Source organism: Tachyglossus aculeatus, chromosome 10, assembly GCF_015852505.1.
Source record: "Tachyglossus aculeatus isolate mTacAcu1 chromosome 10, mTacAcu1.pri, whole genome shotgun sequence".
In the NCBI taxonomy this organism is placed as follows: domain Eukaryota; kingdom Metazoa; phylum Chordata; class Mammalia; order Monotremata; family Tachyglossidae; genus Tachyglossus; species Tachyglossus aculeatus.
The window spans coordinates 57,656,322-57,728,410 of NC_052075.1; positions in this window are offsets into that span (position 1 = coordinate 57,656,322).

The following is a 72,089-nucleotide window of genomic DNA, read 5'->3' on the forward strand; positions in this document are numbered from 1 at the left end:
GCATAGGGAAGTTAAATGATTGCCCAAGGTCACAGAGCAGGCAAGTGGTGGAGGCAGAATTAGAACCCAGGTCCTTCTTACTCCCAGGCCTGTGCTTTATCCAATTGGCCACACTCCTTTTTACTCTCTCAACCCTCCCTTCTTTGAGTCCCTTGTTCATGTTACTCTCCAAAGCCGGAGCTCCCTCCCCTACCAAAATCCACTAGATTTCAACTCTCCCCATCTTCAAAACCCTCCTGAAATCCCACCTCCTCCAAGAAGCCTTCCCGATCAACTCAGCCCTTCAGTGACGTCAGCCCAACACCTACCCCAACACTCAGTACGTAAGTTTATTTCATTTATATAGTCATCTATGCAGTAGTTATCTGTTCAGATGCTTCCCCTCATTATGTTCGTACAGCATCCTGTTTCGGCCTTATTTTTCCTGTGGTTTTCACTCTCTGTAAATTATTTTTATCTGTCTTCCCCATTAGACTGTAAACTCCTCGAGGACAGAATATAGGTGTCTCGGTACTGCTGAACTCTCCCAGGCATCTAGAACAGAGCCCAGCACACAGTAGCCATTCAATAAATGCCATTTGATTCATTGGTGAATTGATTAGTTCAATAGTGGGTGGTAGTATGGAAATGGAGTCCTGGAGTCCCTGAAGGGCATTTACACCCTTAGATAGGGCACAGCTTCTCTTCTCTCTGCTGTCACTGAGGACGAAGAGGGCCTGGATTGGCACTGCAGCAGGAAGGATGGAGGTTAGACTGCCCAAAGCATTTTCCAGCCATGTGAGGCGCTGGAACAGGTGTGGTGAGAGCCCTCACCCTAACCGCCCTCCCCCTGATGCTCTCAGAGGTCGTTAATCTCATCTGGGAATTTAAAGTACAATCCTGTGCAAAGACTGGGGGCTGACGGGAATGGTCCCACCTTCGAGGACTAGCTCCTCCTCTTGCATTTCTCCGATCACAATCCCAGGAATGCTGGGATCAAACCTTATTCCTCTGCCACGGGGACTCCCCACCCTCCACCCCCAAGGGAGAGAGTCATATTTCTCTTGCCTCTGACACTAGTATATATTTTAAAACATTTATAACAGGCGGTTAGGTAGCTGCTCCCTCCAGATTATTTATTGGGGAGGAAATCTATAACTCCTCGGGCTTCTTGTTTTGATATAGGAGCTTTCATCTCCTGTGCCTCTGGGGGAGACATGTAACGAGAGAGAGAGAGAGAAATTGAGAGAGAGAGAGAGAGAGAATTTAATAAGAGGAGTGAGAATGTAACGAGAAAGGGGGAGAGAGGAGGAGAGGCAGAGAAAAAGAGGAAGAGAGCTCCTTGTGGTTAGGAAACTCCTTGTATTCTCCCAATGCCTTAGGAGAGTGCTCTGCACACAACAAGTGCTCAGTAAATACCACTGATGGACAGAGAGGGTGAGAGGAAGGGAGAGAGTTAATGTAATGAAAGAGAGGAAGGTGGGGGGAAGGAGGGAGGGAGATTGAGAGATTAGAGAGGAGCGAAAGAGAATGGAACAAGAGAGGGGGAAGAAACAGAGGAGCAAGAATCAGAGAGATGGAGGATGAGGGAAAAAGCATGTGTGCTCCATCTCCTGCAGTCAAACCCTCTCAGTCCTTTTCCCCAACCACAGGGCCCCCCCAAACCCACCCCAGAGGGGATCACAAGGGATATTGTCATTTATTTTTGCCCCACTACCTAATTTTCACTGGACCCCACTCTCTGATTTCTCGTAATCCTACTGCTTGACTTCTACGGTGCCTTTCGCCTGACTTCCCTTAGATCCACTGCCTGATTTCTCTTAAATCTTCTGCCTGACTTGCCTGGTGCCTTCTGTCTATTATTCATTCATTCAATCATATTTATTGAGCGCTTACTGTGTGCAGAGCACTGTCCTAAGCGCTTGGGAAGTACAAGTTGGTGAAATGTAGAGACGGTCCCTACCCAACAGAGGGCTCACAGTCTAGAAGGGGGAGACGGACAACAAGACAAAACATATTAACAAAATAAAATAAATAGAATAAATATGTACAAATAGAGTAATGAATATTAATGTCTGTCTCCCCTTCTAGTCTTTAAGCTTGTTGTGAGCAGGGAATGTATCTGATTATTGTTATATGGTACTCTGCCAAGCACTTAGTACAGTGCTCTGCACACAGTAAGTGTTCAATAAATTAGATTGACGGACTGATCAGACCTGCTGCCTGATTTCCCTTAGGCAGAGAGAAATGGGACAAGCCGGCCTTATTAGCCAGTGCTTGCTTCCCACACCCTTTGGTTTGGGGGGGGGATCTCCTTCTCCGGAGTCGGAGAAGTGAGAAAGGCCACAGACTGGCTAGGGGAGGCTGTGTGCGTCGGACAGCCTGGGGGCAGGGGGATGGCTGGGATGACCTTCCCCTACACTCTCCAAGTGGGTCAGAGTCACCAGTAGCTGGAGGTGGGTGGGAAGGTGCCCCCTTCTTGACATCAGCTTGGATGGCTTGAACCCTGGTGGAGTGGGGGGGCAGAAGTTGCAGACTCTCCCTGCTCTCTCCCCACCCCTGGCCTCGCCCCCACCTCCGCTCCCAGTCCCACCCCCTTCCCTTGAGCCAGTCAAGAGAGACTCTGCTTCTCCTGCAAAGTTGGAAAAGTGCCACAGCATTTTTCTTAAAATGGTATTTGATAAGCCCTTTCTATGTGCCAGGCACTGTACTAAGCATTGGGGTAGATGCAAGGCTGGATGTGGTCCATGTCCCATGTGGGGTTCGCAGTCTTAATTCCCATTTTACAGATGAGGGAACTGAGGCCCAGAGAAGTGAAGCGACTCACCCAAGGTCACACAGCAGACAAGTGGCAATAAATACGATTGGATGAAGTGGCAGAGGTGGGATTAGAACCCAGGTCCTTCTGACTCCCAGGTTTGTGCCCTAACCACTAGGCACTGCTGCTTCTCGCCTTTCTCTCTTTGTCTCTGCTGCTCCTCACCTCATCTCCTGCAGAGACCTCGTTCTCCCAGGACCAGTGCTTTCTAGGCTGAATGTGTTTTCTTTGGCCTCCAACCACTTCAGGGTTTGGAGGCTCGCCCCAGAGGCCTGGGAACGGGCTCCCGGTGGACTGGACAACATTAGTCTGACCTGGCTCCTTCTTGCTGCATCATGAAATGCCATGGCCTAGTGGATAAAACAGGGCCAGGGACCCAGGAAACCTGGGTTCCAATCCCAGCTCCACCACTTGCTTGCTGTGTGATCTTGGGCGAGTCACTTCACTTCTCTGTGCCTCAGTTTCCTCAACTGCAAAATGGGGATCCAATACCTGCTCTCCTTCCTACTTTGACTGTGAGTCCCGCACGGGGCAGGGACTATGTCTGACCTGATTTCAAGTGCTTAGAATAGTCCTTGACATATAATAAGCACTTCACAAATACCATTAAAAAAATTTTTTTGTGGCTACACAGATCAGAGTGCCAGGGTACTCCCCAGTATTTAGTACAGTACCTGGCACATAGTGAGCACTTAACAAATACTGTAAAAAAGAGAAAAGAAAAGAAGACGAGGGTCCGAGTAGGACTGGTGGGGAAGGTTGGGAGGGTGAGGGGGAAAAAAATCTCTTGCTCCCTCTGCCCCGGGAGCTGTCTCTGCTCTCGATCAATCAATCAATTAATCAGTGGTATTCATTGAGCATTTACTATGTGGAGCACTGTACTAAGCACTTGGGAGAGTACAATAGACTCTCCCCTCCCCTGTCTCTGTGCAGAGCTGGCTGGAAACTGTCTGTTTGTGTTTCCATCTCTTGGCAACCCCAAGGCCTCCAGGGGCCACCGGCATTGCTTCCTTTCCCGCCTGGCCTAGTTCTAGGATCATGGCTCCTCAATGCTCGCACTCAGGGCCAGATGGGCAGAGGGGCCGGGGCAGGGGGCTTGGCTGGGGGTGGCACGCAGGTGGCTGGAGCCCATCACCCCTCTCCCAGACCTCACCTGGCTCCGGGAGCTCTAGACTGTGAGCTTGTTGTGGTCAGGATACTTGTTTACCCACTCTGTTGTGTTGTCCACTCCCAAGCACTTACTACAGTGCTCTGCACACAGAAAGCGCTCAATACATTGATGATGATGATGATGATGATGAAGGCTCGATTCCTCCTTGCTCCCCAACCCCCAAAAGCTGTCTCCCAGTGTCTGTATTTGTGTGTATGTCTGTCTGTCTGTCCCACTCTCCCTCCCTCTAGTGCCCCCAGCCTTCCTTCCTCCTCTGCCCCTCTCTTTTTTTATGGTATTTCTTAATAATAATAATAATGATAGCACTTATTAAGCACTTACTATGTGCAAAGCACTACTCCAAGTGCTGGGGAGGTTACAAGGTGATCAGGTTGTCCCACGGGGGGCTCACAGTCTTCATCTCCATTTTACAGATGAGGGAACTGAGGCCCAGAGAAGTTAAGTGACTTGCCCAAAGTCACACAGCTGACAAGTGTCGGAGCCGGGATTTGAACCCATGACATCTGACTCCAAAGCCCGGGCTCTTTCCACTGAGCCACGCTGCTTCTTAAGCGCTTCCTATGTGCCACACACTCTACTAAGCACTGGGGTGGATAGGAGATATAATCAGGTGAGACACAGTCCGTGTCTCACATGGGCTCGCGGTCTTAATCCCCATTTTAAAGATTGCTTGTATCCACCCCAGCGCTTAGTAAAGTGCCTGGCACATAGTGAGCGCTTAACAAATACCATCATATTGCTATTAATAACAATAATTAATAATAACAATAATGATGGTATTTGTTAAGCGCTCACTATGTGCAAAGCACTGTTCAAAGCCCTGGGGAGGTTACAAGGTGATCAGGTTGTCAATCAATCAATCAATCAATCAATCAACCGTATTTATTGAGCACTTTGTGCAGAGCACTGTACTAAGCGCTTGGGAAGTACAAGTTGGCAACATATAGAGACAGTCCCTACCCAACAGCGGGCTCACAGTCTCACGGGGGGCTCACAGTCTTAATCCCCGTTTTACAGATGAGGGAACAGAGGCACAGAGAAGTTACGGGACTTGTCCAAGGTCACACACCAGACAGGTGGCGGAACCGGGATTAGAACCCAGGTCCTTCTGACTCCCATCCAGTGCCCCTGGTCCCTCTGCCCAGTGTCACTCACCCTGCTCCTGCCTCCGACCCTTGGTCTTGGGGCAGTGCCCCCTCCCCGTTTCGTCTTGGGTCTGTGCCCCCGTCCAGGCTACAGTAGCCAAGCGGGCCCAGCCGAGATCGAGGCCCCATTGGCCACCACCCCAGCCACCGTGGGATGGGAGCAGGGCACCATCGGAGGAGGAGGAGGAGGAGGAGGAGGAGCAGGAGGAAGAGGAGGCAGTGAGAGGGGAAGGGAGGGCCCAGGCCCTACCCACCTTAAAATGTGGGGATGGTGGCTGTCTTTGGGGGGAGAGGGGAACCAGTATCCAAGGGGAGGTGGGCGGGGAGGGGGGAAGACCCATCCTCCCGGCTCTCTAACCCAAGTGGTTTGGAAAAAAGAGGTTTGGAAATCGCAATAAGACCCTCTAGGCCGTGAATTAATGTGTAATAATTCACGCCCAAGTACTGCACCAACACACCTAGCCGTGAATTATTGCACAATAAATTCATGCCCTGTTGTGTCTTACGGCTTAATTAGTACATGAAACTACATGAGTTAGAAGAACCAGAATGGAATTGGGTCACGTGACTCATTAGGCCCGAGACGTCGGGACGGAGGGGTTAAACGCCACGGACACGCCTCTGGTCTGGCAACCTTCACTCATTCATTCAATTGCATTTATTGAGTGTTTATTGTGTGCACAGCACTGTCTTAAGCGCTTGAGAGAGTACAACAGAACAATCAACAGACACATTTCCTGCCCACAATGAGCTTCCGTCTAGAGGCAGGGAGACAGACAGGACTAGAAATAATTTAACAACAGTTATGGACATAAGTGCTGTGGGCTGTGAGGGGGGATAAATAGAGGAAGCAAGTCAGGGCGATGTAGAAGGAAGTGGGAGAAGAGGAAAGGAGGGATTTGTCAGGGATGGCCTCTTGGAGGAGATGCATGGTGACATTTAGTCTCTGACCCCGGTTGAGTGGGAGGCGTGGAAAGCACTCATCTGGCTTGATGATTTTGGGTGGACATTGCCTTCTCTGCGGAGTAAGGACCAGTCCAATGGGATGGTGTTTGGGGTGTTACTAGGGGAATGGGGATCAGCCTGCTCTGAAGGTCCAGGAACACTAGGTCAATAGGAAGTGGATTAATCATGAAAGGCTTCCTGGAGGAGGCCTTTTATGGTATTTGTTAAACACTGTCTTTGTGCCAGGCACTGTACTAAGCGCTGGGGTAGATACAAGCCAATCAGGTTGGACACAGCCCCTGTCCCCCAATGGGACTCGCACTCTTAATTCCCATTGTGCAGATGAGGTAACTGAGGCCCAGAGAAGTAAAGCATCTTGTCATCATCAGTCGTATTTATTGAGTGCTTACTGTGTGCAGAGCACTGTACTAAGCGCTTGGGAAGTACACGTTGGCAACATACAGTGCTCTGCACATAGTAAGCGCTCAATAAATACGATGATGATATAGAGACAGTCCCTACCCAACAGTGGGCTCACACACAGCAGACAAGTGGCGGAGTGAGGATTAGAACTCAGTTCCTTCCGACTCCCAGGTCCGAGTAGGCCAGGCTGTTTCTCTCGAGAGCTTGGAGTGAAGGATGGGGCTTGGGGAAGAGGAGCCAGGAGGGTACTCCAGGCCAGGGGAAATGGTGGGAGGGAGTAAGCTGAGGCCAAGGAAAAGGGACAGAGGGTGGAGAACTCGAAGTCTAAGGTTGATTAGGGGAGCTGGGGTTTTGGGGTGCTGATGGCTCATTGGTGTTCCAAATTCCGTTGTCCCCTGACCATGTGGTCCACCTGAACAAAGCAGCTCTGGGGGAGGGAGTGGGGCTGGGGGAATTGGGGAGGAGAATCTCCTGGCTTCCTCTCTGGAGCGCCATGACAATCCTGACTTGTTCCCTTTATTCATCCCCCCTCCCAGCCCCACAGTGCCCATATCTGTGGTTTATTTACTTCTATCAATGTCTGTCCCTCCTCTCTAGACTGTCAGCTTGTTGTGGGCAGGGAATGTGTCTGTTTATTGTTCTCTTGTACTCTCCCAAGCGCTCGGCACAATGAGCGTGGCTCAGTGGAAAGAGCCCGGGCTTTGGAGTCAGAGGTCATGGGCTCAAATCCCAGCTCCGCCACTTGTCAGCTGTGTGACTTTGGGCAAGTCACTTAACTTCTCTGTGCCTCAGTTACCTTATCTGTAAAATGGGGATTAAGTCTGTAAGCCCCACGTGGGGCAACTTGATTACTTTGTATCTATCCCAGTGCTTAGAACAGTGCTTTGCACATAATAAGCGCTTAATAAATGCCATCAGTATTATTATTATTACAGTAAGTGCTCAGTGAATACGTTTGACTGACTGACTAAATGACCCCACTGCCTGTCAGCCCCAGCTGTGATATCACGCATGTCTCTGGCTGCCCTTCTCTCCCTCCCCCAGGACTTGGCACTGCAGCAAGAGGGATTCAGGTTAGACTTTCCAACTGTCCGGGGAGCCTGTAATGGGGAGAATGAGGGCAGTCCCAGAATCCCATCTCTATCCTGGGTGGTTTCTGGTTTATATGGAGGGAGAGTGTAAGTCTGTGGGAAAATATGGAATAGAAACCCAAATAACATGCAAATGAGATGGGAAGGGAGGGGGAACAAAGCAGAGCCTTCTGAGGACAGTTGGCATCTGAAACCTGGAGAAGGGCAACTCTAGACTAACTTTGCCCATGGCCCCGTTTCTTTTTGGTCCAGTCTAATTCCTTGTATGCTCCAAGACCAGAAGACCCTGCCTCTTGAGCTAGCTTCGTGGAGGCTGCATAAGTACAAGTACTTGGGAAGTACAAGTCGGCAACATCTAGAGACGGTCCCTACCCAATAACAGGCTCACAGTCTAGAAGGGGGAGACAGACAACAAAACAAAACATGTAGACAGGTGTCAAAACCGTCAGAATAAATAGAATTATGGCTATATGCACATCATTAACAAAATAAATAGAATAGTAAATATGTACAACCCACCGGGGGGGGAGTTGGCAGCTTTGACCTCCCCTCCTTCTCTCCCAGCCCCCATGGGCTCCTCATCGACCCCCCTCCTCATCCATCTGGCCCCCCAGCCCCCAGATCCCGCCCCACCCTCTGAGCAGAACCAGGTGGAAGAAGGCTTTGATGCCAGAAGGGACGCTTGGAGATTATTCAAAGGGCTGGGGGTGGGGGGCGGAGGCGCCCTCCCTCCCTCCCCAGCAGGTCGTTGAAGACCCCACACTGCCAGCGGGCCTGGGAGTAGCAGGGGGGGAGACAGAGTCAGGCAGAGGCAAGTCAGGCAGAGTCGGAGAGATGCAAGAGACAGGCATCATCATCATCATCATCATCATCAATCGTATTTATTGAGCGCTTACTGTGTGCAGAGCACTGTACTAAGCGCTTGGGAAGTACAAATTGGCAACATATAGAGACAGTCCCTACCCAACAGTGGGCTCACAGTCTAAAAGGGGGAGACAAAACCAAACATGCTAACAAAATAAAATAAATAGAATAGATACGTACAAGTAAAACAAACAGAGTAATAAATATGTACAAACATATATACAATGTACAAACATATGTACAGGCAGAGACAGAGTCAGGGAGGTACAGAGACAGCGAGTGATAGAGTGACGGGGAACAGACAAACAGAGGATGGAGATGGAGACAGATTAGACAGAGACGGTCAGAGGGATAGAGGTGCTAGAAAAACAGAGAAAATGTCAGAGTTACAGAGGCAGAGAGATAAAGATTGCAGAGCTGGAGAGTCAGGGGTTCAGAGACACAGAGAAGATTCAGACAGGGAGACTAAGAGGAACAGAGGCAGAGAGAAATAGAGAGACAAGGAACAGTCAGAGATGGGCAAGTCACTTCACTTCTCGGTGCCTCAGTTCCCTCACCTGTAAAATGGGGATTAAGACCGTGAGCTCCACGTTGGACAGGGACTGTGTCCATGTTGATGGACTGTGAGCACGTTGTTGGGTAGGGACCGTCTCTATATGTCACCAACCTGTACTTCCCAAGCGCTTAGTACAGTGCTCTGCACACAGTAAACGCTCAATAAATACGATTGAATGAATAAATACGATTGAATGAATGAATGAATGAATCTACCCCAGCACCTGGCACTTCTAGACTGTGAGCCCGTTGTGGTCAGGAATTGTCTCTACTTGTTGCTGAACTATACTTCCCAAGCGCTTAATACAGCGCTAAATAAAATACGATTGAATGAATGAATGGTACATAGTAAGCACTTAACAAGTGCCATTATTATTATTATTGTTATTATTTTCTGAAGCCCTTATTCATGCATCTTTTCACTCTACCTCTCCGCAGCTTGGCGTAGTGGATAGAGCACAGGCCTGGGAGTTAGAAGGTCATGGGTTCTAATCCCTGCTTGGCCACTTGTCTGCTGTGTGACCTTGGGCAAGTCACTTTGCTTCTCTAGGCCTCAGTTGCCTCATCTGTAAAATGGGGATTGAGAATGTGAGCTCCACATGGGACAGGGACTGTGTCCAACCCGCTTTGCTTGTGGCAACCCCAGTGCTTAGTACAGTGCCTGGCACATAGTTAAGCATTTAAGGAATACCATCATTTTTCAAGCACTTAGTACAGGGCTCTGCACACAGTAAGTATTCAATAAATACAATTGAATGAATAATTTATTTTAGTGCCTGTCTTTCTCACACAGACTGTAAGCACCTTGCGAACAGGGTTCATGATGAATCCTCTTGTAATAATAATAATAATGATGGCATTTGTTAAGCGCTTACTATGTGCAAAGCACTGTTCTAAGCTCTGGGAGGGGATACAAGGTGATCAGGTTGTCCCACGTGGGGCTCAGAATCTTCATCCCCATTTTACAGATGAGGTGACTGAGGCTCCAAGAAGTCAAGTGACTTGCCCAAGGTCACCCAGCAGACATGTGAAGGAGTCGGGATTCGAACCCATGACCTCTGACTCCAAAGCCCATGCTCTTTCTACTGAGCCACGCTGCTTCTCTAGCTGCTTGTACTTTCCCAAGTGGCTAATACAGTGCTCTGCACAAAGTAGGCACTAAGTAAATACTACTGATTGATTGTAAAAGGCACATAAGCTCGTTGTGGGCAGGGAATGTGTATGTTATATTGTTGCATTGTACTCTCCCAAGTGCTTAGTATAATGTTCGGCACACAGAGAGCGCTCAATAAATATGATGGATTGATGAGCTCCTGCCCTCAAGTAGCTTACAAACGAACAGGGAAAGCAGACAGACAGACATACAATGATATTCAGGAGGGATACTTCCCAAGCGCTTAGTACAGTGCTCTGCACACAGTAAGCGTTCAATAAATACGATTGATGATGATGATGATGATGATGAAGAAACGGGGAACGCCAGCTGGTTAAAACAAGTGACTGGGAGGGTGGGTATGAAGATGAGTTAGTTCTTAAATAGGATCATCATCAGTGATGTTTATTGAGTGCTTACTGTGTGCAGAGCACAGTATTAGCACTTGGGAGAGTAAAATACAACGGAGTTGCCAGACACATTCCCTGCCCGCAATGAGCTTACGGTCTAGAGGATATGTGGATAATTAATGCTTACCTACTAGACTGCATTGTATTCATCCAGGTGCTTAGTACTGTGCCCTACACACATTAAGTGCTCAGTAAATATGATCAATTGATTACCTTTGCCCTCATGGAGTTTACACTCAAACAAGGGAGGCAGACAGATGGAAAATGATGTACATACAGGTGGGAAGAAGCAGAGAGCTCCAACTGATTTAAACAAGAGACCTGTCTTAGGTACCGCATCTGAAAAATGGGATTAAGACTGTGAGCCCCATGTGGGACAGGGACTGTGTCCAACCTGATTTGCTTGTATCTACCCCAGTTTGTAGTACAGTACTTGGCACATAGTAAGCACTTAACAAATACAGTGCTGGGCACATAGCACTTAACAAATACTGTAATTAAATACCACAATTATTATTATTATTATCCTGCTCCACTGATCTCCTGCTTCACTGCTTTCTTGCTCTCCTTCTCTCCGGCTCTACTACTTCACTGTTTTCCTGATCTGCTCCTCTGCTCTCCTGTTCTGCTTCTCTACTCTCAATCAATCAATCAATGGTATTTATTGAGTGCCTACTGTGTGCCGAACACTGTACTTAGTGCTTGGGAGAGTACATTACAAGAAAATTGGTAGTCATGTTCCCTGCCCTCGAGGAGTTGGTCATTTGGAGGGGGAGACAGCTATTAGAAGAAATAAATTACAGGTATGTATGTAAGTGCTGGGCCACTGAGGGTGGCGTAAATATCAAGTGCTTAAGGGGTACAGATCTAAGTACATAGGTGACATAGAATGAAGAAGGAGTAAGGGAAAAGAGGACTTAACTGGGGAAGCCTCTTTTTTATAGCATTTGGTATTTATAATAATAATAATAATAATGTTGGTATTTGTTAAGCGCTTACTATGTGCCAAGTACTGTTCTAAGCGCTGGAGGGGGGATACAAGGTAATCAAGGTTGTCCCACGTGGGGCTCACAGTCTTATTCCCCATTTTACAGATGAGGTCACTGAGACACAGAGAAGTTAAATGACTTGACCAAAGTCACACAGCTGACAATTGGCAGAGCTGGGATTTGAACCCATGACCTCTGACTCCAAAGCCCAGGCTCTTTCCACTGACCCACACTGCTTCTCTATCTCTTATGCTATTTAAGCATGCACTATGTACCAGGTATTCTACTAAGCGCTGGGATAGATACAAGCTAATCAGAATGGACCCAGCCCATGTCTCACATGGGGCTCACAGTATTCATCCCCCATTTTACAGATGAAGTAACTGAGGCAAAGAGAAGTTAAGTGACTTGTCCAAAGTCACACAGCAGACAAATGGCGGAGCCAGTGTTAAAACCCAGGTTCTTCTGACTCCAAGGCCTGAACTTTATCCACTAGGCCATGATGTTTCCTCAAGAGGTGATTTTAATAAAACTTTGAAGGAGGGGAAAGTGGTAACGGAAGCAGGAGTTCCGGGTCTGACAGAGGATGTCGGCTGGTCAGCGGCAAGTTAGAGGAGGTCGAGATACAGTGAGTAAGTGTTTTGTTAGCAGCATAAAACGCGCAGGCTATATTGTAGTAAGAAACCAGAGAGATGCCCTGCACATAGTAAGCGCTCAATAAATACAATTGATTGATTGATTGAAAGGGGCAAGGTGATTTAGTATTTCAAAGCCAGTGGTAAGGGGTTTCTGATTGATGCAGAAGTGGGCAACTCTTGGAGGTTCTTGAGGAGTGGGAAGAAGTGGACTAATTTTTATTTTATTTAATTTCTTTATTTTTTAAGAAAAATGGTCCAGACAGTGGAGATTAATTAATTAATAAATAATGACATTAATTAATTAATTAATAATGGTATTTATTAAGCCCTTACTATGTGCCTAGCACTGTTCTGAATGCTGGGGGAGATACAAGGTTATCAGGTTGTCCCACGTGGGGCTCACAGTCTTAATCCCCATTTTACAGATGAGGTAACTGAGGCTCAGAGAAGCTAAGTGACTTGCCCAAAGTCACAAAGCTGACAAGTGGCAGAGCTGGGATTTGAACCCGTGACCTCTGACTCCCAAGCCCAGAGACAGGAGGCAGGGAGGTCAGTGAGGAGGCTGATTCAGTAGTTAAAGCGGGTTATGGTAAATCCTTAGACCAGTGTAGTTATAGTTTGGATGGAGAGGAAAGAACAGATTTTTAGCAATGTTGTTGCTAAAAACAACAGGATTTGATGACTGATTGAATATGTCAGTTGAATGAGAGGGATGAGTCAAGGATAATGTCAAGGTTATGGGCTTGTGAGAGAGGGAGGATGGAGGTGCTCGAAGCAGAGTGGCTTAGTGGAATGAACACGGGATTGGGAGTCAGAGGTCATGGGTTCTAATCCTGGCTCCACCACTTATCAGTTGTATGACTCTGGGCAAGTCGCATAACTTCTCTATGTCTCAGTTACCTCATCTGTAAAATGGGGATCAAGACTATGAGCCCCGGGTGGGACAAACTGATTACCTTGTATCTACCCCAGTGCTTAGAACAGTGCTTGGCACCTAGTGAGTGCTTAACAAATACCAACATTATTATTATTACAGTGATGGGAAAGTCATGGGGAGGGCAGGGCTTGGGTGGGTAGATGATAAAAGTGTGGGTGGGACATCCAAATAGCAATGTCCTGAAGGAAGGAGGAAATAAGAAATACAAGACTGCAGAGATATCTGGGCTGGAGATATAGATTTGGGAATCATCTGCACAGAGGAGGTATGAAGCCATTAGGAGCAAATGGGTTCTCCAAGAGAGTGGGTGTAGATAGAGAATAGAAGGGAACCCAGAACTGAGTCTTGAGGGACTCACACAGTCAGAGGGTGGGAGACAGAGGAGGAAACCACAAGAGAGACTGAGAATGAGTGGCCAGAGAGATAGGAGAAGAACCAGGAGAGGACAGTGTCAGTGAAGCCAAGGTTGGAAAGTGTTTCAGGAAAAGGAGGTGGTCAACAGTGTCAAAGCAAGCTGAGAGATTGAGGAGGATTAGGGTGGAGTAGAGGCTGTTGGATTTTACAAGAAGGAGATCATTTGTGACCTTTGAGCGGGAAGTTTCTGTGGCATGAAGGGGATGGAAGCCAGATTAGAGGGGCTCAAGGAGAGAATTGGAGGAGAACCTGAGACAGCAGGTGCAGACAACTCACTCAAGGAGTTTGGAGAGGAATGGTAGGTGGGAGATGGGGTGATAACTGGAGGGAGCCATGGGGTCAAGGGAGGGTTTTTTCAGGATAGGGGAGATGCGAGCATGTGTGAAGGTAGTGGGGGAAAAGCCATTTGGAGATGAAACAGTTGAAGAGGATGGCAGGGAGGGAAGAAGGGTGTGTGTGGGGGGTGAGTGTTTTGATAAGATGTGGAGGGTTGGAGTGGGAGGCGCAGGTGGAGGGCATGGATTTTGAGAGGAGGTGGGAGAGCTTTTCTTGAGATACTGCTGGGAAAATGGGAGAATTGAAGAGGGGACGGGAAATGGGAGGGACTGGAAAGGATCAGGGAGATTTAAGGGAGATCACGCCTGATGGTTTCAATTTTATCAATAACGTATGTGGCCAAATCATTAGAGACAAGAAATAGGGGAGGTGGAGGCACAGGGCGTTTGAAGAGGGAGTTAAACAACTGGCACGGTAAATAGTTATAGGCGTAAACAAGGATGGAGTAATAATGTCGTTGGGCAAAGGAGGCAGCAGAATTAAAGCAAGCGAGGATGACTTTCAGATGGACGAGGTCAGTCAGTATTTCTGCGGGTAGCGCTCCACAGTTTGAGCACAGGAGCAGAAGTGACGTGTGGTGGTGATCCAGGATTGCAGGTGAGTGGGTACAAAATCGATGGAGGGACAGGGGAGCGAAGGAATTGAATTCAGTAGAGAAGGCGGTGTTGAGGACCTTGATTTGGCTGTTAAGAGAAGGCAGCATGGGTACGGAGACCAAATGGGGCATGATAACTTTAAATAGTTGGAGCGAGTCAAAAGATCGGAGGTCTTTGTGAGGGAACAGGATGGATTTTAATGTCAGTCTTCTCCTGTAGATTGTCAACTCCTTGTGGGAAGGGATCGTGTATTGCTAACTGTTGTACTAAATGCTTAGTACAGTGTTTTGCACCCAGTAAGCTCTCAGTTAATACCACTGATGAACTGATTTGCCACTCCACTGCTCTCCTGCTGTTCTGCTCTACTCCTCCACTGCTCTTCTGCTCCCGCGTTCTATTGCTCCACTGCTTTCCTGTTCTCCTACTTTACTGCTCCACTGGTCTAATAATAGTAAGAATAATTGTGGTATTTGTTAAGGCTTACTATGTGCCAAGCACTTTATTAAATGCTTGGGTAGAGACAAGATAATCAAGTCAGACACAGTCCCTGTACCTATATGGGGCTCACAGTCTAAGGAGGACAGAGAATGAGTATTGAATCTCCATTTTAATAATAATAACTGTGGCATTTGTTAAGCTCCTACTGTATGCCAGGCACTGTACTAAGTGCTGGGGTAGATTAAAGATAATCGGGTTGGACACAGTTCCTGCCCCACAAAGTGCTCACAAGTCTTAATCCCCATTTTACAGACGAGGTAACTGAAGCACAGAGAAGTGAAGTGACTTGCCCAGGATCACACAGCAGACAAGTGGCGGAGCCAGGATTCTGACTCCCAAGCCCGGGCTCTTTCCATTAGGCCCCACTGCTTCTCAGGCCATGCTGTTTACAGATGGGAAAACTGAAGCCCAGAGAAGTGAAGTGACTGACTCAAGATAACACAGCAGACAAGAACCCAGATCCTCCAATTCCCAGGCCCATGCTCTCCTGGCTGGTTCCCAGGATCTTCCCATCCTCCCACAGAAAAGGGAGCCATCTCCCACCCTCCCGCTTTCAAGGGCAGGATACCCAGGGCACCAGGTGACCTCCAGACCCAGCTCTTGGCTGGCATAATGGTTAGAGCCCGGGCCTGGGAATCAGAAGGTCATGGGTTCTAATCCCGACTCCTCCACTTGTCTGCTGCGTGACCTACAGCAAGTCACTTTACTTCTCTGGGCCTCAGTTCCCTCATCTGTAAAATGGGGCTTGAGACTGTGAGTCCCATGTGGGACAGGAACTGTGTCCAACCCAATTTGCTTGGATCCACCCCAGCGCTTAGTACAGTGCCTGGCACAAAGTAAGCGCTTAACGAATACCAGCATTATTATTATTATTATTATGGTTTCATGGAAGAATGAGGGATGCCAGGGGAGCCTGGAGTTCCGGTGCCCGCCCTGCCTCCTTCCCCCAGCAGGCATCCCCACACCTCCTCCCCTCTCCCGTCTGGCCGTGAGGGCCGCGGGCGGTTCAGTTGGCAGCGGGTTCCCTCATCCACAGGGATGGCGCCAGCTCCCGGCTCACCCGGGTCGGTGCCCGGGCAGGAATGGGCAGGACAGGAGACAGGGCCAGAATGAGCCAGATGCCTGGGGGAGGGGAGGATGCCTCTCCTCTCCCCCACCCCCTCCTGGGCTAGCACTGGCACCTGGAGAGTGCTTTCCCCCCCGCCCTGGATTCCTAGATGGCATAATTGAAAGGTCATTTGGTCCAGCCTCCTGCCTCTGGGCAGGAGGGGCTCCCCACCCACCCCCGCCACCAGCCAGGGATCATTTCTTTTCTTCAGAGATGGGGTAGAGAAGCAGCATGGCTCAGTGGAAAGAGTCCAGGCTTGGGAGTCAGAGGTCATGGGTTCTAATCCCGGCTCTGCCACATGTCTGCTGTGTGACCTTGGGCGAGTCACTTAACTTCTCTGAGCCTCAGTTCCCTCATCTGTAAAATGGGGATGAAGACTATGAGCCCCACGTGGGACAACCTGATCACCTTGTATCCCCCCTGGCGCTTAGAACAGTGCTTCACACATAGTAAGCACTTAACAAATACCATCATTAATTAATTAATAACACACATCTTCCCTCCTGGGGGCCTGGTGGTGTGTCAGGAAATTCTCCCTGAGCTCTCACTTAGATCCCTGTTGCTACATCCCCAAATTATGATGATGATGATGATGATGGTATTTGTTAAGCAGTTTCTATGGGTCAAGCATTGCTCAAAGTGATAGAGTAGATAAAAGTTAATCAGGTCAAAAGCAGTCCCTGTCTTACTGGGGCTCACAGTGGGGAGAGGAGGGAGAACAGGCATTGAATCCCCATTTTACAGATGAGGAATCTGAGGGACAGAAACGTTAAGTGACTTGCCCCAGGTCAAACAGCAGCTCACCTTCTCCAGTAGCCCCTCCTAGACTGAGCCCCCCTTTTCCTCTGCTCCTCCTCCCCTCCCCATCGCCCCTACTCCCTCCCTCTGCTCTACCCCCTTCCCCTCCCCACAGCACTTGTTCATATTTATTATTCTATTTTATTAATGATGTGTATATATATATCTATAATTTTATCTATTTTGATGCTATTGATGCCTGTCTACTTGTTTTGTTTTGTTGTCTGTCTCCCCCTTCTAGACTGTGAGCCCATTGTTGGGTAGGGATCGTCTCTATCTGTTGCCAAATTGTACTTTCCAAGCACTAAGTACAGTGCTGTGCACACTGTAAGCGCTCAATAAATACGATTGAATGAGTGGATGAATGAAGTGGTGGAGACAGGATTAGAAGCCAGGTCCTTTGAGTTTCAGGCCCATGTTCCTTCGCCTAGACCACGCTGCTTTTTAGTGTCCTCCAGACTTTTAGAAAAGTTGGGGTGTGTGTGTGTGTGGTCCCGGGGGGATGCAGAAGTGTGTGTGTGTGTGTGTGTGTGTGTGTGTGTGTGTGTGTGTGTGTGTGTGTGTGTGTGTGTGTGTGTGTGTGTGTGTGTGTGTGTGTGTGTGTCTGGTCCCTGGGGGATGCAGAAGTGGGGGAACGCAGGGTGGATTTATTTCTAGTAATTTGTATTCCTATTTGCCTAGATTTTCCCAGGCACTGTCTCTGTTTTTATTTCAGACAGGCCCTCTGGAGGTCAATCTGCCCATCCCCCTGCCTCCAACCCAGGCTGCCACCTCTGTCGTTTCCTTCAAAGTGTCCCCCGCCCCCCGGCAGGATTACCCCAGCCAGAAGTTCTTCCTGTGATCTCACCTTGAGCCCTTCTGCTGCCCTCCATCTCCCGGAAGAAGCTGCCCTGAGAGAAGGAAGAAAGAGGAGATGGGGAAAGGGGATTCTCCAGCTAAGGAAGCCTGCAAGATGGTTTCCCTGACTGGGCCGAGAGGCCTTCAGCCCTGGAACCCAGGCAGAAGAACTGGGGTCTGGGAAGCGGGAGGTAGAGAGAGGGGGGCAGTCGATTGCCTTGGCCCCTGGCCCCCTCGGCCCCTTCCCCCTCCTGCGGGTGGGCGGAAGCCTCGTCAGCTCTCTCCCCGGGCCGTGGGCAGGATGGGGCAGGACCGGGCACGCTGGCCTCGGCGGGAAGCTGGCGCCAAGGGCCCCACGGCACCGGGATGGGGGGAGGCGGGGAGGACTTTCCCTAGGGAGCTGCAGTGAGGGGGAGGCCGGCTGGCTGCCAGAGACTGGGGGCACAGGGGGTGGGCTGGGGCAGACTGGTGGGAGCACCCCCACTACACCTGCAGGCAGGAGAGACCACTGCTCCCCACCCCAACTCTCCCCCTTTAGACTGTAAGCTATAGGCAGGGAACTTGTCTGCTAATTCTGTTGCATTGTAATCTTCCCAGCGCTTAGTACAGTGCTCTGCATAGAGTAAGCTCTCAATAGATACTATGGATTGATTGATAACTTTCCCCAGATCCATCCTCCTGCCTCTGGGCCAGTCAGATGAGGATCTTCAGGGGAGACCCCCAAACCAGAAAGGCAACAGCATCATCCTTCCCTCAGCTCTGGCCTCATTCTTCCTCTTCACCGTCCTCTCCAGCTGTCTAACCTCAGCTCCCCTAGCTGCAGTTGGTGACATCCCCCCTACCTCCCAACCTTCCTGACTTCAAGTGGGGGCACCGACAACAGGTCACTGTTTTCTGTGGCAGCGTATGCCGCTCCCTGTTTCGCGAAGTCTAGCCTGAGTCCTTCTTGCTGCAGCCCAAACCCTGGGGAGTAAGACCGTGGTGGAGCTGGAGAATGACTCTTTATGTGTGTTTGTGTGTGTGTGTGTGTGTGTGAGAGAGAGAGAGAGAGAGAATGTGTGCATGTAAGTATTCCTGCATGCATGTGTGCATGTTTGCATATGTGCATGTGACTGTGTATGCTAAATATTTCTGCATGTGTGTGTATGTTTGTGTATGTGTGTAGTCATGTGCGTATAGATGAATATATAGATGAATGTGTGCCTGAGTATGTGTGTGTGCGTATTTGTGTGTGGCCTGCCCCAACACCACCACCCCCAACAATCCGCTTCCCCAAGGCGCTGGGCTCCTCTCCCCAACCCCCTCCCTTTCCCCCATCTTTTTTCCTCATTCCGCTCTTCCTGTCCCTCCCCACTCTCCTCTCCAACTCCCTCCCTCCCACCCCCACCTCAATCCCTTCCTCAGCCCGTCCCGGGGGAAGGGGAGAGGGATGGGGAGGGGGAAGGAGGGGCAGGGGTTTGGCGCGAAGCTTACACTTTTCAAGCTTCGCCAACCCTGGAGGGAGCAGAGTTTCAGACGCGGTGCGGCCCGGGCTAATACCTGGGTGTCATTTGCGTTTCCCTTTGAAAGGGGAAATGCTGTAATTATTGTCTCCCCCTCAGCCTCGCCCACCAGCCCCAGGCTAGGGCTGCGGGAGGGGGGAGAGGGATGGAGGAGAAGTGGGCTTGGGAGTGGGGGGTGGTCCCGGCCTGCTCACGGGACCCCCCCCTCCCTACATTGGGGTCTGCATCCCCAAAGAATGACCAGAAAAGGAACCCTGGAGGGGATGCAGAGAAGCAATATGGTGTGAGAAGCAGCTTGGTGTAATAATAATAATAATAATGGCATTTATTAAACACTTACTATGTGCAAAGCACTGTTCTAAGCGCTGGAGTAGTGGATAGAGCATGGGCCTGGGATGCAAGGAGGTTGTGGGTTCTAATTCCAGCTCCACCACTTGTGTGCTGTGTGACCTTGGGCAAGTCACTTCACTTCTCCGGGCCTCAGTTACCTCACCTATAAAATGGAGATTGAGACTGTGATCCTTACCTGGGACAGGGACTGTGTCCAACCTGATTTACTTGTATCCACCCCAGTGCTTAGTACAGTACCTGACACATACGGAAGAGGAGAAGAGTGTGGATGTGGAGGGATGGTCCCTACTCTCAGGGGGCTGTTAGTCCTTGGAATGCCTTCTCTCTTCATATCCTCAGACGATCACTCGCCCCACCTCAAAACCTTATTGAAGGCACATTTGTTCCAAGAGGACTTCTCCGCCGAGGTCCTCATTTCCTCTTTTTAAAATTTTTAATGGTATTTGTTAAGCACTTACTATGTGTCAAGCACTGGGGGTAGATACATGCTAATCAGGTTGGACACAGTCCCTGACCCACTTGGGACTCACAGTCTTATCTCCATGCCCAGGTGAGGGAATTGAGGCAAGAAGATGTTAAGTGATTTGCCCGAGGTCACTCAGCAGACAAGGGATAGAGCTGGGATTAGAACCCAGGTCCTCTGACTCGCAGGTCTGTGCTCTTTCCACTAGGCCATGCTCTTAATAACTGTGGTATTTGTTATGCGCTTACTATGTGCCCAGCGATGTACTAAGCTCTATGCAAGATAACCAGTTCCCACATGGGTCTCAAAATCTATGTAGGAGACAAAACAGATATTGAATCCCCATTTTGCAGATGAGGGAACTGAGTCACAGAGAAGGTAAGTGACTTGCCCAAGGTCACACCCATTCCCATCAGTGTTGTACTTGCCCTTGAATTTGCACCCTTTATTCACCCTTCCTCAGCCCCACAGCACTTATGTACATATCCATTATTTATTTCTATTAATGTCTGTTTCCCGCTCTAGGCTGTATGCTCGTTGTGGGTAGGAAACATGTCTACCAACTGCTATATTGTACTCTCCCAAATACAGTGTTCCACACACAGGAAGTTCTCCAAAAATACAAATGATTGATTCATTGATTGGGGAGACAGGGTGCACACACACACACACACACACACACACACACACACACACATGGAATGTGTCTGTTTATTGTTATACTGTACTCTCCCAAGTGCTTAGTACAGCACCCTGTGCACAGTAAGCACTCAATAAATACAACTGAATGAATGAAAACATGCACACGCACACTCATGCTCACACACACACACACACACACACACACAACATACACACAGACCCAAAACACCAAGCTTAGAGACAGAGAGAGAAGCAGCATAGCTTAGTGAGCAGAGCATGGCACTGGGATTCAGAAGGACCTGTAACCCCAACTCAGCCACATGTCTGCTGTGTGACCTTGGGCAAGTCACATAACTTCCCTGTGCCTTGGTTCCCTCCTCTGTAAAATGGGGATTAAGACTGTGATCCCCAAGTAGGACAGGGACTGTGTCCAGCCTGATTAATTTGTGCCTACCCCAGTGCTTAGTACAGTGCTTGGCACATAGTACCAAGTACCATAATAATAATAAACATTATTATTAGAAACGACTGCAGGCCATTTCAAACACTCCTCTCATTCCATCACAATCCTTTCCTCAGCCCTCCCACCCCCATCCCTCGGGGGTCCATGTCCCAGGGGAGCGGGAGGGGGAGAAGGGGATACCAGACCCCAGAAGGAGACATCAGTGATGCGTGGGGGAAACTGGAGGGAATCAGAGATGGGGGATGGTGGGTCAAACTGAGCAGGTGATAGGTTCCAGCAGAGGACAGGACAGAGCAGTAGTCCCTGAGAGGGAGAGGGGACCAAGGTCCCTAGTAGAGGAGGAAGAAACCTGGGTTTGGGGAGGATGAGAAGTTTGCCTCGCTGGTGTTGAGAGACTGAACGAGGGGCCACCTGAAGTGAGGCTATAGCTGGTTGGGTAGAAAGGAGGCTGTAGGAAAAAAAAGCTGGGAGAAAGGTGGCTGGGGAGAAAGGAGCCTGGAAGAATGGAGATAGAAAAAAAGGTTGGGGCGAAAGGAGGCTGGAAGAATGGAGATATGAGAAAAAAAAAAGTCTGGGGAGAAAGGGGGCTTTGGGAGAAGAGCGTGGGGAAAAAGAAGGTTGGGGAGAAATGAAGCTAGGGGAGATAGGAGAAAAGGAGGCTGTGGGAGAGGATGCTGGGGAGAAATGAGGCTGGAGGAGTGGATATAGGAAGAAAGAAGGCTGGAGAAAAGGAGGTTAGGGAGAAAAGAGGCTGCGGGGGAAAGGCTTGAGAAAGGAGGCTGGAGGACTGGATATAGGAAGAAAGAGGGCTGGGGGAAAGGTGGCTAAGGAGAAATGAGACTGTGGGAGTGAGGCTAGGGGAAAGGAGACTGAGGGAGAAGAGGCTGGGAGAAAGGAAGCTGGAGGAATGGATATAGGGGGAAAGAGGGCTGGGGAAAGGAGGTAAGGAGAATGAAGGCTGTGGGGGAAGTGGCCAAAGGAATGGAGATAGGAGGAAAGAAGGCTAGGGAGAAGGAGGTTGTGAGAAAGGAGGCTGGGGGTCGGGGGGGGGGGCAACCCTGGAAGAACAGAGGCTAGAAATAAAGGAGGTTGTGGAAGAGTAAGCTGGAGCAAAGGAGGTTGAGGGGTGGAGATTTGTTATGAAACCAGCATGGAATTTCTTGGTGGCCTCGGCACAGGGAGAGGCAGAGCCACGGCAAGATCAGAGGCTGATGACTCTCCCTCTGACTCTGCTTCACCTAAACACAAGGTAATCAGTAGATACTAGATAATCAGTGCCCATCCCACATGGGGTTGTGAATTTATTTTAATGTCTGTCTCCCCCTCCAGACTGTAAGCTCGTTGTGGACAGGAAACAGGTCTACCAACTCCGTTATAGTGTACTTTTCCTGAGTGTTTAGAACAGGGCTCTACACACAGCAAGTTCTCAATAAATACCACTGATTGAATGACTGAGTGATGGAGCTGGCAGTCTAATTTCACACAGCAGACAAACGGTAGTGCGATTTTCCAACTTTCACTTCTCTCTTTCCCCCACCCTCCCGACCCCCAATCTTTCTCTTCCAGGGAGCTTGGTCCAGGGGGATGTCGAGGGTCTTGTGGGGGTGGAAGTGGGCAAGGCTAAGAGTGTGCCCTCAAAGTCTCAATCCTGCCCCTGCCCCTGTTCCCCCCGACACCCAAACTGTTGCCTGCTCCCTAATACCTTGGTGTTTTTCCCCTTGCCTGGAATGACATTTCTGCTCCTTTTCCTAAGACCCATCCTTCCTCTCTTGCTGAGCTCCTCCTGTTCTGACCACGGGAGGGGAAGGGAAGACTAAGAGAGATTGGTTGGGGATTTGGGATCCTTTTCACTGAGGTCTTAGTATGGTGCTTAAGCACTTAGTTCAGTGCTTTGCACACAGTAAGTGCTCAATAAGTATGATTGAATGAAGGTCCGGCAGCAGGGGGAATGGGGTTACTCAGTGACAGAAAGCAGTGGAAAGAACAAGCGCTAGGGAGTCAGAGAACCTGGCTTCTAATCCCAGCTCTGCAACCTACTTGCTGTGTGATCTTGAGCAAGTCTCTTTGCTTCTCTGGGCCTCAGGGACCTCATCTGCACATTGGGGATTTAATACCTGTTCTCCCTCCTGCTTAAACAGTGAACCCCATGTGAGACTTGATTATCTTATACCTATCCCAGTGCTTCGTACAGTGCTTGGCAAATAGTAAGCAATGAACAAAAGCCACAATTACTATTAAGTAGGATATTTCCAGGACAGTACTGTGTATGCTGTGTGGTTGGGTTGTTTGTTTTTTATGGTAATTGTTAAACGCTTACTATGTGCCAGACACAGAAGGGTCTGAGGGGGAATGACATAATAATAATAATTATTATGGTATTTGTTAAGTGCTTACTATGTGCTAAGCAGACATGGCAGGCCCTTAGCAGTAGTATCTATTGAGGACCTAATGAGGGTAACACACTGTACTACGTGCTTGGAAAAACACACTAGAAACTCAATAATAAGAATAATAAGAATAACCGTGTTAACTCATTCATTCATTCAATCGTATTTATTGAGTGCTTATTGTGTGCAGAGCACTGTATGAATAACTGTGGTATTTATCAAGCATTTACTATGTGTCAAGCACTGTACCACACTCTGGGAGCTGAGGGAGAGGGACACTTAGAGAAGTAATATGGCTTAGTGGATAGAGCATGGGCCTGAGAATTAGAAGGACATGGGTTCTATTTCCAGCTTCGCCACCTGCCTGCTGGAGACCCTAGGCAAGTCACTTCACTTCTCTGTGTCTCAGGTACCTCATCTGTAAAATGGAGATTAAGAGAGTGAGCCCCAAGTGGGATATGGACTCTGTCCAATTTGATTATCTTGTATTTAACCCAGCGCTTAATACAATGCTTGGCACATAGTAAGTGCTAAACAGATACCATTAAAAAACAAAAGGGCATCTTCCCTGCCTGGGTCCAGGGAGGAATGGGACAACCTGGTTTGGAGACAGGGGGATGGAAGCACTGACCTCCATTTGATCTCCAGGAGAACTGGAGTCGGGGGAAGTGGGGGGTGAATGCGACAGCAGGAGCGCCAGCGGAGAAAGGTGTGTGTGAGTGTGCGGAGGTGGGCTGAGGGGGTGGGGTTGCTGTGAGGAGCAGATGCCATGGCAACGGTTGCCTGGCAACCCCTCCTCCCTCCCGGTCCCCGGCTCCCGCAGCCCGCCGCCTGGAAGCTGGGTCTGAATGCCAATTCGGAGCGGTGGCCAAGACGGGCCAAGATCTAGGAGGCTCTAAAGAAGACGGATTGGAAGATCGAAGCGTAATCAAAGCCGGCGGCGCAAGCACCTTGATGGAGAGACCGTGGTGCCTCTCCTCCCCCTCCCGTTCTTCTGCTCCCCACTCCCCGCACCGGGGTGGTCCAGAAAGATGGGGAATCTGGGCGCTCAAGCAGTAACCTAATTCAGACCCCCTTCCCCCCTCCATCGCAACCCTCCAAGATCCAGGGATTAGAATTCCCCTACCCATCCTCTGGGTGGTTGGCCTAGAGCCATTGGTGTTCCTTAGGTGCCACAACAAGCTGACAGTCTAGAGGGGGAAGCAGAGATTCATTCATTCATTCAATCGTATTTATTGAGCGCTTACTGTGTGCAGAGCACTATACTAAGCGCTTGGGAAGTACAAGTCGGCGACATATAGAGACGGTCCCTTCCCAAAAACGGGCTCACAGTCTAGAAGGGGGAGACAGACAACAAAACAAAACACATAGACAGGTGTCAGAATCGTCAGAACAAATAGAATTAAAGTTATACGCACATCATTAACAAAGTAAATAGAATAGTAAATTTGTAGAAGTAAAATAGAGTAATAAATCTGTACAAATATATGCAAGTGCTGTGGGGAGGGGAAGGAGGTAGGGTGCGGGGGATGGGGAGGAGGAGAGGAAAAAGGGGGCTCAGTCTGGGAAGGCCTCCTGGAGGAGGTGAGCTCTCAGTAGGGCTTTGAAGGGAGGAAGAGAGCCAGCTTGGCTGATGTGTGGAGGGAGGGCATTCCAAGCCAGGGGAAGGACGTAGGCCGGGGTCGAGGGTGGGACAGGTGAGAACGAGGTACAGTAAGGAGGTTAGTGGCAGAGGAGTGGAGGGTGTGGGCTGGGCTGTAGAAGGAGAGAAGGGAGGTGAGGTAGGAGGAGGCGAGGTGATGGAAAGCCTTGAAGCTGAGAGTGAGTTTTTCCTTGATTCATAGGTTGACAGGTAGCCACTGGAGATTTTTGAGGAGGGGAGTAACATGCCCAGAGCGTTTCTGTACAAAGATAATCGGGGCAGCAGAGTGAAGTATAGACTGAAATGGGGACAGACAGGAGGATAAGAGATCAGAGAGGAGGCTGATGTAGTAATCCAGTTGGGATAGGATGTGAGATTGAACCAGCAAGGTAGCGGTTTGGAAAGAGTGGATCTTGGCGATGTTGTGGAGGTGAGACTGGCAGGTTTTGGTGAGGGATTGGATGTGTGAGGTGAACGAGAGAGCAGAGTCGTGGATGACACCAAGGTTGCGGGCTTGTGAGACGGGAAGGATGGTAGTGCTTTCTACAGTGACGGGAAAGTCACGGAGAGGGCAGGGTTTGGGAGGGCAGATAAGGAGTTCAGTCTTGGACATATTGAGTTTTAGATGGCAGGCATACATCCAGATGGAGATGTCCTGAAGGAAGGAGGAGATACGAGCCTGGAGGGAGGGAGAGAGAGCAGAGGCAGAGATGTAGATTTGGGTGTCATCAGCGTAGAGATGATAGTTGAACCAATTACTAGGTGGGTTGGCAGTATAGACGGTGAGGTCCCAGATATCACACAGGTTGGGGTATCGGGGAACCCCACTAGGAGTCAACACCAAAACTCCCATGAGCTCGTGGGGTCATCTCATACAATCCCATGCCACCCAGCTTCCCTTTCCCTGGATCCCATGATAGGTAAGTCTCCCCTCTGTCCGGCTCCTGAGGTGGGGATTGCGTGATCTCTCTTGGGCCCTCATTCTGGTGGCCAGGATGCCCTTCCTTGTGTCTAACCACCATCCCTCCTATTGCAGTTCCAGTCCTTGTTCTGATCCCAGAGGAGAGGGAGGGTGGTGGAGGGAGGGAATTACCATCCTCAAAGTCTCCTGAAGTGCCCTTCTCCTCAAGGAGGCCTTCCCAGGTTAATTTTCTTACCCCCAGGTAACATCCTTCTAGCTCCCACCTCAATACTCCTGCACAGATCTATTTATGTCCTTTACTATTTAAGCATTAACTCATCCACATATCCATTTTCCCAGTCTCGCCTTCCATCTCTGTATAAATTTTTATATGTCTCTCTCCCTCATTAGACTATAAACACATGGAGAATAGAGATGGGGCAGATCTTCTACTGATGTTTCTGCTCTCCAAAGCATCTAGTACAGTGCCCTGCACATAGTAAATGCTCAATCAATATTTTCAATTGATTTATTGATTGAATGGACTCCCTCCTCACAATAGCCCTTCAGAGGTGTTAGCAAGACAATTGCTCTCACCTTCTTCGAAGCCTTATTGAAGCCTTATTGAAGCCCAAGAGGCCTTCCCTAACTAAGCCCTCCTTTCATCTTCTCCCACTCCCTTGTGTGTCACACTGACTTGCTCCTTTTATTCATCCCCCTTCCCAGCTTGACAGCACTTTTGCCCATATCTCTAATTTATTTATTTTTTATTAATGTCTATCTCCCCCTCTAGACTGTAAATTCATTGTGAGTAAGGAATGTGTCTGTTTATTGTTATATTATACTCTCCCAAGTGCTTAGTACAGTGCTTTGCACACAGTAAGCGCTCCATAAATACGATGAATGATGAATGACCACCCACAGTCTTCTCTTCTCTGTTGTTATCAATCCCACTGCCTTTTCCTCTCCTCGGGTCCCTACTTCCTTCTTTCAGTCTCTCTGTCTCATTTTTTTTTAAATGTCCTCGGGGAGAAGTGGAGACCACTTGGAGGTAGGAAGTTCTTGCTTGTGTCTAACTTTGGGCCTGCTTGCTGTGAGCCCATTGTTGCGTAGGGACTGTCTCTATATGTTCCCGACTTGTACTTCCCAAGCTCTTAGTACAGTGCTCTGCACACAGTAAATGCTCAATAAATACGATTGAATGAATGCTGTTGCAAGGCAATCTTGGCCTGTAGTATCTCCTCTGATGAGGGAATGGGTGTGGAAGGGAGTGGGGATGGGTTTGCAATGAGCCCTGGAGCAAAGTGAACTGGGTAGAAGGGAAAGGGTCTTGGGAAGTCACCCTCCCATCCAGGCCAATGTCAAGAGATGAGCAAGGGCAACATCCTTAGATACCATCATTTATTCAATCGTACTTATTGAGTGCTTTCTGTGTGCAGAGCACTGTACTAAGCTCTTGAGAAAGTATGATACAACAATAAACACATTCCCTGCCCCCTCACAAGGCCTAAGGGGTTTGAGGCAGAGAGCCCCACTACACTGCCAGTACTGCTATATACCCCAGTGCTTAGAACAGTGCTTGGCACATAGTAAGCGCTTAATAATAATAATTATTATTATTATTATTACCCCTGCCCTGCCTTGCTATACCGTCACCCCAAAGGGTGGGAATGAGCCAGGAAATCTGTCAATCCCCCCTGGGGCACAGCTACAGGCAGAATGGGGCAGGCTGGGGTGTAAGGCTGGAGGAGGGAAGACTTGGGGGGCTGGACCCCATCCTCCAGGCCCCTGGTGGGGAGGATCTTCCCTGGAGAATGCAGCCTTGTCAGGGTCCACAGAGACGGAAGCGAGCATAGCGTTCTGGGATTGCAGCAGGAGGGATCTGAGATCTTCAATTCAGGTCAGACACCCACCTGCTTGGTGGCAGGGTGCTGTAACTAACACGCTAGGATTTTGGGGAAGTCACAGAGAATCCCCCCCACAACCTTACCAGTGCTGAGCTGGTGAGCCCAGCCTGTCCTTCGAGACCTTTCCAGAAGCCAAGGGAAAAACTGAAAAACTGATGGGTGGAGGTGGGAGAAAGCCTGGACTCTCCCACTCCCCAGGGGCTGGCCGCCCTCCTGAGGGAAGTGGGACAGCTCGGGGTCACGGCTCTGGTTCATGGAGGCAGCCTCTGCCTGGAGCTCTCGGGCTCCCAGCCGGCTGGCTGGGGTGCGGGGGAGGCTGAGGTAAGCGGGGAAGGGGCCCAGGCGGCTGCTGGGGGAGGGGGTAAATTTTGGGGGGGGGCGAGGAGGCCTGGGGGGGCACATACACTGTCGACATTGTTCCAGTTGCCGTTGCAACATCAACACGCCTCCACCTGAACAACCTCTGTTTTCAGCTCCCGCTGACTCACCCTCCTACCACCCCCAAGCTACCTTCACCCAGCCTCCCCATGGCTGGCTCTGGGGGACCCCCGGGGCAGGGGTGGGTGAGAAAATGTATGCCTGGGTGACCAGATGGCTGGATTCTCTTCTGACCCCCAATCCCAGTTCTAGACCTCCGCTTCCCCCCGTCTTCCCCAACACCACCTTCTCCATCCATGAAGAGCCTTGAGATTCCCCCAGTTTTTGGAGCAGAGAGGGCAAGAAGGAGAGCTTGGGGGGCCTCCAAACCCAACCCTAACCCCCTCCATTAGCCAGGAGGAGATGATGGAGATCTGGGCGTGTGGATTGGGGAAGGGAAGACTGGGGGCAGCATAGGGACCTAGGTCCCTGGGTACAGAGGGTGTAGAGCGGATAGGCCATGGGGTTGTTCTTGTAGCTCAGGCCAAGGAAGGGCAGGCTTGGCTTGCAGCCGGAAGGACTTGAGTCTGGCCTGAGGAAGAGGTGTAGTGGTTAGGGCACGGATTTGGGAGTCAGAAGGTCATGGGTTCTAATTCCGGCTCTGCCACTCATCTACTATGTGACATTGGGCAAGTCACTTAAGTTCTCTGGGCCTCAGTGACCTCAGCTGTAAAAATGGAAAGGGAGACTGTGAGCCCCTCATGGGACAGGGACTGTGTGCAACTTGTTTGGTTTCTATCCACCCCAGTGCTTAGTACAGTGCCTGACACATAGTACATGCTTAACAAATATCAATTATTATTAGTTTAGGTTGGCTGAGCACAGGCCTAACTGGAGGCAGTGGGCTGGATGAGATAACCACTGCCTTCTCCAATGACTCCAGGCACAGGAGTCCTCCCCTGAACAGTGTAATCCATGTAGGGTCCCTGGAGGAGGTGGGCTGGGATGGAAATGTCTCATTGGGTCATCCCACCTAACCCCCTGCTTTCCACCACAACTCCTACACCTGGCCTGGAAGCCAGGGTCCCTCTCCCAGGGCCAGATGGGGTCTAATCCAAACCCCTCACACTGCAGTTGGCCGGTCCTAGCTTTCCTCCTGCCTTTGAAAGTGGGGGCAGGGTGTGTGAATGGGGGCAGAGGGTGGGAGAGGAGTACAACACCCAGGGAAGAACCCAGGCATCGTGGTTCCCAGAAGCCTCGCCCAAACACTCCCCCACAACCCAATCCTTTGTACTTCAACTGTCTTTCATCCCATGATCTCAAAGCACTCTTCAAGCCTTGATCTCTTCAGTTCCCCCTCTTCCCTGCCGTGAGTCACCCCTTCTCTGGGGGACCCCAGTCCAATGCCAGGAAGGGGTGGAGGGAAAGAGATGGGAGACAGGACTAGGCTAACCCAGGCATCCTTCCTTCCTGTAGTGGGGAGGGGAGGGGGAAAGATTGGAGGTGGGAGGTGGGGACATGGTAAGGAATTGAGTGGGAAGCTGGGGGCTGGGAATGAGAGAAGGGTGATGGGTCAGTGAGGTTAGGACAGACTTGGAGGCTGGGGGTTTTGGGGAAGGGACAGTTCCAGGGAGATAGGAGTCCGGTATGTGGGGAGGGATGAGGATGTGGAGGGGCTGAGTCTGGGGGTTGGAGGGGGTAGGGGACAAGGCTGGGAGAATGGGGGTTCTAGACGATCCATTTTTCCGCTCGGGCAGAGAGCTTTACTGCTCCCGAAGCTCGAATCGAGAGCCGGAGCAGGAGAAACAGAAGCACAAACAAAGCCATAAAACGGGGCGATAAATTTCTGGGCCACAGGAATGGCGTTTTGTGCTCCTCCGGTGCTTTTTGTTCAAGGATCTCTGAGTGGTTAGGGAAAGCTAATTAAGCCTCACGGCTCCCTGGTGAGGGCTAGGGCAGTGACGAGCGTCTAGGTCTGGGAGCCCCAGGGGTCCCCAGCTCCCATTTTAGGACCAATCACCCCCCCCACCCCAACCTGGAAAACTGTGGGATGCTAAATATTGTGGTAACGAGTGGTCACGATTTCAGCATCAACCTCCAGGAGCTGGGGGTGCCAGCGGGAAGGGAGTAAGGGGTGGACTGGAAGAGATGGGGCTGAGAGGGCAAGCAGAGCTCAGCTTGGGGAAGGGAGTGGTAGCCAAGCCTCCCTAACCTCAGGGGCTTCTTCTTCCTCGGCGCTTAGTCCAGTGCTTGGCACAGTGGTTAACAAAAACTATTATTATTATTATTCTCCCAACCTCTTTCCCCTGCCCTTTCTCTCTTCTCCAATACTTCAGCCAGGTGTGGGAAGGGGTGAGAATTGGGTGTGTGCGGTGGGTGAGGGAATGCAGGGGATGCAGAGAAGATGGAGGGTTTCCATGGCAACAGCCAAAATCTGCATGTCCTTCTTAGAGATTCATGTGATCCTTGGAGGAGGGTTGTAACTCCCTCCTCCTCTCCCCCACGATCCCCACAAGAACCTGAATGGAGTGGGGGTGTGATGATGAGGGTCAGGGGTCCTGAGTCTCTCCCCACCCCTCTGAGGGGGAAGGTCTGTGAGGCGAGGAGGGGGCTGGCAGGGGGGAATGAAAAAGCAGCTGCATTCATTCATTCATTCAATCGAATTTATTGAGCGCTTACTGTGTGCAGAGCACTATACTAAGCGCTTAGGAAGCACAAGTTGGCAACGTATAGAGACAGTCCCTATTCAACAGCCGGCTCACAGTCTAGAGGAGGGCTCTAGTCAGAGTCCCTGGTATGACCCTCCAAGGTCATCTCATGCATTCCAGTGCTTAGAACAGTGCTTTGCACATAGTAAGCACTTAACAAATACCATAATTATTACTCCCCTACCTCCTGGCAGGTGAGAGAGAGAGAGAGAGAGAGAGAGAGAGTCAGACCCAGACCCAGAGACCATATGCCGTACCGTGGTGGCCCCTTTCTATTTCAAGATCTATGATGGACAGACTGCCATGACCTCGCTCTTTCATTCTGCAGAGGAAACTTCAGTCCTCTCATTCCTCCCTTCCCAGCTCTTGTTCTCATAGCTCGGAGTGAACAGCTGTTCTCCCTACCTCAGAGGCAGGTACATTTTCCATTTTCATTAAGATTCTTACCCAAGGCCCGATTTTCTTGAGGCTTTGCCAGATTTCTCTTTGGCCCTGAGTGGTTGAAGTCTCTTCACATAATCAGGTGTGTGTGTGTGTTTTCACATGCATCCCTGCTTCCCCTCTACCTTCCGCATAGGACACACAACAGATTTTCTCCTGCTGAAATTGCACCTCCAATCCCTGGCCCCCTCCACCCTGTCCAGAGAAGATGGCCAGGGATGGGAAGGGGAGAGGCAGGCATAGGTGGGATAGGAGTGGGAAGGAAAAGGCAGGGGAGGGATGGGGAGTGAGGCTGGATCTAGGGTCTGCTGCGGAAAATGGTCTCTGGATAGGTCCAATGCTTTGAGCACTGTCTGGACCTAACAGGCCATTTGTGGAGGGCAGAATCCAGGTGCCTGAGGTTTCTCTGGCCCTCTATAACAGCTCTTCCCCACAGGCCTCTGGGATATGGAGAGGGACCGGGGCAGCAAGAAAAAATGAACTGTGTGGAAAATGATCCTATAATGGAGACCCCCTCCCTATTCATTCAATCACATTTATTGAGCGCTTACTGTGTGCAGAGCACTGTACTAAGCGCTTGGGAAGTACAAGCTGGCAACCTATAGAGACGGTCCCTACCCAACAGTCTAGAAGGGGGGGACAACCTACCCCACATCCCCCAGGTCTGGGCTGGGCAGGAGGGTGCCGAGGCAGGGGGAGAGCTGGGATGACCTGGGCGGGGTGCACCTGGGCTTCTTTTTTCATGGGAGAATGGGAATGACGCTGGGTTTCTGGATGGACTCCCCCTGGTCCCTGAGTCAGCTCCCGCACTGGTGGAGGCTAGGTTTCACTCTCCCGTGGTGGCCCAGTCTCACGCAAAGGCTCCCTGGATTTCCTGCTTAGGTTAGGCCAACTCGTCCATCCTCCTGCCTCCAGAGGGGGCTCCGAGGCTGCTGTTTAGCCTTGCCCTTGACCCTCTCATCCTCAGATGGAGAAGTTAGTCTTCCCCTTCTCCCCCACCCCCCTCCATCCCCAGTCTCGTTCCTACTGTCCATGCACCTGGCGCACCCCTCTAGCTACCCCATCTCCCCTGGCCCCCCAACCCTGGAGGTCCAGGGCCCTAGTTATCCTCCCACTCCTGTTCACCTCCTCCAGGAAGCCTTCCTTGAGCCAAGCCCTCTAATTTCCAACCCCATCCACACTATCTCTCCCAGCACCCTCTCCATCCATGGGTTCAAATCCCAGCTCTGCCAATTTTCAGCTGTGGGACTTTAGGCAAGCCACTTAACTTCTCTGTACCTTAGTTACCTTAACTGGAAAATGGGATTAAGACTGTGAGCCCCCCGTGGGACAACCTGATCACCTTGTAACCTCCCCAGCGCTTAGAACAGTGCTTTGCACATAGTAAGCGCTTAATAAATGCTATCATCATCAACCTGATCACCTTTTAACCTCCCCAGTGCTTAGAACAGTGCTTTGTACATAGTAAGCGCTTAATGCCATCATCATTATTATTACTGATCTGTCAGTTCATTTTTGTGTCTTTTAGCTAACCTACTGTAGCTGCAGGCCACACCCATTCCCCATTCCTGGTTTTGTCCTCAGGTTTCTCTGCTTCCCCCTCTTCCCAGACCACAGATTCTGAAACAAGCATCTTCTCCCCCGGCCCATTGAAGGAATCCCTTTCATGGGAAAGTGTGGTGAGATCAAATCTCCACCCCCTGCCTCCAGTCATCTCAAAGAGAAAGTGGCAATCTCCTATGCGAAAACCTCTAACCAAGGAGATGAGAAGCATTGTGGCCTACTGGATAGAGCACGGGCCTAGGAGTTGTAAGGACCTGGGTTCTAATCCCAGCTCTGTCAATTGCCTGCTGTGTGACCTTGGGCAAGTCACTTCACTTCTCCGGGCCTCAGTTCCCTCATCTGTGAAATGAGGATTAAGACTCTGAGTCCCATACATGACATGGACTGTGTCCAATCTGATTACCTTGTATCTACTCCAGAGCTTGGCACATAGTAAGCATTTAAATACCATTATTATTTATTGTAGCAAGGGTTTAAATACCTTTAAAAAAAAGTGGCACCCTGGCCTCTGGATCCCCTGATGAACATTCACAGTCCCTGCTGACTTCTACTCTCAATTCCAGCTCATTCCTGACAGTCTGGGCCCTTTAAGGGCTTTGTGGGGACACAGGAAGGCCCCAGCTGAGAGTCAGAGGTCTCTGGTACCCTTATCTCGCCCACTGTGACGGAGAACCAGGCGCATGCCTCCATCTACTCAGGCTCTGAAGGACCACTCCCCTCACTAAGAAGATGGGCCCATTATCTATGGGCCAGATGTCACCCAGGTAACACCACCAGACGGATTATCACAGCAGTTCAAATGTTCCTTGGCCTTGGAGCAGTGTAGCCCTGGAAGTGGAATAAACCAGCTGTCTTTCTCTCTCCTCCTCCCCTCAATGCCCACTCCCCTTTTCTGGGGTTACCTGAACAGAGAGGCCCTCCAGAGGTTCAACGAGGAACAGCATCTGCCGCCTGTCTTACTGCGTTGACAGCCCGATGAAGATAACCCCCTTAAGTACTGGAGGTGGGGGTCGTCTGTCAGGGAGTTAAAACTCGCTCCCAGGGCAAACCTGCCGGTGGTGTTCCCTTGTCTGTGGTTTAGATCCCGGTCCCCGAGGCAGATGGCACCAGAGTTGAGCTCAGGGTGGGTGAGCGGGGTGACCGGCTTGGGGGTAGGGGGGATTTGGGAGTGGGGGGGAGGGGGGGGGGAGAGCAGCTGGTTTCAGCAATGCATGGTGATTCACCACTTGTAGGTGGTTGGAGCTGGGCAGGTTCTGGGTGAGTGGTTGGCAGAATTTATGAGAGCAAGAGGGAGAGCGTGCAAGAGAGAGCATATGCAAGAGAGAACACACATGCAGGAGAGAGAAAGAATGCAAGAGAGAGAGAGAGCGAGCACACAGAAGAGAAAGCAAGAGCAAGCTAGAGCTGCTAGGGACCAAAGCTAGGCCCCCACAAGCAGAGTGCCATCTTCTGTCTTCTCAGGCTCGGTGGGGAGGAGGGTGAAAAAGCACCCCCTTGCCCCCCAGGATGATGGAGTCAGTGAAACTCAGGGGATGTATACTGTGTGGTCCCAGACTGGCGCTACACCCTCTCTGAACCTGTTTTCCATTCATGAAGTAGGAATAATAAGAATAATGGCATTTATTAAGCGCTTACTATGTGCAAAGCACTGTTCTAAGCTCAGGGGAGGTTACAAGGTGATGAGGTTTTCCCACAGGGGGCTCACAGTCTTCATCCCCATTTTATAAAGTAACTGGGGCCTGGAGAAGTTAAGTGACTTGCCCAAAGTCACACAGCTGACACTTGGCAGAGCCAGGATTTGAACCCATGACCTCTGACTCCAAAGCCCCTGCTCTTTCCCCTGAGCCATGCTGCTTCTCAGGAAGAGACTGACATAAGGGAGAGGATGCAAAGAAAGATCCCAGAATGCTTGGTCTGTGTCCACACAGGTGGGGAAATCCAACCTGATCAACTTGTATCTACCCCAGCTCTTTGAACAGTGTTGGATGCAGTCCCTGTCCCACATGGAGCTCACAGTCTTATCCCCCATTTTACAAATGAGGCAACTGGCACAGAGAAGCTAACTTACTCACCAGGGTCACACAGCAAACAAGTGGCAGAGCCGGGATTAGAACCCAGGTCCTCTGACTTCCAGTCCTGCGCTCTGTTCATTAAGCCATACTGCTTCCTCTCCTCAAGGAGCTGACAGTCTGCGGAGTTCTTATAGCCTCTCTTCATAAGGCTCTCAACTACTGTCCCTCTATTTAGCACTTCCCTCTTCATCCCCCGCTCAAGTCTTCATCCTTGTCCAAGAGTGGGATTATTATTTCATTCATTCAATCGTATTTATTGAGTGCTTACTGTGTGCAGAGTACTGTACTTCATCTTTCCTCTATGTCCATCACCAAACACTTCTGCAGCGTGGCTTAGCGGAAAGAGCACGGCCTTGGGAGTCAGAGGGCATGAGTTTGAATCCGGGCTCTGCCACTTGTCAGCGGTGTGACTTTTGGCAAGTCACTTAACTTCTCTGTGCCTCAGTTCCCTCATCTGTAAAGTGGGGACTAAGACTGTGAGCCCCACGTGGGATAACCTGATAACCTGGTATCTACCCCAGCACTTAAAACAGTGCTTGGCATATAGTAAGAGCTTAACAAATACCATCATTATTATCTTATTTTTACACCATGACTTTCTGGAGGGCCAGAACTGTGTAATAATAATAATCAGGGTATTTGTTAGATGCTTACCATTGATCAACAGTGTTTATTGAGCACTTACTAAGCAGAACACTTACTAAGTGTGCAGAGCACTGAACTAAGCACTTGGAAGAGAATTCAATAGAGTTGTTAGCATTATCCCTGACCTCTAAAATCTTAGAGTCTTGCCAAATACTGTACTAAGTATTGGAATAAATACAAAGACAATCAGGTTGGCTGTTTAATCCTCATTTTACGGATGAGGAAATTGAGGCACAGGGAAGTTAAGTGACTTGCCCTAGATCATCCAGTAGACAAGTGGCTGAGCTGGGACTAGAACCCAGGCCCAGGCTCTTTCTACTAGGCCACACTGCTTCTCACCTTTTGTTTTATTTCTGTTGTCAAACCCACCTCTACCTTATTTTTAGATTGTGAGTCCCTGCAGAGTCAGGGATTGTGTCTGATTCTCAGTTGTGCATTTTTTCTAGTGCTTAGTGAAATGTTCCTCCTGCAATAGGTGCTTAATAAATATTTTTAGTACTTGCCCCCAGGTTAAGGGGAGGAAGGGAGCCCTCCTAAGATGGTAGTCTGGGGGGTGGGGAATGTGTGGGGAGCGGGGCATATGTGTGTATATTAGCACTCTTTCTCCATTTCCATCAGGCTGGATAATTTTTACAGCCAATTATTCCATTTGTAATGAGGCTGAGATAACAGCGATCAGATCTCAGCCTCCTCACCCACTGCTGCCCGAGGACTTGGATTCCCACAGCAGCAGGAGGGATCAAGGCTAGACCCCCAGAAAGTACTTCCCAGCCAAGTTGGGGGAAGGGTAAGAGGCAGGGGTGAGGGAGTGTCCTCCCCTGACCCCTCCACAAAGACTTTTCTCCCATCTGATCTGGGCAAGCTTTAATTCTGTTTGTTCTGATGACTTGACACCTGTCCACGTTTTGTTTTGTTGTCTGTCTCCTCCTAGACTGTGAGCCCGTTGTTGGGTAGGGACCGTCTCTATACGTTGCCAACTTGTACTTCCCAAGTGCTTAGTACAGTGCTCTGCACACAGTAAGCACTCAATAAATACGATTGAATAAATGAATGAAACGGGGGATGGCAGAGGTGACATCTTGGGAATCTGGTAAGGTTCTGATTCCTCTGATCCACATCTCTTCCAGCTGGGATCACCCCCACCCCTCCGCTACAAGAGGTCACTGCTATAGATCCAAGTACCTACTCTCCCCCTCTAGCCCTGGTATCTCCCTCCCCCATGCCCCGAGGCAGTTAAAATGTACCCCCACCCCAACATTTACCTTGTACAACTCCATGGTGGCTGGGCAGGCTCCACTACAAGGCCAGCTCCTCCTTGACCACAAGGGTAATCACACATTTCAGAGGATGCAGATGGCAGGCATCTGTGCCAATTTGCATATATTTGTATAGATTTGTATTCACCCACTTCACTTCTGCCACCTGTTCTCTCTCTGGGGATTTTAATCTTCAAACGGCCTCTGGCTCCTGCTGGCATGATTTCTTGAGTTTGGGGGACTCTGCTCCCCTAGTCATTCCACACCCTCCTCCTCTTCTAGACTGTGAGCCCACTGTTGGGTAGGGACTGTCTCTATATGTTGCCAACTTGTACTTCCCAAGCACTTAGTACAGTGCTCTGCACACGATTGATTGAGGAGGGGTGACTAAAAGGCAGTAGAGAGAGCTTTGTCATTTTGTACTCGCCCAAGCACTTAGTGCAGTGCTCTGCACACAGCAAGCACTCAAATATAAGGATTTTTTTCCCATTTGGAGCTCAATGAGCCAGGGAATTCCTACTCTTTGGGAGGCCTGGATTACCCAGTGAATCACGGCTTTGTGGAGTGTGTAGACAGACCCAGACTCCACACTCCCAAGCACTGTTTCTCATCATTCTGAGCTTGGTGTTCTGAGCCAGCAGAAGCCCCGGGAGGCAGGAATCGCCAGGTCAATCATTGTACAGTGCTCTGCACAAAGTAAGCACTTGATAAAAGTACTTGGAGAATACGCTACAATAAACAGACACATTCCCTGCCCACGACGAGTTTACATGTCTAGCCCCCATCCCAACTTTGCTATGTGATCTCAGGCTGGCTCCTGGACTCTCTGGTCTGGGAAAGCAAGGAGCTGCTGGGAAGAAAGGATTAGAAATGGAGCCTGATCAATCCAAGGAAATCCAGGACACAAGCTACCCCCTGTCCTATCATTTTAATCCCATTTTAGGATACCTTTTAGGGATTATTATTAGATGCTATGCAATCTGGTGGCATTCCCTCTTCTGCACAGGCAGAACTCACTCTGGCAGTGTAGACAGAGGGGCAAGTCAGGTTTTTGTGGTTGTGTGTGTGTGGGGGGGGGGATCAAGTGAGCTGTCAGAGGCTTTGGGGGGCCCAGCCTGACACAGTTTCTCCACATAGCCCCTCCCGCCCCCTCTTCTTCTACCTGCCTCCATACAAGTCGGGACATAGGTGTCTGCCAGACTCGGTAATCATGCAATCAGGCTGCAGGCAGCGGAAGACTGAGAGAGTTAATGGTTGTTGAGAAGCACTCCTGTCTCTGCCATGGCAGGGGGTGGGGGAAGGATGCACAGAGCAGCCCTAGTTCCCCCCTCCTCCCTTAACCCCCTCCCCACCACCGACACACACTCACACACACATTATGGGCAGGGAATGTGGCTGTTATATTGTACTCCCCCAAGAGTTTAGTACAGTACTCGGCCCATAGTAAGTGCTCAATAAATATAATTGAGTTAAGGGATAGAGGGAAAGATAGGCTTTGTCCTTGAGAGGCTGCCAGTTTGATGGGAGGGACACAAGCGCTTAGCACAGTGCTCGGCACACAGTAAGCATTCAATAAATACAACCGAATGAATGACACAGACACCCCCCACACCCGAGGCAGAAAATACAAGGAAAGCTCCCCCCACAGAGCCTAAAACTTCCAGAGGTCACTTCATCCAACCCCCTGCCATGTGATACAGGACAGAGGCCTTCTGCACTCAGCCTTGTGCTTCCCTGTAGCATGCAGGGAAATGAGTCTTTCCATGTGACAGGGTTGGGGATGGTGGGAGGGCTGAGGAGTAACTATCCTCAGGAATACTATTCAGCTCCCCTCAGCCATCTCTTCACTGGGCTAAGGCCCCCCACCATGGCTCAGCTTTTCTGGATGGGCCATCTGGTCATCCCCCTGCCTCCAGGCTAGATGGAGAAGACTATCCTGACTTTTTCTGGAGACTGGGACTCCTCATCCTCTCCCCTTCTGGAGCCTCCCTCACAGAACACTCTTGCTGTCTGCCCTCAGGCTGCAGCAGGGATGTCCATTTTCCTTTCACCCTGGCCTCAGTGGAGCCAGAGAATCAAGGGCCCCTTAGTCATTCATTCAATCATATTAACTGAGCGCTTACTGTGTGCAAAGCACTGTACTAAGCACTCGAGAGAATACAACACAACAATCAACAGTCGCATTCCCTGCTAATGACTAGCTTACAGACTCCTCCCTCCTGCCAAATCAGTGACCTCTCCCTCATATCGCCTCACCTGCCACACCCACAGCCTAAGACTGTAAACTTGTTGTGGGCAGGGAATATGTCATATTGCTAGATTGTGCTCTCCCAAGCACTTAATACAGTGCTCTGCACACAGAAAGTGCTCAATAAATATGATTGACTGACTAAGCTCCTTGTGGGCAGGGAAGCTGGAACTCTGTTATACTTTCCCAAGCACTTAGTACAGTGCTCTGCACACAGTAAGCACTCAATAGATACCATTGATTAATTGATTGGCTCCACCTCCAAACACACCCCTGACCATCCTGGACAGGGACCCCTTCTTGAAGGTTGGAGGGCAAGGCTGAAGTACTGTCCCATTCCCCAGTCCCCCCAAGTAACCCCCTGTGGTTTTACCCCATCCTTATCAGGTGCAGTTCCCCATCTGTCTGTCTGGGAAGCAGAGACGGGGACCTGTGGGGTAGAAGCAGAGTGTTTATGGGGGGCGGCGGGGGAGACTGGGTGCTGGCAAGTGGCAAACAACAAACAAACAGATTGGCAGGAACACTACATGCAGCCTCTTACAGCCAGCATCAGCCTGAGGCACCGGGGCAGCCTTCAAGTGTGGGGATGTTGCACAAAGCCCAAGCGTGCCCCCTCTAATAATAATAATGGCATTTGTTAAGCACTTACCATGTGCTAAGCACTGTTCTAAGCACTGATAGATTGTTAGCTTGTTCTTGGTAGGGAATGTCACTGTTTAAGGTTATTAATAATAATGACATTTATTAAGCACTTACTATGTGCAGAGCACTGTTCTAAGTACTGCGGAGGTTACAAGGTAATCTGGTTGTCCCACATGGGGCTCACAGTTTAATCCCCATTTTACAGATGAGGTAACTGAGGCGCAGAGAAGTGAAGTGATTTGCCCAAAGTCACACAGCTGACAATTGGCGGAGCCGGGATTTGAACCCATGACCTCTGACTCCCAAGCCTGTGGTCTTTCCACTGAGCCAAGCTGCTTCTGGTTGCACTGGTTGCATCTACAACGGTTGCATTGTACTTTCCCAAATGTTTAGTATAGTGCTCTGCACACAGTAAGTAGTTAATAAAGATGATTGAATGAATGGGCTTTAAGCTCATTATGGGCAGGAAATGTGTCTATTATTGTATGCTCCCAAGCACTTAGTAATAATAATAATAATAATAATGATGGTATTTGTTGAGCACTTACTATGTGCCAAGCACTGTTCTAAGTGCTGAGGTAGATATAAGGTAATTAGGTTGTTCCATGTGGGGCTCACAATCTTAATCACCTCCTCCAGAAGGCCTTCCCAGACTGAGCCCCTTCCTTCCTCTCCCCCTCGTCCCCCTCTCCATCCCCCCATCTTACCTCCTTCCCTTCCCCACAGCACCTGTATATATGTATATATGGTTGTACATATGTATTACTCTATTTATTTATTTATTTTACTTGTACATTTCTTTCCTATTTATTTTATTTTGTTGGTATGTTTGGTTCTGTTCTCTGTCTCCCCCTTTTAGACTGTGAGCCCACTGTTGGGTAGGGACTGTCTCTATGTGTTGCCAATTTGTACTTCCCAAGCGCTTAGTACAGTGCTCTGCACATAGTAAGCGCTCAATAAATACGATTGATTGATTGATTAATCCCTAGTTGAAAGATGAGGTATCTGAAGCACAGAGAAGTTAAGTGTCTTGCCCAAGGTCACAGAGCAGAAAAGTGGTGGAGCCAGAATTAGAATCCATGTCCTTTGACTCCCAAGCCTGTGCTCTTTCCACTAGGCCCTTAGTACGACATTCTGCACTAAGTAAGCATTCACTAAATGCAATTGACTGACATATCTTCTAGCAGGTCCGGGGTTTCTCCTTGTCCCCTAAACTAATCACTGCACTAACTACCAACTCCCAGATCCAGGGTCCACAGCAGATAGTAACAGCCCCCAAGCTTCTTCTCTCCCCCTTCTAGACTGTGAGCCCATTGTTGGGTAGAGACTGTCTCTATATGTTGTCTGTTTGTATTTCCCAAGTACTTAGTATAATGTTCTGCACACAGTCAGTGCTCAATAAATACAAATGAATGAAGCTACTTACAAGAGACTTGTAGCTCTCCTTGGGTCAGTGGGTCTGAGTAGGGCTCTTTTCCCCACCCGAAGGACCTGCCTCTACATGGAGCAAAGCACCAGTAGCTTGTCACCAAGGGGGCTGATAACCCCCCTGCCCCATCTTAATTGGTTGAACCCAAGACTGCGGTGTTTCTCAGGCCAAAGTGAATAATTTTCTTCAGCTGGGATGGCTGGAGTTGGGTGCAGCTGAGAAAGAGGGTCCGCCAGAGATCATCTATGCTTTCCCCCTGCCTCTGGTCAGGACCAAACTGAACCCCCTTTCCAATTCCTAATGGGACTCCCAGTTGTCCAGGCCTTTCCTCCCATGGGTTAGGGAGTAGAGAAGAATCAGGGGTCCTCTGATGACCAGCAAGATGCTGCCTTGTCCCCCTCCCTGATTCTTTCCCCGATTTCTGGTCAGGGGTGAGGGAGGGGAGGGGGGAGCCCACTCCGGGTCCTCTGTCTGAGTCACCCCTGACCCGGGCACCTCGCCGCCTGTCTGCGGGAGGCTCTCATCAGCCGTAATGAGCACCCGCTGGCTAAGCGCTTTGAGATCGCCCAGATGAAAGGGGCTTTCAGCAGCTCCTGCTGTTGTTCCCGGCTGGGTGGCGGCGGCGGTGGCTGGCAGCCCGGAGGCTCCAGACCTCTTCCCCTCCCCATTCTTCTCTGCATCACACCCCATCCTCTCAGCTCTCCCCCGCCCCCCCAAACCATACACAACCGGTCCCCTTCTTCTCCACACAACCCTCAGGTTGCTAGCTGTCTCCTGTAGGAGAAGCAGCATGGTGTAGTAGATGGAGCCCGGGCCTGGGAATCAGAAGGTTATGGGTTCAAATCCTGACTGTGCCACTTGTCTACTGTTTGACCTTGGGCAAGTCACTTCACTTCCCTGTGCCTCAGTTACCTCATCTGTAAAGTGGGGATTGAGACTGTGAGCCTTTTGCAGGACAGGGACTGTGTCCAACTCGATTTGCTTGTATCCACCCCAGCACATAGTACAGTGCCTGGAACGTAGTAAAGCGATTAAGAAGTACCATAATTATTACTATTCTTCTTCTTCTTCAATTGTACTATTATCATTATTAAAGTGGGACAGGGACTGTGTCTAATGCAATTTGCTTGTATCCACCCCCGTGCTTAGTAGAGTGCCTGGCACCCAGTAAGAGCTTAACAAGTACCATTATTATTATTATCACCCTCCAACTTCTCTCTGCTCAATCAATACATCGATGGTATTTATTGGCAGCTTACTATGAGCAGAGCACTGTAGTAAGTGCTTGGGAGAATTCAATCTAATAATAATAGTTGAAGTATTTAAGTACTTACTGTATGCCAAGCACTGTACTAAGTGCTTGCGTAGATACAAGATAATCAGGTTCCACCGTCTAAGCAGGAGAGGCCACAGGTATGGAATCCCCATTTTTGCAGATGAGGGAACTGAGGCACAGAGGAGTGAAGTGACTTGCCCAGGGTCACCCAGCAGACAGGTGGCAGATTCCCAGGCCTGTGCTCTTTCCTCTAGGCCATCCTGCTTCCCAATGGAGTGAGTAGGTATGTTCCCTGCCCACAAGGAGCTTACAATCTAGAGGTGAAGATCGATACTAAAATAAATTATGGATATGTATTAAGTGCTGTGAGGGAGGGGGTGAAGATCAAGTGAGAAGTGGGAATATCAAGTGGCTCAGTGGATAAAGCATGGGCCTGGGAGCTAGAGGACCTGAGTTCTAATCCCAACTCTGCCACTTGTCTGTTGTGTAACCTTGGACAAACCTCTGTGCCTCAGCTTCCTTAACTGCAAAACGAGGATTCAATACCTGTTATCCCTCCCACTTAAACAGCAGTGTGGCTCAATGGAAAGAGCCCGGGCTTAGGAGTCAGAGGTCATGGGTTCTAATCCCGCTATGTCGCTTGTCAGCTGTGTGACTTTGGGCAAGTCACTTAACTTAGAAGGAGCATGGCTCAATGGAAAGAGCACGGGCTTTGGAGTCAGAGGTCAAGGGTTTAAATCCCGGCTCTGCCAAATGTCAGCTGTGTTACTTTGGGCAAGTCACTTAACTTCTCTGTGCCGGAGTGACCTCATCTGTAAAATGGGGATTAAGACTGTGAGCCCCCCGTGGGACAACCTGATCACCTTGTAAACTCTCCAGCACTTAGAACAGTGATTTGCACATAGTAAGCACATTTATTTAAACGCCATCATTATTATTATTCTCTGGGCCTCAGTTACCTCATCTGTAAAATGGGGATTAAGATTGTGAGCCCCACATAGGACAACCTGATCACCTTATATCCCCCAATGCTTAGAACAGTGCTTTGCACATAGTAAGTGCTTAACAAATACCATTATTATTATTGTCAGGGACATGGACTGTATCCAGCCCAATTAACTTGTATGTACCACAGTGCTTAGAGCAGTTCTTGACGCATAATACAAGTTTAACAGATGCCATTTTTTTAAAAATGTGCTTAAAGGGTACAAATTTGAGGGCATAGATGATGCAGAAGAGAGAAGGAGAAGATGTGCTTCAGGGCAACCACTGGCTTCTAGTGAATGGATGCATTTCTGCAGAGGGAGGGTGTTCCCACTGTGCCTGGGGTAATTTTGGGGGGCAGTTACAAACAGGCAGTGTTGTAAGGAAGGGTTGTCTTGGAGTAAGTGGATAAGTCCGGAGCCAGGCAGGAGGATGGAAAGCGGGCGAAGAAATTGCTTCAGGTGGGAGTGCACAGGAGGAGTTTGGCTATGAGCCCCTTGGGGACAGGTGGGAGGAGCCATGATCATCATCATCATCATCAATTGTATTTATTGAGCGCTTACTGTGTGCAGAGCACTGTACTAAGCGCTTGGGAAGTACAGATTGGCAACATATAGAGACAGTCCCTACCCAACAGTGGGCTCATGCAACTTGAACATGCAAATTGGAACACAAATAAACAGGAACCAGACCCACCTTGAGTCCAGGTGGACTCCTTGAAGGAGCAAAGCAGTGGAAAGAGTCTGTTATGGGAAATAATTTTTCATGCTCGCGTCATAGTGGCCATGGTACTGACTGAACACCGCTGGATGGAGGGCATTGTACTGAATGCTTGGGATAGTTCAATAGTCAGTAAGCGCTCAATAAATATGACTGGATGAATGCATGAATGCCTGCAAGGAGCTACATACTTCCTAAGCCTTCTGGTCTCTTGAGGAGATGAATCAATCAATTAATTGTATTTATTGAGCACTTACTGAGTGCAGAACACCATACTAAGTCCTTGGGGGAGTACAATATAATTGAGGGCATGTGGCTGTGGGGGACAAGGATTTGTGCCTCCCCAAAGAGACACAGATGGGATAATAATAATTATGGTATTTGTTAAGTGCTTACTGTGTGCTAAACACTGTACTAAGCGCTGGGGTAGATACAGGATAATCGGGTTGGACAAAGTCCCTGTCCCACATGAGGATCTCAGTCTTAATCCCAATTCTCCAGATGAGGTAACAAAGAGAAGTGACTTGCTCAATGTCACACAGCAGACAAGTGCTTAGTACAGTGCTCTGCACACAGTAAGCACTCAATAAATGCAATTGAATGAATGAATGAAGTGGGAGAGGCGGGATTAGAACCCAGGTCTTTCTGACTCCCAAGCCCAAGCTCTCTCCATTACTCCATGCTGCTTCTTTTGGGAAAAGGGGGGCATTAGGATGTGAGGGAGAAGTCTGAATGTTGGTGTCTGTGAGTCTGTTATTGGGCAGTGACTGTCTCTGTTGTTGAACTGTACTTTCCAAGTGCTTAATACAGTGCTCTGCACACAGTAAGCGCTCAATAAATACGATTGATTGATTGATTGATGATTGAATGAGCGAATGTCACCTTCAGATAGAGTTTGGAGTCTCAGAAGGCAGATGTGCTCAGCTGGTTTCCCTGGGAGGGCTCAGAAGCAGGGGACTGGACAAGATGACCCATGGCCCCACCTTCCTAAGGGTGCTCCTCCAGCCCCTCCTGCCCCAAGCCACCCTTCTCTGGCACAGGACAGCACTACAGTGGCCAATTAGGCCCTGACACCTCTATCTCCCCGGCTGAGCTATCTCTCCATCTTTATGGAGAACAGGATATTAAATCTCTGTTCCAACTAAGCGGTGGGAGAGCCCAGTCCGAGCCTTGTTTCACAGCGATGATTAAATTATGGTGCCCGGGGCTCTGAGAAGTCCCAAGGCCCCCGCCTCCCGAGGATGAGGACAGGGGAGGAGATGCCGCCCCTTCCAACCAGAGTCCACCCGCTGTCCTCCTTTCTTCATTCATTCATTAGTTCAATCATATTTATTGAGCACTTACTGTGTGCAGAACACTGTACTAAGCTCAGTGTGACATTCCTCTCCCACAGTGAGCTCACAGTCTAGACGCTTCTTCTGTTCTCGCACCAAACCCCAGAATGTGTTGCCCTTCTCTCCTTTGAAAACTTATATCTACCCCAGCACTTGTTAAGGGCTTACTATAGTCCAAGCAGTGTGGCTCAGTGGAAAGAGCCCGGGCTTTGGAGTCAGAGGTCACGGGTTCAAATCCCGGCTCTGCCAATTGTCAGCTGTGTGACTTTGGGCAAGTCACTTAATTTCTCTGTGCCTCAGTTACCTCATCTGTAAAATGGGGATTAAGACTGTGAGTCCCCCATGGGACAACCTGATCACCTTGTAACCTCCCCAGCACTTAGAACAGTGCTTTGCACATAGTAAGCGCTTAATAAATGCCGTCATCATTATTATTATTATTCTAAGCACTGGGACAGATATAAGTTAATCAGGTTGGACACAGTCCCTGTCCCACATGAGGCACATGCTCTTAATCCCCATTTTTCACAGATGAGGTAATGGCGGCACAGAGAAGTTGAGTGATTTGCCCCAGGTTACACAGCGGACACGTGGCTGAGCCGAGAATAGAACTAAGGTCCTTCTGGCTCCCAAGCCCGGGCTTTATCCACTAAGCCATGATAGGGATAATGGGACTTAAAAAAAACCCTCCTCTGGGAAGCCCTCCAGTTTGCACTCCATCTCCCCTAATCAATCCCCCCTTTCAAAGCCCTACTGAAAGCACACTTCCTCCAGGAGGCATTCCAGATGGAGCCCCCCTTTACCTCTACTTCTCCTCCCCTCCCCATCACCCCGACTCCCTCCTTCTGCTCTCCCCCCCGCCCCACAGCAATTGTGTATATATGTACACATTTATTATTCTATTTATTTTATTAATGATGTGTATATATATATATATATATATATATAATTATATTTATTTATATTGGTGCTATTGATGCCTGTCTACTTGTTCTGTTTTGCTGTCTGTCTCCCCCCCTTCTAGACTGTGAGCCCATTGTTGGGTAGGGATTGTCTCTATTTGTTACCAAATTGTACCCTCCAAGTGCTTAGTACCATGCTTTGCACATAGTAAGTACTCAATAAATACGATTGAAAGAATACATGGATGGTTCTTGTGGCTTTGATCGCTCTCTGCACCAACACCACTTCCTGTTCATGTGACTGTGGGTGTGTCTGTGTGTCTATGCTCTTGCGGATCTGGGATGGTCTCTTCCTCCTACCCCTCCATTGTGTACGTGTGTGTGTGTGTGTGTGTGTGTGTGTGTGTGTGTGTGTGTGTGTGTGTGCACACGTGCACACCCCTGGTCTTCCCCCTATCTCTCCCCCAATGCCCAGCATGATACATGTTTTTGTGTGTATGTGTGTACCGTCTCCCCCATTAGACAGGCAAGTCACGGAATAACAATAATAATAACTGTGGTATTTGAAGTGCTTACTATGTGCCAGGCACTGTACTAAGCGCTTGGGAGGATACAGGCAAATCAGATTGGACACAGTCCCTTTCCCATGGGGAGCTCACAGTCTCAATCCCCATTTTTAGAGATGAGGGAACTGAGGCCCAGATCAGTGAAGTGACTTGCCCAAGGTCACACACCAGACAAGTGGCAGAGCCCCATCACCTTCTGAGTGCCAGGCCTGTGCTCTACCCACTATGCCATGATGCTTCGGGGACTGTGTCTCCTTCCTCTATCCTCTCCCAGCACCCAGCACAGTATGATGATGATGGTATTTGTTAAGCGCTTACAATGTGCCAAGCACTGTTCTAAGTGCTGGGGTAGATACAAGGTATTCAGGTTGTCCCACATGGGGCTCACAGTCTTATTCCCCATTCTATAGATGAGGTAACTGAGGCACAGAGAAGTTAAGTGGTTTTCCCAAGGTCACACAGCTGATAAATGGCAGAGCTGGGATTAGAACCCATGTCCTCTGACCCCCAAGCCCGTGCTCTTTCCATTAAGCCAAGCTACTTCTCTATGTTTGTGTCTGTGTAATAGTAATAATAATTAGGACATTTGTTAAGCATTTACTACTAATAATAATAATGATGGCATTTGTTAAGCGCTTACTATGTGCAAAGCACTGTTCTAAGCACTGGGGGGATACAAGGTGATCAGGTTGTCCCACGTGGGGCTCACAGTCTTAATCCCCATTTTACAGATGAGGTAACTGAGGCTCAGAGAAGTTAAGTGGTTTGCCCAAGGTCACACATGTGGCAGAGCAGGGATTAGAACCCACATCCTCTGACCCCCAAGCCCGTGCTCTTTCCACTAAGCCAAGCTGCTTCTCTATGTTTGTGTCTGTGTAATAGTAATAATAATGATGGCATTTGTTAAGCGCTTACTATGTGCCAAGCCCTGTTCTAAGCGCTGAGCACTGTTCTACTGTCTCCCCCATCAGATTGGCAGTTCCCCAGGGATCTTCTCCTCCCCCAGTTTCTCCCCAGCACCTGCCCAGGGCCTTGCTAGGAACAGGCTGCAGTCAAACAGGACAGGCTGAAGGAGTCTTCTCTTCTAAGACAATGTGTGCTTCATTTTGGGGTTGTTGGCGCCTGGAGGGGTGTGGTGGGTGTCCCCCCACCCCCCACCCCTGGATCTCAACCACGTGACTACTCTTTGGGTCTGATGCTGTCATGCCCGTGGTATGTATTCAACTCCATATACCAGCTGGGGTAGGCGTGGGCAGGGCTGAGGCCAGAGACATGGTTAGAAACATGGTTTCAACCCCCTGAATCCCCAGCTCTGCCCCCTCTCCCCCCACCCACCCTCCCCAATCCCCGGCTCCTTCAGAGAAGCAGCGTGGCTCAGTAGAAAGAGCCCTGGCTTGGGAGTCAGAGGACATGTGTTCTAATTCCGCCTCTGCCACTTGTCTGCCATATGACCTTGGGCAAGACACTTAACTTCTCTGTGCCTCAGTTACCTCATTTGGAGAACAAGGATTAAGACTGTGAGCCCCACGTGGGACAACCTTTTATCTACCCCAGCGCTTAGAACAGTGCTTGACACATACTAAGTGCTTACCAAATACCATAATAATTAGAATTATTACTATTATTATTTTAGTCAGTGGGAGAGGAGTCTGTCCCACCGACAGACCAGCCAACCCATGTCTGATTGCCTCCAGGCTGTCAAAATATTTACTGAGTGCTTACTGCATGCAAAGCACTGTACTAAGCCCTTGGGAGAGTAGAATATGACAATAAACAGACAGGTTCCCTGCCCACAGTAAGCTTACAGCTGTATGGCAGGGAGGAGGAAGAAGAAAGATGGATCAGGGATGGTCAGGTGTGGGGGGGGGGGGCGAGTGGGGATGGTGTGGGTGTGTAATAATAATAATGATGATATTTGTTAAGCGCTATGTGCCAAGCACTGTTCTAAGCACTGGGGGTGATACAAGGTAATCAGGTTGTCCCACGTTTGGCTCACAGTTTTAATCCCCATTTTACAGATGAGGTAACTGAGGCACAGAGAAGTTAAGTGACTTGCCCAAAGTCACACAGCTGCCAAGTGACAGAGCCGGGATTAGAACCCATGACCTCTGACTCCCAAGCCCGTGCTCTTGCCACTGAGCCACGCTAGACACTCACTATCCTGAGTCCTGGTCTTGGGGGAGGGAGAGAGGGAAGAGGAGACAGGCGGGATCCCTTCCTTCAAGGGGCTGCCAGTCTGATGGGAATCAGGACACATGTACACACAATTCACACACACACACACACACACACACACACACACACACACCTGGGCACTGGGGGACAGACAGAAGGAGGAGATAGGCTCCCTGCCCTTGGGGGGCTGCCAATCTGATGGGGAGTCAGGACACATAACTTCTAGACTGTAAGCCCGGTGTGGGCAGGGATTGTTTCTCTTTACTGCTGAATTGTACTTTCCAAGTGCTTAGTACAGTGCTCTGCACACAGTAAGCACTCAATAAAAAAGAGTGAATGAATGAATGAATGAATGAACAAATTCAGGCACACGTATACATACTATGCTGGGCACTGGGAGAGGGATGAAGGGAGGAGGAGGAGACAGGGTCCCTGCCCATGAGGGTCTACCAGCTTGATGGGGAAGACCAAATAGGCACAGATCAAGTAGCACAAATTCCTTGGACAGGGACAGGGGTCATCAAAGAGCGATAAAAGGACAGACTTACAGACTGAAGTAGCGAGAGGAGTCTCCAGGAGACTGAATGAGGAACTCCTCCATTTCCCTTACTGGGAGATCCTAGAAAATAATAATAATAATGATGGTATTTGTTAAGCACTTACTATGTGCAACACACTGTTCTAAGTGCTGGGGAGGTTACAAGATGATCAGGTTGTCCCACGGGGGGCTCACAGTTTTAATCCCCATTTTACAGATGAGGTAACTGAGGCACAGAGAAGTTAAGTGATTTGCCCAAAGTCACACAGCTGACAGTTGGAGGAGCTGGGATTTGAACCCATGACCTCTGACTTCAAAGCCCATGCTCTTTCCACTGAGCCACGCTGCTTCTCAGAAAAGTTTGGGAGATGAGAGGGAATATTCAAGTTTACTCTCCAGCCCCCTGAACTGAAGCCATTAGTTCAATTATATTTATTGAGTGCTTACTGAGTGCAAAGCACTGTACTAAGCACTTATATTAGCAAAGTATTTGGGTAGTAGTGGTATAATAATAGTATTTATTAAACACTTATGGTGTACAGAGCACTGTACAAAGCACTGGGAGAGAATACAAATAGTGGTATAATAATAGTATTTATTAAACATGGTGTACAGAGGACTGTACAAAGCACTGGGAGAGAATACATGGGGGAAATCATGTATGGTCCCGTTCCTCTTGATGGGGGGGTCTCACGTAATTAAAATTCCTCTTTAATGCACTGGATATTTGGTGCAGATCTTTATTTCTTTTTGCCTTTCCTTCTCCAGAACATGGAGGAGCAGTGTGGCCTACTGGAAAGAGCATAGGCCTGGAAGACAGAGGACCTGGGTTCTAATCCTAGCTCTGCCAGTTTCCTGCTGTGTGAGTTTAGGCAAGTCACTTGACTTTTCTGGGCCTCAGCTCCCTTACCTACAAAATGGAAATTCAATACCTGTTCTCCTTCCTAATTAGACTGTGATTCCCATATGGGACCAAAGCAGCGTGACTCAGTGGAAAGAGCACAGGCTTTGGAGTTGGAGGTCATAGGTTCAAATCCCAGCTCCGCCAACTGTCAGCTGTGTGACTTTGGGCAAGTCACGTCACTTCTCTGGGCCTCAGTTACCTCATCTGTAAAATGGGGATTAAAACTGTGAGCCCCCCATGGGACAACCTGATCACCTTGTAACCCCCCCAGCACTTAGAACAGTGTTATCCACATAGTAAGCACTTAACAAATGCCATCATTATTATTATTACTACCCCAATGCTGAGTAGAGTGCTTGGCACATAGTAAGTGCTTAAAATCCCTGATTATTATTATCATTATGTTATTATATAATAATAATAATGTCACAGGATGTGACTGATCTTGACTATGTGTCTGAGAGGAACTATTTCCCCCGCCTCTCCCAGAACGCATCTGAGCGATTTCCCCTCACCCCAGACTGTGAGCCCATTGCTGGATAGGGACCGTCGCTATATGTTGCCAACTTGTACTTCCGAAGCGCTTAGTACAGTGCTCTGCCCACTGTAAGCGTTCAATAAATACGATTGAATGAATGAATGAATGAATCTCATCCTCATCCTCTAGCCTTCAGCTCCTTGTGGACAGGGAAAGTGTCTACCAACTCTCTTATATTGGACCAACTTGTACTTCCCAAGCGCTTAGTACAGTGCTTTGCACACAGTAAGTGCTCAATAAATACGATTGATGATGACTCTCCCACGTACTTAGTACTGTGCTCCGCACAAGGTAAGCACTCAGTGCCATTGATGGATTTACTCCCATTCCCCTACCCCCGACTTCCTTCCTCAGGCAGCCCAGCCCTCACCAACCTTGCCCATTCCCCTTCCAGATTTTCAGCGACTGTTCTGTGCGAAGCGGGAGGAGAACACATGCAGAATTAGGTTTTCTTTTTTAAAAAATGGTTTTTGTTAAGTGTTACTATGTGCCAGGCACTTTACTAATCACTGGGGTAGCTTCGGTTTGGAGATAGTCAGTGTCCCACATGAGGCTCACAATCTTAATCCCCATTTTCCAGATGAGGTAACAGAGGCGCAGAGAAGTGAAGTGACTTACCCAAGGTCACAAAGCAGATAAGTAGTGGAGCTGGGATGAGAACCCAGATCCTCTGTCTCCCAGACCCTTGCTCTTCCAATTACGCCATGCTACTTCTCTAGTGGGAGTCCTCTAGACTGCAAGCTCGTGGGCAGGGAATGTGTCTGTTTATTGTTGCATTGTACTCTCCCAAGTGCTTAGTACAGTGTTCTGCATACAGTAAGTGCTCAATAAATGCAATTGACTTACTGACTGAATCGCATTCTTGAAGAAACTCCAGTTGCAGAAGGTAGGTCTTGTTGGAACCCATATGCATGTACATGCCTGCCCCTACGCCTTCCCATAATAATAATAATTCTGGTATTTGTTAAGCGCTTACTGTGTGCCAGACACTGTACTAAGCACTGAGCTGGATAAAAACAAATCGGGTTGGACACAATCCCTCCACTGGGGCTCACAGTCTCAATCCCCATTTTCCAGATGAGGAAACTGAGGCCCAGAGGAGTGAAGTGACTCATCCAAGGTCACGCGGCTGACAAGCCGCGGAGCCGGGATCCCACGTTCTATCCAGATAGATGTGGGGTGTCAGAAGAACGTTCATTCCCCAACAGTGCTCTATCCAAAACGCCCAGGCAAGCATGCATTATGTGAAAACTGAGACCTCAGTCTCTCCTTTCCACGTAATTTAGTCAGTGGAGGTAAGTGATGGATAATTTATAGACTCTCCTCTTTATAGAGACAGGCGACTGGGCTATGTGGAGCTCCCCACCCTCATTCCCTCTCCCCCTTCCAGAAAGGATCGATTTTTGACGCCATAAATATGCCGCGGTTGAAATTAAGCCCCGAGCAGCTAAGAGCCGTGGCCCCTCTGAGAGGAGGGGGAAAGGATTCTGCAGCATTGGGGGTGAGGGGAGGCGGCTGGGCTTTTGATGGTGGAGGATGCTGCGTAGACCTGAGATGGAAAGCCTGAGTTGAGGCCTGGCTACCCTGTCCATGGGGGTGGAGAAAGAGTGTGGCCTAGTGGCTAACGCACGGACCTTGCACTCAGAAGGACCTGGATTCTAACCCCAGCTCTGCCACTTGTCTGCTGTGTGACCTTGGCCAAGTCACTTCACTTCCCTGTGCCTCAGTTACCTTACCTGTAAAACGGGGATTAAGATGCTGAGCCCCATGTGGGACAGGGACTGTGTCCAATCTGATTTGCTTGCATCCGCCCCAGTGCTTAGTACAGTGTCTGGCACGTAGTAAGCAGTTAACAAATACCACAGTTATTATTCACAGCATTTAGGCTCATAGCTGTAATTTCTTTATTGATATTCATTATTTATTAATTTATTCCCCTCTAGACTGTAAGCTTGTTGTGGGTAGGGAATGTGTCCGTTATCATCAATCGTATTTATTGAGCGCTTACTATGTGCAGACCAACCACACACAGTAAGCACTCAATAAATACAATTGACAGACGGACTGACTGGCCGGGCAAGCTGGTGTTCCCACAAGGACAGAGGCCCCGGGCCGGCCCCCCTCAAGGGTGAACCAAGGTAAGGGGCTTCGCTGGGGCCGATGGTCTCAAAGCTTTAGTAACAGAGAGGGAGGAGACTTTCCCTATCCCATCTCCCTAGCCCCCTGCCCCCTTTCCTTGGTTGGGCACTTCCTACGCACAAGAATGGAGCTATCCCATTGCAGCAAAAGGGACTTGAGTTAGACTCAGGAAAGACATGCCCAAGGGATGGCATGGGGGGAGGCACTGGGGTAGGGCAAGACCAGAGGGAGACAGCTGAGAAGCAGGGTGGCCTATTCATTCATTCAGTTGATTTTATTGAGAGCTTAATGTGTGCAGAGCACTGTACTAAGCACTTGGGAGAGTACAGTATAAACATAGACACATTCTCTGCCCGCAACAAGCTTACAGTCTAGAGGGGAAGCCTAGTCTTCACTAGTGAGACGCAGCATGGCACAGTGGATGGAGCAAGTGCCTAGGAGTCAGAAGGATCTGGATTCTAATCCCGGCTTTGCCAATTGTCGGCTGTGTGACCTTGGGCAAGTCGCTTCACTTCTCTGGGCCTCAGTGACCTCATCTGTAAAATGGAGAGTAAGACTGTGAACCCCATGCGGGACATGGACTGTGTCCAACCTGATTGGCTTGTACCTCCCCCAGTGCTTAGTAATAATAATAATAATAATAATGGTATTTTTTAAGTCCTTATTATGTTCCAAGCACTGTTCTGAGCACTGGGGTAGATGCAAGGTAATCAGGTTATCCTACACAGGACTCACAGTATTAATTTCCATTTTACAGATGAAGTAACTGAGGAGCAGAGAAGTTAAGTGGCTTGCCCAAGGTCACACAGCAGACAAGTGGTGGAGCCGTGATGGGAACCTATAATCTCTGACTCCCAAACCCATGCTCTTTCCACTGAGCCATGCTGCTTCTCTAGTACAGTGCTTGGCACGTAGTAAGTGCTTAACAAATGCCATTTAAAAAAAAAATGTGGGTGACCACGGAATGGCCCGAGGAACTCACCCCCTCTCCAGGCCAGGTACCCGTGCTGCCATTTTGACCCAGGTTCAAATCATCCAGGCCCGAAGTCCTGGGGCCTTAGCGTGGCAGGCGTGGAGATTTCAGCTTGTTTGTTGACTTGTGGCATCTTGCTGCCCTGAGGCCCGGCCTCCTGGAGCCTGGCGTGGCGAGGACAAACAGTGCCATCCTTGACTCAGACTCACAGTGACTCAACTCCCCCAACCGGGAGTTTTCCCGGGGGGCTTTGTCCCCCAGGAGGGCCTAGCTGTGAGGGCTCAGAGAAAGTGGGATGCAGAAATATGCCCCCCTCCCCTGGTCTACACCACAGGTTAGACAGATGAGAAGTGGGGCAGCCTAATGGATAGAGCATGAGCCTTGGCATCCCAAGGACCTAGGTTCTAATGCCAACTCCGCCACGTCGGCTGTGTGATCTTGGGCAAGATCAGACTGTGAGCTCATTGTGGACAAAGGATGTCACTGTCTATTGTTGTATTGTACATTCCCAAGCACTTAGTACAGTGCTCTGCACACACTAAGCGCTTAATACATACGATTGAATGAATGAAAATCCCTTCATCTCCTCACCATTGGCTCCTCACCTTTGGCTTAAAGCACTCAACCACCTTGCCCCCTTCTACTTCAAGTTGCTACTCTCTTACTACATCCAACCCACATACTTGGCTCCTCTAATGCTATCCTTCTCACTGTCTCGAGCTCATCTATCCCACTGTTGGGTAGGGACTGTCTCTAGATGTTGCCAATTTGTACTTCCCAAGCACTTAGTACAGTGCTCTGCACATAGTAAGCGCTCAATAAATACGATTGATGATTATGATGATCTATCTCGCCGCCGACCCCTCGCCCATGGGGGGGAACACCCTCCCTCCTCAAATCCGACACACAATTACTCTCCCCTCCTTCAAAACCTTACTGAAGGCACACCTCCTCCAAGAGGTCTTCCCTAACTAAGCACCCCCTTTCCTCTTTTCCCACTCCCTTCTGCGTCACCCTGACTTGCTCCCTTCATTCTTTCCCCCTCCCAGCCCCACAGCACTGATGTCTGTATCTGTAATTTATTTATTTATTTTAATGTCTGTCTCCCCACCTCTAGACTGTAAGCTTGTCGTGGGCAGGGAACGTGTCTGTTTATTATTGTACTGTACTCTCCCAAGCGATTAGTACAATGCTCTGCACACAGTAAGAGCTTAATAAATACGATTGAATGAATGAATGACTTCACTCTGCCTCGGTTATCTCATCTGTAAACTGGGGATTAAGACTGTGAGCCTCATGTGAGACATGGACTGTATCCAACTTGATTATCTTGCATCTGCCCCAGGGCTTAGTACAGTGTCTGCCACAAAGTAAGCACCTAACAAGTAGCATTTTTTATAAAAAAGGGTAGCACCAGCAGAGGGCCAAGCAAGTTTGAACTCACTTCATGTGTGAATTCTCCTCATCACTGGGTTTATCTATTCATTCTCTCAATCGCATTTATTGAGCACTTAAGCACTGTGCTAACTGCTTGGGAGAGTACAATAATAACAATAAAAAGGCGAATTCCCTGCCTTCAACGAGCTCACAGGCGTGCTCCAGCCACTTTGGTGTTTTCTCAAGCAACACTATCGGCCAGATCAGACACACCACAACCAGATAAAAGAAAAATCTCACTCTGGGGGCTCAAGGGCTAGCCATGGGGGCTAGCGAGGGGGTGCATGGAACACGAGGTTCGGGGGCGGCCCACAGAAGGGGCTGGGCTTGAAAGGTGGGGTAAGGGGGTTGGGTCTGCTGGGCAAGGCCCCAACTTCGCAGCCCAGGAAAACGGGATCTAGGCTTTTGACTGGAGCCTCCAGGGATGCTGCCACTGATGGAGAGGCGATAAGAGCTGAGTAGTAGACACAACAGACCTTTATCTGCGTGTGGGGCTAGAGCTGTGTTTACATTCCCGGTGGGTGTGTCTGTGTGTTTACTGAGTGGATGCAGGGGTGAAAGATTGTATGTGTGTGTGCCCTCTCAGGTGTGTGTCTGCTTACGTCAGTGTGCACGTGGAAGCGCGATGGATGTTTGCTCCTGTGTCTGCATGCATTTGGTGGTGTCTAGGCATGTGGGTATGTGTGTGTCTGGAAAAGGTGCGTGTCTGTGAGCATGAAGCTGCTTGTATGTCTGTGTTGCATGGGGGTGTTCAGTGGATAGAGCGTGGGCCTGAGATTCAGAAGGACCTGCGTTTTATTCTCGGCTCTGACGCTTTGTCCGCTGTTGTGACCCTGGGCAAGTTGCTTCACTTCTCTGTGCCTCAGTTCCCTCATTTAGAAAAATGGGGATTACTACTTTGAGCCCCCTGGGGGACCTGGAATGTGTCCAACCTGATTAGCTTGCATATACCCCAGCGCTTAGTACAGTGCCTGGCCCATAGTAAGCGCTTAATAAATACCAATAATAATAATAATGAAAATGTGTGTGGTGCATACGAGTCGGTGTGCATTTGTGGGTTGGTGTATGTGGGTGTTTGGGTGTGTGGGAAAGAGGAGAGGTCTGGGTACATGTGGGTTGGGAGTGAACAGTCCCTCTAGATTGTAAATTTATTATGGGCACAATAATAATGATGATGATGGCATTTGTTAAGTGCTTACTATGTGCAAAGCACTGTTCTAAGTGCTGGGGAGGTTACAAGGTGATCAGGTTGTCCCACGTGTCTACCAACTCTAGTATATTGTTACATAATGTAGCTAATCAGTCAGTTAATCATATTTATAATAATTATTATTGTTGTTATGGTATTTGTTAAGCGCTTACTATGTGTCAGGCACTGTACTAAGCACTGGGGTGGATACAAGCAAATGGGGTTGGACACAGTCCCTGTCCCCCATGGGGCTCACAGTCTCAATCCCCATTTTCCAGATGAGGTAACTGAGGCACAGGGAAGTGAAGTGACTTGCCCAAAGTCACACAGCTGACAAGTGGCAGAGCTGGGATTAGGATCCACGACAGATCCCAGGCCTGTGCTCTAGCCACTACTCTGTGCCGCTTCTGTTAGTGAGCACTTACTGTGTGCAGAGCACTGTACTACTGCTCCGGAGGAGGAGCATAGCCTAGGGAAAAGATCAGGGGCCTGGATGTCAGAGGATGTGGGTTCTAATCCCAGCTGCTGTGTGACCTTGGGCAAATCACTTCACTTCTCTATGCCTCAGTTATCTCATCTCTAAAATGGGGATTAAGACTGTGAACCCCATATGGGACAGGGACTGTGTCCAACCTGATTATCTTGTATTCATTCATTAATTCCTTCATTCAATTGTACCTGAGTTCTTACCGTGTGCAGAGCAGTGTACTAAGGGTTTGGGAGAGTTCAACACAACAATAGACACATTCTCTGCCCACAATGAGCTTACAGTTTAGGGGGGGGAGATGGACATTAATATAAAGAAATAAAAGACAGATATGGTCATAAGTGCTGTGCTGTTGGGAGGGGCCATGAACAAAGGGAACAAATCAAGGAGACACACAAGGGAGTGGGAGAAGAGGAAAGGGGGGCTTAGTCAGGGAAGGCCTCTTGGAGGAGATGGGCCTTGGAGGAGAATAGTATTTAACCCAGGGCTTAGAACAGTTCCCCCTCCCCATCCCCCCCGCCTTACCCCCTTCCCCTCCCCACAGCACCTGTATATATGTATATATGTTTGTACGTATTTATTACTCTATTTATTTTATTTGTACGTATTTATTCTATTTATTTTATTTTGTTAATATGTTTCGTTTAGTTCTCTGTCTCCCCCTTCTAGACTGCGAGCCTGCTGTTGGGTAGGGACCGTCTCTATATGTTGCCAACTTGTACTTCCCAAGCGCTTAGTACAGTGCTGTGCACACAGTACGCGCTCAATAAATACGATTGAATGAATGAATGAATGAATGAACAGGGCTTGGCACATAGTAAACCCTTAACAAATATCATTACTTATTATTATTATTAACAATATAACAGATGCATTCCCTCTGCACACAGTAGGTGCTCAATAAATACAGTTGATTGGTGTGTGCCCGTGTACGATATCAGGGTGTGTGCCTGTATCGGGTTGTGTGTCTTGTAGCATATGTCTGGGTGTGTGCACAGTGAATCAGCGGTTGGCTGGGCTCTCAGGAGACCGAGGCTCCCTCCTCACAGTCATCTGACAGACAATGACTCTTTCCCCCCTTCAAAGCCTTATTGAAGGCCCACCTCCTCCAAGAGGCCTTCCCTGACTAAGCCCTCCTTTCCTTTTCTCCCACTCCCTGCTGCTTCGCCCTGACCCGCACCCTTTATTCGTCCCCCCTCCCAGCCCCACAGCACTTATGACCAGACCTGTCATTTCTTTATTTCTAATAATATGAGTCTCCCCCTCTAAACTGTAAGCTCACTGTGGGCAGGAAATGTGTCTGTTAATACCTGCCTGTCTCCCTCCCTCTAGACTGTAAGCTCATTGTGGTCAGGGAATGTGCTGTTTAGTGTTCTATCGTTCCCTCCCAAGCGCTTAGTACAGTGCTCTGCACACAGTAAGTGCTTGATAAATATGACCGAATGAATGAATCCAAGCAAAGCATGAACTGATCCAGATGAATTATCTGGATCCACCCCTCTCCCATGTCTGTCATGGAGAAGGAGAAAGGGGGTTCATCCCCTGGAGAGAGCATGGTGGAAGAAGAGGTTCTCAGACCCCAGCTAATAATAATAATGGCATTTATAAATCATACTAATATGTATAAATACGTATTACGTATAAATACGTATAAATACGATTGATTTATAAAGCACTTACTATGTACAAAGCACTGTTCTAAGCGCTGAACACTGTTCTACGCGCTGATCTCTTGGGACCCCCTGTCCCCCACCCCCCGCGGCTCCCCCTTCCACACCCCTGTGCGCCAGTTTGGAGGAGGCGCTCAGTAGCGAGGAAATGTATTATTATGGTAATTGTACAATGCTAATTATACTTATTACTATAATAACCATTTTGTTGTTACAAATGATGTAATCCGCTTTATTCCCGGGAGCGCCGGAGGCGCGCTGTGTCTCTGAGAGCCGACGGGGTGGGGAGGAGGCGGGAAGGGGGGATTGGGGAGGCAGATGGGGAGGGGGATGGGGGAGATAAAAGAAGGATGGAGGGGGTGTCTAAAAGGAGAGGAAAGCTAGAGGAGGAGGGGTGTGAAGGTTTGGCGGGGGGCAGGGATGGGGTCTCCATCAGCAAGGATAATTTTTCACTCTCAAGAATGGGAAATAATAGTATCAGTGGTATTTGTCAAGCACCTACTATATGCCAAGCACTGTGCTAAGCGTTGGTGTAGATATGAGATAACCCAGACAGATACAGTCCTGACTCACATGAAGCTCCCAGTACGAGGGAGAACAGGCGAACAAAACAATCTCTGTTTTACAGGTGAGGAAACTGAATCAATCCATCAGTCAGTCAACCAATGGTATTTATTGAGCACCTATTTTGTGCAGAGCACTGTACTAAGGGATCAGGAGAGGACAACACGACAGAGTTCATAGACATGTTACCTGCTCACACTGAGCTTTCAGTTTAGAAGGGGAGACAGACATTAAAATTAATAAATTACAGATATGCACCTAAGTGCTGTGGGCCTGAGGCTGTGGTGAATATCACGTTCAGATTCATTCATTCATTCAATCGTATTTATTGAGGACTTACTTTGTGCAGGGCAGGGGAGAGGGAGTAAGAGAGATTAGGGCTCAGTTGAGGAAGGCCTCTTAGCAGAGATGTGATTTTAATAAGGCTTTGAAGGTGGGGAGAGTGGTTGTCCCCGATCCCAGCTCCCAGCTCCGCCACTTGCCAGCTGTGTGACTTTGGGCAAGTCATTTCACTTCTCTGAGCCTCAGTTCCCTCATCTGTAAAATGGGGATTAAGATTGTGAGCCCCACTTGGGACAACCTGATCACCTTCTACACCCCCAGCGCTTAGAACAGTGTTTTGCACATAGTAAGCGCTTAACAAATACCATTATTATTATTATTATTGTCTGTCGGATATGAAGAGGAGGGGTTTTCAAGATAGTGGGAGGATGGGGGCACAGGGTCTATGGTGAGGTAGACAGGATATCGAGGTACAGCAGCAAGTCAAATGACTTGTTTAAGGCCATACAAGCAGGCAGTTGGCAGAGCCTGGATTAGTACAAGTGCTTAATACAGTGCTCTGCACACAGTAAATGCTCAATAAATCCGATTGAATAAATGATTAAAACCAGGTCCGCTGACCACCAGTTTTTTGAGCTTTCCACTAGGCCATGATGCTTCTCCAAAATCTCCCAACGATTCCCAGTGTTGGGGGAATGGGCTTCTGATCCACAGCTTTTTGAGCAGGCAGGGTCGACGAGGTAGCTGGAACAGTGTGGTTTTCTCCCCATCCGGGGAGACAGGAAGGAATGACCATCACACCATCTGGCCACTTGCTGGGATTCAGCAGTTAATGTATCCTCCACCTAGAACCTTGGAGACGGCTAGGGAGAAGTAAATTCAAACTCACTTCCTACACTGGTGGTGTTTGTTCAGATACAGATCAAGTGAAACCCTAAGCAGGCTCTTGCAGAAGTTTCTACTGGCTGCTAGTGGTCTGTGAGAAGAGTAAATCGATTCTCCACAATCCTGAGATTGTAAAGCAGCATTGCATATAAGAAGCAGCCTGGTGTAGAGGATAATAATAATGATGATGGCATTTATTAAGTGCTTATTATGTGCAAAGCACTGTTCTAAGTGCTGGGGGGATACAAGGTGATCAGTTTGTCCCACGTGGGGCTCACAGTCTTAATCCCCATGTTACAGATGAGGGAACTGAGGCACAGAGAAGTTGTGACTTGCCCAAAGTCATACAGCTGACAATTGGCAGAGCCGGGATTTGAACCCATGACCTCTGACTCCAAAGCCTGGGCTCTTTCCATTGAGCCACGCTGCTTCTCTGTTTGTACTTATTTATTACTCTAGTTAGTTATTTTACTTGTAGATATTTATTCCATTTATCTTATTTTGTTAATATGTCTTGTTCTGTTGTCTGTCTCCCCCTTTTAGACTGTGAGCCCGCTGTTGGGTAGGGACCATCTCTAATGTTGCCAACTTGTACTTCCCAAGCGCTTAGTACAGTGCTCTGCACACAGTAAGCACTCAATAAATACGATTGAATGAATGAGTGAATGAATAGGGTGGTTACTAACTGATCAGGTTGTCCCATGGTTGGGGGAGCGGGGAGCTCAGAGTCTTAATCCCCATTTTACAGATGAGGTAACTGAGGCCCAGAGAAGTTAAGTGACTTGCCCAAAGTCACACAGCTGACAAGTGGCAGAGGTGGGATTTGAACCCATGACCTCTGACTCCAAAGCTTGTGTTCTTTCCACTGAGCCACACTACTTCGCTGATAGAGCCCGGGCTTGGGAGTCAGGAGTCAATGGGTTCAAATCCTGGCTCTGCCACCTGTCTGCTGTGTGACCTTGGGCAAATCACTTCACTTCTCTGAGCCTCAGTTCCCTTGTCTATAAAATGGGGATTGAGGGAGTGAGCCCCACGTTGGACAGGGACTGTGTCCAACCCGGTTTGCTTGTATCTACCCCAGTTCTTAGTACAGTGTCTGGCAAATAATAAGTGCTTAACAAATGCCATAATCATTATTAATATTAAAGTTGAGGTTGAGCAATCCATCGATTGATGGTATTTATTAGAAATAATAATTATGGCATTTGTTAAGCACTTACTATGTGCCAAGCACTGTTCTAAGCACTAGGAGAGATACAAGATAATCAGGTTGTCCCTCGTGGGGCTCACACTCTTAATCCCTGTTTTACAGAAGAGGTAACTGAGGCACAGATAAGTTAAGTGGCTTGCCCAAGGTCACACAGCAGACTAGTGTCAGAGCAGGGATTAGAAGCCACGTCCTCTGACTCCCAAGCCCGTGCTCTTGGCACTAAGCCACTCTACCGTTTGCAGAAGCTTGGGACGGCATAATAGAATTAGTAAACCCCTTGTGGGCTGGAGTTGTGTCTACCACCTATTGTATCATACTCTCCCAGGTGCTTAGTACAGTGTTCTGCAAAAAGTACGTGCTCAATAAATATCATTGATTATTGTTTGCACGATACCTGCCCACTAAGTGTCTGTCTTCCCAGTCAGAATATAAGTTCCCTTTGGGCAGGTAACATATCACTTTATTCTTTACTTTCCAGGTACCTAATATCATGCATTCCACCAAGTGACTGCTCAATTAAATGCTGCTGCTTTTCTTACTACTACCACTACAACTACTATTACTACTTACAATCAGGCTGGGAATTCAGACACTAAAATGAATTACAGGTAGGAAGAAGTAATAGAATATAAAGATACATAATTGCTGGGAGTCGTGGGGGCTCAAGATTTTAGGGGTTGCAAAATCACTCAAGTGATAGTAGTGGGGATATTAGCGGAGAGATGAAAGATGAATCAGGGATGGCCTCCTGGAGGAGGAGATATCTTTTCAGGAGGGCTTTGAGGATGGGGAGAGCAGTGGTCTGTTGGATGTGAAATAATAATATTTGTGGTAGTTGTTAAGCATGTACTCTGCGCTAGACACTGTACAAAGAACTGGGGTAGATACAAGATAATCAGGTCAAACACAGTCCGTGTCCCACAAGGGGCTGGTAATCTAAATAGGATGGAGAACAGGTATTTCACCCCTAATTTACAGGTGAGAAAACTAAGGCCCAGAGAATTTAGCTGACTTGCTCAAGGTCGCCAGCACGTAAATGTGAAAAGCAGCATGGCCTAGTGGAAATAACGTGGGCTTTGGGGTCAGAGGAACAGGGTTCTAATCCCAGCTCTGCTGCTCACCTGCTGTGTGACCTCAGGCAAGCCACTTAACTTCTCTGTGCCTCACTTTCCTCACCTGTAAAATGAGGATTCAATAGTTCTCCCTTCTGCTTAGAATATGAGCCTGTATGGGACAATCTGATTAACTTGTATGTATCCCAGGGCTTAAAGCAGTTCCTGATTCATAGTAAGTGCTTAACAAGTATTGTAATAATAATAATAATAACGTAGGTGGCAGAGGCTGACTTAGAACCCAGGACCCTGACTCCATGCTTGCGCTCTTTCCACTAGGCCATACTATTTTTGGACAGTGGGGATGGGGGTGAGCAAGAAATCAGAAAAACAAAGAGGGCAAGCTCTGGTGTAGTGAGAGAAGAGAGTGGATAAGTGGTGGGGAAAGAGCTGACTGAGCCCCTTAGTTTCTGCTTGATGTAGAGCTGGCGCACAAAGGAATTTGCATGTAGGGTGGTGCAATTTACATGCATGTGATTCACATAAAACCGTCTCTCTCCCACCCCCAAGCCTTAGCCCAAGCAGTTTTTCCTGTCCCAGCAGCCTCCCTGCTCGTCTGCCCTCTCCAATCCCTCTCTCTCATCCGCCTCAGTTCATTCCCACCCCCTCTGAGAAGCCCTCCTTGATTCACTCCGCCCTCCAATTTGTTAACTCCACTCTCCATCCTTATCGCCCTCTTTTTCTATTTTAAATGGCATTTGTTAAGCACTGTGCTAAGTGCTGGGGTAGATACAAGCTAATTAGGTTGGATACAGTCTTAATCTCCATTTTACAGATGAGGGAACTGAGGCCAAGAGAATTGAAGTGTCTTGCCCAGGGTCACACAGCAGACAAGTGGTGGAGCTGGGATTAGAACCCAGGTCCTTATTATTAATAATAATAATTATGGTATTTGTTAATTGCTTACTATGTGCCAAGCACTGTACTCAGTGCTGGGTTGGATACATGCTGATTGGATTGGACACAGTCCTTTATCCCACGTGGGGCTTACAGTCTCAATCCCCATTTTACAGAAAAGGTAACCGAGGCCCAGAGAAGTTAAGTGACTTACTCAAGGTCACACAGCAGACAAATGGAAGAGCCAGGATTAGAACCAATGACCTTCTGACTCCTAGGCCCAGGCTTTATCCACTAGGCCACACTGCTTCTCCCTTCAACATCCCTCTCTTCTGACTGTGTCTATCAGTCTGAGGGGCTGAGTTGTTGCTTGTTGGCCCGTCTGCCCTCCCCTGTCAGAGAGAACCTGCTCTCTGAAGGTTGGGTTGGATTTGACAGGACACCTCTATCACCATGAGGCAGCATGGCTTAGTGGTTAGAGCACGGGCCTGAAAATCAGAAGGACCTGGGTTTTAATATTGGCTCCGCCAAATGTCCATTGCGTGACCCTGGGCAAGTCATTTCACTGCTCTGGGCCTCGGTTCTCTCCTCTATACAATAAGGATTAAGAACGTGAGTCCCATGTGGTACAGGGACTGTGTCCAACCTCATTAACTTGTATCTACCCCAGTGCTTAGAACAGCGCTTAGCACATAGTAAGTGCTTAACAAGTGCCAACAAGGTACTTAACAAGTACTTTTTAGACTGTGAGCCCACTGTTGAGTAGGGACTGTCTCTATATGTTGCCAATTTGTACTTCCCAAGCGCTTAGTACAGTGCTCTGCACATAGTAAGCACTCAATAAATACGATTGATGAAGTACCATCATCATCATTATTATGAAGTAGGGTTTGGTGTGTTGGGGGCGGGACAGGCAGTCTGACTGTTGGCCTGGCCATCCAGTCATCCATCCTGACTCTCCCTACACCCCAGCCCTCTTCTTCCCTCCTCCTGCCGGTCCTCTGGAGATTGTCCGGTGGTCTAACCTCCATCCCTCTTGCTACGCCACCCACCCATTTTCTCTTGCTCTCCCTGTGGGAGCGCTGGGGATCATTCTGGGGAGAGAGATGGGACCGAGGAGGACCTGGAGGTAGGGGGGCAGTTGGAGAATGGGGACATGCCTGATTTTCACCCAGAAATCTGGAGTCCAAGCCACCCATTCCAGCTCTGTACCACACAGAGCTGGGGTGGCTGGCTTCCCCTCCCCCATCTCTTCTTTCTTCCCTTCCCTCGCTGGAAGCCCCCCCTCCTCCACTCCCCTCTGGGGGCTTGTTTTATTCTCAAGCAGTGCAGGTTGATGTATTTTTAAACGGCTTGATTTTATCACCTTGCTTAATGATTTGGACCGTTATTTATTAGACGGGGAGTCTTTCCGGGGGCCGTCGTGAGCGCAGATAAATAATGTGCCCAACAGCTCGATAGAGCCGTAAAAACGGGGGACACAGAAATAAACTTGTCCTGGAAACTGGGAGTGGGGTGGGGGGACTGGGGAGGTGAGGGGAGAGGGAGGAGATGCAGGAAGTTTTCTCTGTTCCTGGGGAGCTGGGGAAGGATCAGCTTGGCCTAGTGGAAATAACCTGGGCCTGGGAATCAAAAGACCTGGATTCTAATCCTACCTCCACCATGTATCTGTTGCGTGACCTTGGGCAAGTCACCTGACTTCTCAGTTCCCTCACTGCAAAATGGGGATTCGATATCTGTTCTCCCTTCTACTTGGACTGTGAGCCCCGTGGGGAACAGGGACCATGTCCAACCTGATTAACTTGTACCTACCCCAGTGCTGGGAACAATTCTTGACACAAAATAAGTGCTTAACAAATTATTATTATTATTATTAGCCCAGGGATCCTGCAGGGCTGGTGAGTGCCAAGCCAGTACCTCTGGGCATGTAGCATCCTGGGGAGGGGGGGTTGTCTGATGATGATAATAATAATAGTGATGATAATAATAGTATTTGTTAAGCACTTAAGTATGTGCCAAGCACTGTACTAAGCACCAGGTGAATACAATATAATCAGGTTGGACACAGTTCCTGCCCCTCACAGTCCAAGTACAAGAGAAAGCAGGTATTGAAGCTGCATTTTGTGGATGAGGGAACTGAAGCCCAGAGAAGTTAAATGACTTGCCGAAGATCACATAGTAGGCAAGCATATTGGCAAAATAAACTGCATTCATCCACTCTCTGATGGCTCAGTCTGATTTAGGGTAGATTAGTGGAAAGTCTATTTCCTGTTCATTTTGGACTTGAGGGTAGGTGTGTAGGAGGGAGGGCTGGAAGTTGGATCCAGGCGAAGATGAGAGGCTATTTGGAGTTGGAAGAAATTACTGGGTGGGTAATCAAGGCTATCTCACTGTCTCCATGCAGGGTAAAAACTAACCTTTTTTTGCTGCTGGGGTTGAGGGGGAGGAGAAGGACCTGTATTCTAATCTCAGCTCTGCCACTTGTCTGCTGTGTGACCTAGGGCAAGTCACTTCACTTCTCTGGGCCTCAGTTACCTCATCTGTAAAATATGGATTCAGATTGTGATCTCCATGTGGGACATGGACTGTGTCTAAACTGATAAGCTTGTATCTACCGCTGCGCTTAGAACAGTGCCTGTCACATTGTAAGTGCTTAAAAAATACCATTCATTATTATTATCATTATTTATGTGTACATGTGTGAATATGAGCTTGTATGCATATCTAGGTATGTGTGCATGCCTGTTTGCCTGTGTGACTCCATCCTCTGTGTGTGTGGGTGTGGGTGTGTGTTTGTGGGTGTGTCAGCCATGAACTTGGTTATGTTCTAATCCTAGCTCTACCACTGGTTTGCTCTATGATCTTGGGCAAGTCCCAACTTCTCTGTGCCTCAGTTTCCTCATCTGTAAAATGGGGATTAAATCCCACTCCCAATTTAGACCATAAGCCCCATGTGGGACACAGACTGTGTCCCACCAGATTATCTTGTCTCTACCCCAGGGCTTAGAACAGCGCTTGGCACATAAAAAGCGCTTAACAAGTTCCATTATTATTATTATTATTGTGATGTGCATTCTGAGAAGGAAAAGTAATTATAGGGTGAGTGTGTTTGGGGGAGTGTGCCAGGTTGTGCATCTCAGAGTGTGTAAGGGAGAATTCCATGCCCTTTTATTCCTCCCAACTGTCTCCCCCCACCCTCCCCGCAACTGCTTCCCCTGCAGACCACAGAGTGGAGGAGAGGATGGGGGGAAGGGAGCCACTCTCCCCACCTTCAAAGGCTTATTGAGGTCCCATCTCCTTCAAGAGGCCTTCCCTGCCTAAGCTCTCCCTTTCCTCTTCTCCCATTCCCTTCCGCATCACACTTTTGCTTGGATTTGAGAAGCAGGATGGCTTAGTGGATATAACACAGGCCTAGGAGTCAGAAGGACCTGGGTTCTAATTCCAGATCTGCCACTTGTCTGCTGTATGACCAGGGCCAAGTCACTTCACTTCTCTGGGCCTCAGTTACCTCATCCGTAAAATGGAGATTAAGAGTGTGAGCCCCATGTGCGACAGGGACTGTGTCCAACCTTATCGCTTTGTGTCTACCCCAGTGCTTTGTACATAGGAAGTTCTTAACAAGTATGCCATAATTATTATTATTATTTGCACCTTTTATTCCTCCTCATCCCTATAGCACTTATGTCCATATCTGTAATGTATTTATTTCTATTAATGTTGTGCCTTCCTTGTTGTGTAAGCTCCTTGTGGACAGGGAAGGTGTTTACCAGCCGTTATATTGTCCCCTGCCAAGCACTTAGTTCAGTGCTCTGCACACAGTAAGCGCTCAATAAATATGATTGATTGATTGGTGGGGGGGATAGGGGAAGGCTGGGCCCGCCCTCTCCAGGCTCTGCCCTCAACCCGGCTCCCCTCCCAATCTGGATCCACCCCACAAGACTGCAACTGAGGGAGCTGCTGGATTCCCAACCACAGGATCAACTCACAGCACATATGTATATATTTGTAATTTATTTATTTATCTATCTATTCATTTATATTAATGTCTGCCTCCTCCTTTAGACTGTGAGCTCATTGTGGACAGGGACTATGTCTGATGTTGTACTGTACTCTCCCAAGAGCTTAGTACAGTGCTTGGAACACAGTAAGCACTCAGTAAATATGACAATGAATGAATGAATGAGCTCCCACTGCCGCCGCGCCGTTTGCGTTTATTCCCTAATTTTATGATGTCATTTAATTAGCTCATGCACGTTGGTTTTATTGTTAAAACATGTCCCTGTTTTCCTTCTAACTGGATTTCACGACTCCTCGGGGACCTGCTTAGGAAAACACCAGACTACGGTCTCCCCAGTTGCCCTTGAAGGAGGCCGGAAGGGGAGTGGAGGCCGCGTTGGTGTGGGGAGGCTGGAGACGGAGGGGGGAAAGGAGGTGAGGGAGTCTATGGATCTGGGGGACCTGAGGGGAGAGGGGGCTCTATCGAGCCCCCTCACTCAATGGAGGAAGAGAAGTGGGCAAGATGGAGGGGGCAGAACCAGTCATTCGCATTTAGTGAGCACTTACTGTGTGCAGAGCACTGTACTAAGCACTTGGGAGAGTATAATACAACAATAAACAGGCACATTTCCTGCCACAGTGAGCTTACAGTCAAGAGGGGGAGACATATTAATAGAAATACATAACAATTACATAAAAGGAGCAAGTCAGGGTGTGGGAGAGGCCGAGTTGGGTGGAAGAAAGGAGGGAGGGAGGCAGGAGTCTTCAGGGCTGCTCACTCAGGGATCAGAGAAGGCTGAGGGACTGGCCAATTCAAGACAAGCAGCGTGGCCTCGTGGATAGAGCGTGGGGGTGGGAGACAAAAGGACCTGGGTTCTAATGCCGGCTCTGCTGCTTCTCTGCTGTTGACCTTGGGCAAGTCACTTAACTATTCTGCGCCTCAAATACCTCATCTGTAAAATGGGGATTAAGACTATGAGTCCCACGTGGGATGTGGACTGTGTCCAATCTGATTAGTTTGTTTCTAACCAAGCACTTAGTGCAGTGGCTGGAACATAGTAAACACTTAACAAATCCCACAAAAAAACAAGAAAAAAATATCCTGGTTTCCAGGCTGCTATAAGGAGGAGGAGAGACACTTGCATGGATGGGAAGGGTGAAGGTGAAATGCTAGGATGAATGTGAGCCAGAGGTGGGCCAGACTCTACAGGTTCTTTCTGCAAAGATGGAACACTTGGTGTTGGGCTTTTTTATAATAGTATTTAATGCTTACTAAATGCCAGACACTGTACTAAGCGCTAGAGTAGATACAAGCAAATCTGACTGGACACAGTCCATGTACTACATGGGGCATTCAGTCTTAATCCCCATTTTATAGATGAGGTAACTGAGGCTCAGAGAAGTGAAATGACTTGCCCAGAGTCATACAGCAGACAGGTTTTTGTTTTTCCAGAATAGGACCTCACCTCTCCCTACCTTCAAAGCCCTCCTGCCTTCTCCAGGAGAAATTCCCCCAGTAATTCTCATCACCCCAGGCACGTTAACCCAGTAAATATATTTTCAGCCATCCATAGCCCTTATGTGTACTTATGGGCTAGTCATTTGTATACTCAATTTTTAATAATATTTTTTAAACACTTTGTGCCAGGCACTGTACTAAGCACTAGGGTAGATACAAGCTAATCAGGTCAGACACAGTATCTGACACATAGCAAGTGCTTAAAAAATAATATCAGGTTCCTGGGTTATAATGACAGAAGCATGGGATGAAACACATTCACTGCCCCCGAGACACTCACACTCAAACTGGGGAGTTAGGAAAAATGAATGTAAATTTCATTTATACTCTATATTAGGTGTATTTGGAAAATTTGCTAGAGGAGGTAGAATTTAGGATGCTTTGAATGCTCTCTCAAGGTCTTACTACGGTGCCCTGCTCTCAGGTGTTCAGTAAATACCACCGATCAATCAATAGTATTTATTGAGCACTTACCGTGTACAGAGCATTGTTCTAAGGCTTGGTAGAGCACAATACAACAGAGTTGGTAGACACTGTTTCCTGTCCACAAGGAGCTTATAGTCTAGAGGGGAAGAAAGACATTAATATAAATGAATTATGGGTATGTACAAAAGTGCTGAGAGACTGAGGGTGGGGTGAATATCAAGTGCTCAAAGAGTATAGATCCAAGTGCACAGGCAGTGCAGAAGGGAGAGGGAGTAGGAGGGTTTACTAAGGGGGGGGCTCTTGGAGGAGATGTGATTTTCATAAGGTTGTAAGTTTTAAGATTTTCAGGATTGTAGCACGTTTAAATGGAGTGGAATAGCAGAAAATGCAGCAAGAAAGATTTGGGCTAGACACCAGGGAGAACTTCCAGGGCTCCTGCAGGAGGGCAGCAGCCAGTTGAGGGTTTCAGCTGAAGAATAGCGTGGTCAGTTGGGCACCACAGGGCGGACGGGATGTGATCTCATCTGGGTGGAGGGTTGGGTCAGGGTCACCCTGCTGCTCTGCTTCTAGGTGTGTCTCTCGCTGTGTCCTTGGTCACTCTGACCCCTCTGATTCCCCCGACACCAAATCTTCCAGACCCCAGATCTCCCAACATTCAAAGCCACCTGGCTCAGTGGAAAGATCCTGGGCTTTGGAGCCAGAGGTCATGGGTTCAAATCCTGGCTCCGCCAATTGTCAGCTGTGTGACTTTGGGCAAGTCACTTAACTTCTCTGTGCCTCAGTTCCCTCATCTGTAAAATGGGGATTAAGATTGTGAGCCCCCTGTGGGACAACCTGATCACCTTGTAAACTCCCCAGCGCTTAGAACAGTGCTTTGCATGTAGTAAGTGCTTAATAAATGCCATCATAATTATTATTATTATTATTCCAGCAAGCCACCCTCCCTGATTAACTCTAGACTGTAAACTCATCCTCTAGACTGCAAGCTCCTTGTGGGCAAGGAACGTGTTTATCAGCTCTGCTATATTGTTATACTGTACTCTCCCTAGTGTTCAATGCTGTGTGCTCTGCACACAGAAATCACTTAATAAATAGATTGATTAATTCCAACACCCCAAGCGGTAGCATCCACTAGCTGCCTCTAGTACTCACAAATTCATTTATGCCTAACCTCAGGACCAGTGTATAGAGGTATATTAAATTGTAGTCAAGCATTTATTCAGATTACTCCATCCGTAAATATTTTTATGTCAATCTCCCCCATTACAGTGAAAACAGGCAAGCGTTTAATGCTAATGTTATTCTTTCCCAAGTGCTTATAGCCAGCGGGAGTTCAATGAATACAGTTACTACTACTACTACTGTCTCTTTTTATCCCTGATTTTCTCTTTCTGTCAATCTCTCTCTGCGGATCTCTCTCTCTCTCTCTCTCTTTTTCTTAGTGAGAAGCAGAGTGGTTTAGTGGAACGAGCACGGACTTGGGAGTCAGAGACCACGGGTTCTAATCCCGACTCTGCCACTTGTCAGCTTTGTGACTTTGGGCAAGTCACTTCACTTCTCTGTGCCTCAGTTACCTCATCTGTAAAATGGGGATTAATAATAATAATAATAATAAATGGTATTTGTTAAGTGCTTACTATGTGCCAAGCACTGTTCTAAGCACTGAGGTAGATACAAGGTGACCTTGGGCAAGTCACTTCACTTCTCAGAGCCTCAGTTCCCTTTATCTGTAAAATGGGGACTAAGACTGTGAGCCCCACAGTGGGACAACCTGATCACCTTGTATCCCTCCCAGCGCTTAGAACAGTGCTTCGCACATAGTAAGCACTTAGCAAATGTCATTATTATTATTATTATTATTATTATTATTACAAAGTCATCACGTTGTCCCACGTGGGGCTCACAGTCTTAATCCCCATTTTACAGACGAGGCAACTGCAGCACAGAGAAGTGAAGTGACGTGCTCAAAGTCACACAGCTGACAAGTGGCAGAGCCGGGATTCCAATCCAAAGCCTCTGACTCCCAAGCCCATCCACTTCCCACTAAGAGTGTGGGCCCCATATGGGACAACCTGATTACCTTGTATCTACCCCAGCACTTG